At 45.6% G+C, this 71,515-nt stretch overlaps 1 protein-coding gene and 1 long non-coding RNA gene across 2 annotated transcripts; both read left to right on the top strand.

The window, feature by feature from the left end:
* Positions 1 to 42,862: 42,862 nt before the first annotated feature.
* On the top strand, positions 42,863 to 48,305 carry LOC123280818 (putative NBPF family member NBPF5). The gene is made up of 5 exons (XM_044758597.2): positions 42,863 to 43,004; positions 43,106 to 43,315; positions 45,293 to 45,395; positions 46,200 to 46,414; positions 47,483 to 48,305. The coding sequence occupies exons 2-5, from the start codon at positions 43,138 to 43,140 to the stop codon at positions 47,536 to 47,538; spliced, it is 552 nt and encodes a 183-aa protein (XP_044614532.2). The 5' UTR covers positions 42,863 to 43,004; positions 43,106 to 43,137; the 3' UTR covers positions 47,539 to 48,305.
* Positions 48,306 to 52,192: 3,887 nt separating this feature from the next.
* Positions 52,193 to 55,859, top strand: LOC123280644 (uncharacterized). The gene is made up of 3 exons (XR_011498305.1): positions 52,193 to 52,640; positions 52,945 to 53,119; positions 55,477 to 55,859. It is a non-coding gene; the product is annotated as an uncharacterized lncRNA (long non-coding RNA).
* Positions 55,860 to 71,515: the final 15,656 nt, after the last annotated feature.

Below are 71,515 nucleotides of genomic sequence, written 5' to 3'. Positions count from 1 at the left end.
TGATATGCCTGCATTGTCCCTGTGGACGGCGCCACTGAGAGAACCCGCCTCCCGCGTCCCCGCCGCCTGAGGAAGAGGCGGAAGAGCGCAGGGACATGGCTGGGAGGCGCAAAGGGCGGCAGAAGCAGAAGGGATGCGGGGACCCAGAGCGGCCGGCGGCACGCGGAGCTCCCTTCCCGAGACGGAACCTTCCTCTCCCGAAAGCAGGAGGGAGGGGGACACAGGGCGGGACACCGCGTCCCCCTCCCTCCGCGTCTAAGGCGCGAGTTTGCTTTCCAGGGGACCCTCTGTCTGCGGGCCGCTGGAGGAAAAGTGGCGGGGGCTCGGCCTGATGGGACAGTCCCGCTGAGATGTGCCCTCGGGTCGCTGGAGGCCGAGTCCTGAGTGCGCGCGGCGAAGGCACCGAGCGGACGCCCGGGGAGCGCACGGCCTTTCCAGGCCCCGCGCCCGGGACCCGCGCCGCCGGGCGCCGCCCTCCCCCCGGCCCCAGTGCGGTTCCTCCGCGACGGAGGGGTCGCCCTGACTCCCGTGCTCTCTGCCGTCTCTCTGGGTTCGCACGTCGGGGAACGAGATAAAATCCATCATAGCGACAGGGAAGGGCTTTTAGGCTTCCCCGAAATCCACCTGCTCTGCCTGGATCACTAGAGTTTCCTGCTCTGCGGTAAATTATCTGGCAGGAAAGAAAAAGTTCCTTTCCTTTTCTTTGCAGTTGCCCTCTTCCCACTGCCCTGGGAGCTCTGACGATCCCCAGAACACGACTTGGGACTTCCTAGAAGTGCCTCTCCCTCCTCCTCTTGGCGCCCGCGCACCCCCCGCGTCTTCCTTGCTGTCTCCCTCACCACCCCTTTTCTCCAGCTCCCTCCATCTCCTCTCCTTCCTCCATGGTACCTCTCCTCCTCCTCCTCCCCCTCCCCCTCCCCCCCTCTCCTCCTCGTCCTTCTCATCCCTTTCTATTCCTCGCCCGCCCTTCCTCGCTGTCTTCCTCACCACCCATTTTTCCCCTCACTCTCTCCATCCTCTCCTCTCCTCCCTCTGCTCCTCTTCCCTCTCCTCCCTGATCCACCGCCCCTGCGCCCCCACCGCACACGCTGTCCAAACCAAGGTAGGAAGGGGCCACCACAGACCACCACAGGCTGAGAGGACGATGAGGGAAACATGTCTCCTTGGTGAGGGCCCTCTGGGGGTTCTTGCTGGAAGACAGAGTGAGGTGGCCCCAGCTGAGTGGCGGAGCGTCCACAGCCAGTCCTCGAGGCCTGGGGAGGACGGGCTGATCCAAGGTGACCCCGTGCCTGGGGTGACCCCTATTTAAATAGGCAGCCTCTGAGGGACATTGAAACCAGTGGGAGACCTTGTCCTCGGCCAGCCTTTCCGGTGGAAAGACCACGGCGCCTCCTTGTGGCCTCCGCAGGGACGGCGTGCTGGGATTCGCCTCGCCCAGGATGCTGCAAGGGCTGGTCCAAAGAAAACCCATCCTAGCGCCCCGTTTAGACGGAGAAGGTCCGCTTGGACAGAGGGGCTCACCAAGAGACTGTCTCCAACTGCCCTCCTGGCGGTGTTGGGAGCTTGGTCTCCAGAGCGGGGGCGCTGCCGACTCCCGGGTACGGGAACCTCCGGCGGAGTCTCAGTGCCTCTGACTGCTGAATCGTCCTCCTGTGGCGCGCCAAGAGCCGCCTTGCCCAAGGGAGAGCTCCCAGTCCAAAGAGCAAAATCACACGGAATTGCCGGCTTCTGTCTGAGACAGACAGCCCTCCTCTACTGTGAATGGGATTCGGGATTCGAACGGAAGCTGCCAGAGCCCCTACACCTCGCGCCGGGAGCACAGCGCCACCCACGACCTGCGGCGGTGTGGTTGGGTGTACCCAGGTGACAGCGTTTTCTTCTGGGCTCTTTCCGTAGTGGCTGTATCTGCATCACTGTCTCTGTTTCTCTCTCTCCCCCGTCACTTTCCCTCCCTCCCCTTCTTTCTCCTCTTCAATTTCCGGGTTCACCCCCACTCGCGCCCACCGGCATCCCCCAGACTGAGGCCCTGCAGGGTCCTGGGTGGGAGCTCAGTGCGGTTGCAGGTGGTGCCCTCTAGATGTTTCTGCAATCGGAACATTTCTATGATTCAGCTGCCAGCATTAAAGTTTTAAACAACGGCCACTTTGGAAAGCCTTTCCCATCCTCCTGTCCCGGGGTTCCTCTAGGACTAAAAACACGTAGTCCACAGTGAAATGTTTGGTCCCTCCCGGCACCCTGCGGCGAATGCCTTCCTTAACTGAGCATGTATTGGGTGCCAGGCCCTCCTGCAGGCCAGGGGCTGCATGGTGAGCAAACTCCAGTCCCTGCCCCGTGGAGCTGTCCTCTGGAGGCCAGGAGAGGGCAACAGCGCTTTGGCGGCACAGCCCGCTGGTGTCCTTCCCACGTGTGTCTTCCCCTTCCCCGGGCCTGGGGGGAATCCAGGTGAGCGTGACAGGTGAAGTGCAGGGAAGAATGGCAAATGGATGACTTCGGCGCAAGAGGCTGTGGTCTCAGCTGAAGAGAGGCGGCTTCAGAGGTGGTGCTTTGACCTTTCAGGCAGCAACCTGAAATCCTTTGTCTCTCACTTCCTGCCCTCGCTCTCCCTTGCTCCGTGGGCGCAGGTGGGGCAGCGGCCGGATCTCAGCCCTGAATAGTCACCCAGTTCTGCTCTGCGCGGTGTTTTCTCCTGGTCCTTATCAGATGCCATTGGTCTCGCTGCAACATTTGGGGCACCGAAGCCAACTTGACCTGCCTGATGCAAACATCTGGATTCCAGGGGAACTACCAGGGCCAGTGGCTGAAGGCACAAGCATCGAATCACCAGCTCTTCAGACTCCAGGTTGGTGCCACTCAACACTAGTATTAACCACACCATTACAGGATGCCACCCACACGTAGATTTGTGGGTGTGGCATCCTTACTTTTGTTTTTTAATTAATAGACATTTTTTATTGAGGTAACTGGTTTATAATATTGCATAATTTAAGATATACATCATTATATTTCGATTTCAGCGTACACTACATCATATTCACCACCCAAAGACTAACTACCAGCTTTCACCCTACACATGTGGCCTATTACTCCTTTCTCCCTCCTCCCCTCTGGTAATCATACAGTATTTGACTTTCTCTGTCTGACTTATTTTGCTTAGTATAATACCCTCAGGTTCCGTCCATGTTATCACAAATGGCAAGATTGCATCATTTTTTACAGCTGAGTAGTATTCCATTGTGTATATATATACCACATCTTTACCCATTCATCCATTGATGGGCGCTTAGGTTGTTTCCACGTCTTGGCTATTGTGAAGAATGCTGCAATGGACATAGGGGTATAAATATCTTTTTGCATTTGTGTTTTCATGTTCTTTGGATAAATACCAAGAAACGGAGTGGCTGGATCATATGGTAGTTCTATTCTTAATTGTTTTAGGAACCTCCATGCTTTTTCATGGTGGCTACACCAGTTTACATTCCCACCAGCAGTGTGTGAGGGTTCCCTTTGTTCCACGTCCTCTCCAATACTTGTTATTTCTTGTCGTTAATTAGAGCCGTTCTGACGAGTGTGAGGTGGTATCTCATTGCAGTTTTGATTTGCATTTCCTTAATAATTAGCAATGTTGAACATCTTGTCAAGTCCTTTTGACTGTCTGTGTTTCTTCTTTAGAAAAATGTCTGTTCCGATCCTTTGCCCACTTTTTAATTGCATTGTTTGTTTTTCTGTGTTTGAGTTGTATGAGTTCTTTATATATTTTGGATAGTAACCTCATATCAGATCTAGGATTTGCAAATATCCTCTCCCAGTTAGTGGCTTGTCTGTTTGTTTTGTTGATGGTTTCCTTTGCTGTGCAGAAGTTTTTTAGTTTGGTCCCATTTGTTCATTTTTTCTTTTGTTTCCCTTGCTTGGTCAGACATGCCATTCAAAAAGATACTGCTAAGTTTGATGTCAAAGAGTGTACTGCCTAGGTTTCCTTCTAGAAGTTTTATGGCTTCAGGTCTTACATTCAAGCCTTTAATCCATTCTGTGTTAATTTTTGTGCATGGTGTAAGATAATGGTCTGCTTTCATTCTTTTGCATGTGGCTGTTCAGTTCTCCCAACACCATTTATTGAAGAGACTTTCCTTTCTCCATTGTGTTTTCTTGGCTCTCTTATTGAAAAGTAGCTGTCCATAGATGGGCAGGTTTATTTCTGGGAGCTCAGTTCTGTCCCATTGATCTGTGTGCTGCTTTTGTGTCAGTATCATGCTGTTTTGATTACTATATCTTTGTAGTATATTTTGAAAGCAGGGCATGTGACACCTTCAGCATCTTTCTTTTTTCTCAAGATTCTTTTGGCTATTCAGGATTTTACATTGTTCTCTATAAATTTTGGTATTCTTTGTTCTATTTCTGTAAAAAGTGTCATTGGGACTTTGATAGGGATTGCATTGAATCTGTGGATTGCTTCAGGAAGTATGGATATTATAACTATGTTAATTCTTCCAATCCATGAGCATGGAATTTCTTTGCATTTCTTTATGTCTTCTTTGATTTCTTTGAACAATGTATTATAGTTTTCACTGTCTAGGTCTTTCACCCTTTTGGTTAAATTTATTCCTAGCTATTTTATTCTTTTTGTTGCAATCGTAAATGGGATTGTATTCTTAATTTCTCTTTCTGCTATTTCATTGTTAGTGTATAGAAACACAACTGATTTTTGTCTGTTGCTCTTGGACCCTGCAGCTTTACTATATAGACGTTACTGTTTAGAACAGTTTTGTGTTGACAGATAAATTGAGCAGATAGTATAGAGTTCTCACATACCCCCTGTTCTCCCTCACACAATGTCCACTATGATGGCATCTTGCATTATTGTGGTACACTTGTTACAATTGATGAACCAATGTTGATACTTTATTATTAACTAAAGCCCATAGTTTACATTAGAGTTCATTCTTTGTGTCACACAGTTCTATGGGGTTTGACAGATGCATCGTGTCACGAATCCACCAGCACAGTGTCATACAGAATAGTCTCACTGCTCACCAGTCCCGGTGCTTCCCTTGTCCACCCCTCCTCTCCTCCTCACAAACCCACGGCAACCACAGACCTTTCCACTGTCTCTGTGATTTTGCCTTTTCCGGAATGTCCTATAGTTGGAATCAGACAGTGTGTAGACTTTTCAGACTGGCTTTGTTCACTCAACACTATGTGTTTAAGGTTCCTCCACGTCATTTACGGCCTGATGGCTCGTTTCTTTTTATTGCTGAACACCATTCCATTGTACAGATGTACCCCAGCTTGTTTATCCAGTCACCTAAGGAAGGACATCTCGGTCCCTTCCACTTTTTGACAATTATGAAGAAAGCTGCTATAAGCACTCATCTGCAGATTTTTGTAGGAACATAACTTTTCATCTCATTTGGGGAAATACCAAGGACTGTGATTGTTGGATCAAATGTAAGAGTATGTTTAGTTTTGTAAGAAACTGCCAAACTGTCTTCTAAAGTGGCTGTGCCATTTTTGTGTTCCCATCACTAATGAATGAGAGTCCTATTGATCCACATCCTTGCCGACATTTGGTGTTATCAGTGCTTTGAATTTGAGTCATTCTAATGGGTATAGAGAGAGATCTCACTGTCGTTTTAATTTGCAGTTCCCTAATGACAAATAATTTTATGCATCTTTCTGAGGTTTCTTTGCCATCTGTATTTCTTTTTTTGGTGAAGTGTCTTTTTAGATCTTTTGTCCATTTTTTAATTGGGAAGTTAGCCGTCTCATTGTTGAGTTTTAAGAGTTCTTTGTATATTTAGGATACCAGTCCTTTATCAGATATGTGTTTTGCAAAGATTTTCTCCCAGTCTGTGGCTTGCCTTTAATTAGCTTAACAGTGTCTTTCACAGAGCAGAAGTTTTTAATTTTAATGAAGTCCAACTTATCAATTTTTTCTTTCATGGATTGTGCTTTTAGCGTTATATCAAAAAAGTCATCACCAAACCCAAAGTCACCTAGATATCCTTCCATGTTATCTTCTATAATTTTTGTGGTTTTTACACCTTACGTTTAGGCCTATAATCCACCTTGTGAAAGGAAGAAGGTCTCTGTCTGGATTCTTGTTTTTTCAATGTAGGTGTCCAGTTGCTCCAGCATCATTTGTGGAAGAGACTATCATTATACTTTCTCCATTGAATTGCTTTTGCTCCTTTGCAAACATTAATTGACTGCATTTATGTAGATCTATTTCTGATTTTGTTCCATTCACCTATTTTCTGTGTTTTCACCAGTTCCACACTGTTTGGATAACCGTAGCTTTCTAGCAGGTCTGGAAGTTGCTAGTGTCAGTCCTTTGGGGGTTTTTCTGATCTCCATCATAAGAACCTGCTCAAGCACCTGGAGATAAAACTCACAGAAGTGTGGGGACTCAGCCCCAAGTCTGGGCCCCCAGGAGTTTTAAACTCTCAACTATTCCACACTCGGCATCCAGCAATTGGTCAGTTACCATTTAAGTGTCCCTAACAGTTGCTGGCTCCAGCAGCTCTGTTCCCAATGAGCTGTCATTCTCTGCATTAGCCTGTCTCGCTAGTGTTTGGGTGACATTTCCTTGACATTCTCAAAATAAAAAATATTAGCTTAGGAAACTTAGGAAGTCACCCAATTTTTCCTAAGACTTTCTAAAAAAGACAGACCTTTGAAATGCAATGTTATCAGTTGCATAATAAAAGCTCTCCCCCAAAATAGGAAAATACATAGGAAGAAATGGTTGATTCTATTATTGGGAGAGGGAGGTAAATATTTCTTACAGAACTCGTTCACTCTAGGGTAGGAATGATGTCAAAGATTTTAATCATCAGAGGGGTTTGTACTGAATGGAAGGTTCCCAAATTGCCATCCAAAGGTTGCAGCACGTCATGACCCATTCCTGTGGTTGGCAACAACAAAAAAATAGAAGAATGAAAGTGTGGCTTTTCCTTGAAACTAGATATATTCAAGCTAAAGGACTATAATTAGTCTGCGATTGTGTCCTTTCTATTTTGTTGTCATTGAAATATCTTTCATGTGAAATGATATTGATAATAGATGTTTGATTTTTGCTTTTTAACCTCTAGTTGGCTAATTTTAAAATTTTGTAACTTTATGTTGTTTCGCACGGAAGGAAATGAACTTGATGATAAGTTCTAAGTCTAGGATTCTGTGTTGAGCCTAGGCTATCCCTGAGAAAACTGAAGTTCTCATCTCCTTTGGGCAAAGAATGTGGACAGAGGACACCGCTGGGCTTTCCTCATACAGGACTCAGCAGCAATCCTCAGAGAGTTTGAAAAACAAGCCCAGGATCCCCACATAGCAGTGAATTTTTCATTCCAGGCAGTGGAGGAAGAAGGGAGGAGTAAGAGAAAGCTCCTATACCCCTGTGGAAGGAGAATTCAGGGGCTGTGATCAAGTCGATGATTAAGTCTCCCATCCCTTTCTCTTTGGGGTTTAATGCTCGAAGGGGAATAAAAAGTGATCATTAGGACAATGACTTTCTGCATCTCGGTTTTATCTTTTCAATGACGATGGCCAGATTTTGTTCTCTGCTATTTTTCCTCCTAGCCAGGAGAGGGGTCAGTGCCCATGAGTCACTTTCTTAGGAGCAGCAATTCCTTTCTGTTAGTGGTTCAATGGAGAAGAGGTAACAGAGCTGTGCTAAGATATTCCCAGCAGCAGGGTCTACCCTGGGTCGCAGTGGATGTCTCTGAGCTGCAGAAACCCTTCAGCATGCTGCGGGCTTCAGACCTGGGGAGATCATTTCTGAGCCTCTGGTAGAGTCTTTTACTGTTACTCCTTTAAGTGGTCTCTCCTCTCACACCCAGTCATGTGACATCCTCTTCTTCCCAGCCTGACTGTCCAAGGATAGGACCCTCCGAGGAAATGAGGGTGTGGAGAGGAAATAAGAGGAAAAAGTAAGAGGGCGCCAAACCACCTAGCAGGAACGTACAGAGAAGTGGGGAAAATAACTGTTTTCCTTCACAGGGGTGCTGGGACAATTTGAAATCAATATAGGAAAGAAAATTAAACAACTCTTACCTCATAATAAATACAAAACTTAATTACAGGTGGATTGGAGATTTATATGTGAAACATAAAACAATAGTGCTTCTAGAATATTACATAGCTGAATATCTTCATGACCTAAGAATAAGGAAAGCTTCAATAAGACACGAAAGGAAAAAGAAACAATAAGTTGCAATTCATTATAATTAAGAACCTCTGTTCATCAAAGATACATAAAGAGAGTGAAAAAGCAAGCCACAGAGTGGGAAAAGATTTTGTAACACATAGCAAAAGGCTTGTCTCCAGAAGATATAAAGAACTCCTAGAAATCCCACACGGCATTATCATTGTTCTGGGTGGTCGAGTTGGTTGTCAAAGGAAACAGTCTCAGAAGACCTGGGTCTTTAACTGTGGAGTCTGTGACAGGCTGGCTCCCTGTAACGTCTGTCACCGTGCTTCGCGGCACCTTCATCTTGGTTATTCCAGGTCTGCGCCATTGCCCTCCTCAGAATTTTTCAGTGTTTGCAGGTTGTCGTCTAGATCTCACACATTACTTGTTAAATTTATCTCCAAATAGTTCATCTTTTATTGTAATTGTAAATGGAATCTTTTCTTCCATTCTGTTTTCTAGCTTGTTATTCACGTATATAAGAAAGTTATTGATTTCTGTATGTGCTGCGTCTCATGGCCCACTGTGATGGGTTTGCTCTTGGTGCTAAAGGGGCAGGAACAGATGTACCAGGATGGAAGGGTTTCTCCTCTAAAATTGCAAGAAAGTGGAACCAGAAGCCAAAGTCCACTGCAAGCCTACGGTATAAAGGAGAACAAAGGCATCCGATAATTCAAGTGGCCCAGGCCAGGCCAGGCCTGCAGAGAAGGAAAGGACAGAATTGCCCGTGATAATGCTCAGTGTGCTGCTTAGTGAATTGTTCAGCCGAGTGGAGACCAAAATATCTAAGGGACTTGTTATCAGTTGAATCGTGCCCCAAAAGATGTTGAACTGCCAACCCCAGTACCTCAGAAGATGACCTTATTTGGAAACAGGGTCTCTGGCGAGGAGAAGTTCAGACGATGTCATTAGGGCGGGCCCTAATCCAGTGTAACTGGTCTCCTTATGAAAAGGGGAAATTTGGGCCCAGAGACAGACCGTCATGTGAGGATGAAGGCAGAGGTCAGGTGCTGCATCGACAAGCGAAGGAACGCCAAAGATTGCCAGTGAACAACGAGAAGCTGGGGGCGAGCCGAGGACAGACTCCCCCTCACACCCCTCAGAAGTCAGCCCTTCTGACACCTGGATCTCGGATTTCCAGCCTCCAGGACTGTGACACCAATTTCTGTTGTTTCAGCCACCCACTGTGTGGTATTTTGTTACAGCAGCTCCAGCAAACTAGTACAAGATCCTAAGTGGAAAATAGAAATTCTAGGACAGTGGTTCTCAGTTGTGGTTCCCAGACCAGCAGCATTAGAATCACCCAGGAACTTGCTGGAAGTGCACACTCCTGGGTCCCTCTCTATATCTGCTGAATCGGGAACTCTGGGAGTGGGCTCCAGCAATGTGTTTTAATAAGCCTTCCAGATTATTCTGATGCACGGTACAGCTTGAGAGCCACTGGTCTGAAGAAATTCCCTATTCTTGGGCAGCTGGAAGGACTCTGAAAAATGGGAATCCGAAACTGTTGAACCAGACATAGCTTTATTCACAGTGGGCTTCTTTCTCAACGTTTTTCATTCTGGTATACTACACATGACATAAAATTTACCATCTTAACCATTTTTAAGTGTACCATTCAGTGGTATTAAGTAAGTTCTTACTGTTATGCAATCGTCACCATCATCCATCTCTGTAACTCTTTTCATCTTGCAACACTGAAACTCTATACCTATTAAACAGTGAATCTCCATTCTCCCCCGCCCCAGGCCCCGGCAACCACCATTCTACTTTCTATCTCTATGATTTCGTTACTCTAAGTACCTCATATTAGTGGAATTATACGGTATTTGTCTTTTTGTGACTGGCTTACTTCACTTAGCGTAACGTCCTCAAGGTTCATCCATGTTGTAGCATATGTCAGAGTTTCCTTGCTTTTTAAGGCTGAGAAATATTCTATTGTATGTATATACCATATTTTGCTTATCCGTTTATTAATGGACATTGGGTTGCATCCACTTTTTAGCTGTTGTGAATAATGCTGCTATGAACATAGGTACACAAGTATACCTCTTCAAGACATGCTTTGAAATCTTTTGGGTATATACCCCCAAAGTGGAATTTCTGGGTCATATGGTCATTCTACTTTTAACTTTTTGAGGAACTGCCTTACTGTTTCCCACAGGAGCTGTGCCATTTTACATTCCTACCAACAGTGCACGTGTTTTTCTCCACATCCTCTTCAACACTTGCTTTTTGTATGTTTTAATCATGACCATCCAAATGGATGTGAAGTGGTACCTGCGTTTATCTAGTGATTAGTGGTGTAGAACATCTTTTTTTTTTTTAAAGGCATTGTTTTCTTTTTTGTTTAAAGATTTTATTTTTTCCTTTTTCTCCCCAACGCCCCCCGGTACATAGTTGTGTATTCTTCGCTGTGGGTTCTTCTAGTTGTGGCATGTGGGACGCTGCCTCAGCGTGGTCTGATGAGCAGTGCCATGTCCGCGCCCAGGATTCGAACCAACGAAGCAGTGGGCCGCCTGCAGCGGAGCGCGCGAACTTAACCACTCGGCCACGGGGCCAGCCCCTTGTGTAGAACATCTTTTCATGTGCTTATTGGCCTTTTGTATATTTGTATACAAATTTTTTCTCCCATTTTTTAATTGAGTTGTTTGGATTTTTGTTGCTGAGTTTTAGGAGTTCTCTGTATATTCTGAATCTTAATCACATATCAGATATATGAGTTGCGAATATTTTCTACCATTCCATAGGTTGTCTTTTTCTTTGCTAATAGTGTCTTTGGATGCACAAAATTTTTCCATTTTCATGAAGTACAATTTGTCTGCTTTTTCTTTTGTTGCCTATGCCTTTGGTGTCATTTCCAAGATACTATGGCCAATTTCAACGTCATGAAGATTTTTCCCTCTGTTTTCTTCCAAGAGTTTTATGGTTTTAGGCCTTACATTTAGGTCATGGATCTACTTTTAGTTAATTTTTGAATATAATGTAATGTAAGGGTCCAACTTCATTCTTTGGCGTGTGAATATCCAGTTTTCCCAACACCATTAACTGAAAGACTTGTCCTTTCTCCATTGAATAGTCTTGGCATCCTTGTCTAAATCATTTCACCACATGTGCAAGGGTTTATTTCTAGGCTCACTGTTCTATTCTGTTTGTCTATATGTCTGTCTTTATGCCAGAATCACACTATTTTCTTTTTAAAGATTTTATTTTTTCCTTTTTCTCCCCAAAGCCCCCTGGTACATAGTTGTATATTCTTCATTGTTGGTCCTTCTAGTTGTGGCATGTGGGACGCTGCCTCAGTGTGGTTTGGTGAGCAGTGCCATGTCCGCGCCCAGGATTCGAACCAACGAAACACTGGGCTGCCTGCAGCGGAGCGCGTGAACTTAACCACTCGGCCACGGGGCCAGCCCCGGGAATCACACTATTTTGATTATCGTAGCTTTGTAGTATGTTTTGAAATCAGGAAGTGTGAGTCCTCCTGTTTTCTTCTTTTTCAGGATTCTTTTGGCTCATCAGGGTCCTTTGAGATTCCATATGAATTCGGGATGGTTTTTCTATTTCTGAAAAAGAAATATCATTGGGATTTTGGTAGGGGATGCATGAAATCTGCAGATCACCTTGGGCGGTATTGACGTCTTAACAATATTAAGTCTTCCGATCCGTGAGCATAAGATGTCCTTCTATTTCTTTATGTCTTCCTCAATTTCTTTCAGAAATGTTTTATAGTTTTCAATGTACAAGTCTTTCACCTCTCTGGCTAAGGTAATTCCTAAGTATTCTATTCTTTTTGACGCTATTGTAAATGGAATTGTTTTCTTAATTTCCTTTTCAAGCTGTTCATTGTTAGTGTATAGAAATGCAACTGATTTTCCTGTGTTGACTCCATATCCCACTTCCTTGCAGAAATCATTTATTAGTTCTGACAATATTTTTGTGGAGTCTTTAAGGTTTTCTACATCTAAGATCATGTCATCTTAGATGTAGAAAATTTTAGAAATTTTACTTCTTCCTTTCCAATTTGAGTGCCTTTTATTTCTTTTTCTTGCCAAATTTCTCTGGCTAGAACTTCTTGTACTATGTTGAACAGAAGTAGAAATGCATCCTTGCCTTGTTTCTTATCTCGGAGGAAAAGCTTTCAGTTTCACCACTGAGTATGATGCTCACTGTGGGTTTTTCATATATGACTTTCACTATGTTGAAAGAGTTTCTTTCTATTCCTGTTTTGTTTTTATCATGAAAGGGTGTTGATTTTTTGTCAAATGCTTTTCCTGCATTGCTGGAGATGATCATGTGGTTTTTATCCTTCATTCTGTTAATGTGGTGATTACATTGATCGATTGTTGTATGTTGAGCCATCTTTGCATTCCAGGAAGAAATCCCCCTTAGACATGGTGTATAATCCTGTTAATATACTGATGAATTCGATTGCTAATATTCTGCTAACATTCTGGGGATTTTTGCATCAATGTTCATAGGGATATTGGTCTGTAAGTTTTCTTTTCTAGTAGCACCTTTGTCTGACCTTGGTATCAGGATGCTGCTGACCTCATTGAATGAGTGAGTGTTTCCTCTTCTTCAATCTTTTGATAAGTTTGAAAAGGATTTATGTTATTTCTTCTTTAAATGTTTGGTAGAATTCACTAGTGAAGCCATGAGATCCAGGGCTTTTCTTTGTCAGGAGATTGTGATTATTGATTCAATCTCCTTACTAGTTATAGTAAGACCTATAGTTATAGGTCTATTCAGATTTTCTATTTCTTGGTGATTTAGTTTTGGCAGGTTTTGTTTGTCTAGGAATTTGTCCATTTTATCTCAGTTATCCAACTTGCTAGCATATAATTTTTCGTAGTTCACTCTTATGCCCTTTTGCTTTCTGTAGAATCAGTAGTAATTCCCCTCATTTCATTTCTGATTTTAGTAATTTGAGTCTTTTCTCTTTTTTCCTTAGTCCACCTAGCTAAAAGATTGACAATTTTGTTGACCTTTTCAAAGAAACAACCTTTGGTTTCCTTGGCTTTCTCTATTCTTTTTCTATTCTCTATTTCATCTATCTCTGCTCTAATCTTTATTTCCTCCCTTCTGCTAGAGTTTGGTTGAGTTTATTCATCTTCTAGTTCCTTAAGTTGTAAAGGTGGATTATTGATTTCAGACCTTTCTTCGTTTTCAATGTAAACATTTTCAGCTATAAATTTCCCCCTTAGTGCTGCCCTTGCTGTGTCCCATAAGTTTTGGTATGTTGTGGTTTAGTTTTCATTTGTCTCTATGTATTTTTAATTTCCCTGGTGATTTATTCTTGATCAATTGTTTGCTTAAGAGTGTGTTGTTCAATTTCCACACATTTAAAAATTTTCCACTTTTCCTTCTGTTGTCAACTTCTAACTTCACCCAGTTGTTGTAGGAGAAGATACTTTCTATGATAGCTATCTTTTAAATCTATTGAGACTTAATTTGTGGCCTAACCTATGGCTTTCCTAGAAAATGACCCATGTGCACTTGAGAAGAATGTGGATTCTGTTTTTGTTGGGTAGAGTACTCTGTATATATCTGTTCAGTAAAGTTCATTTATTGTGTTTTCAAGTCCTCTCTTTCCTTATTTCTCTTCTCTCTGTTTGTTCTGTGCATTATTGAGAGTAGACTAGTAGACTATTAGAGCAGACTAGTAGAGTATCATTGAATAATAGTTTCCAAATATTACTGTAGAACTATTTCTCCTTTCAATTATGTGAATCTTGGCTTCATATATGTTTAATGGGCTGTTATTAGTTGCATAAATGTTTATAATTGTTATATATTCTTGCTGTATTGAATCCTTTATTAATATAGAATGTCCTCTGTCTCTTGGAATTTTTTTACTTAAAGTCTATTTTGTCTGATATTATTAGAACCAATCCTGCTCTCTTTTGGTTACTATTGGTATGGAATATTGTTTTCCCTTCTTTCACTTTTAACTTATCTGTGTCCTTGGATCTAAAGTGAGTCTCTTATAGAGAGCAAACAGTTGGAACATGTTTTTTTAATCCATTCTGCCAATTGGAGAATTTAATCGATTTATATTTAAAATAATTGCTGATAAGGAAGGACTCACTTTGTTTTCCATATGCCTTATAGCTTTTTTGTCCCTCCTTTTCTTCATTACTGTCTTCTTTTGTATTTAGTTGATTTTTTGGTAGTGAAAATTTAAATTCCTTGCCTATTTCCTCTTGTGCATATTCTATGGCTATTTTCTTTGTGGTTACCATGGAGATTATATTTAACATCCTAAAGTTATAACACTGTATTTGAATTTATACCAGCTTAACTTCAATATCATACAATAACTCTGCTCCTTTAGAGCTCTGTCCCCATCCATTCAGTTGTTGATGTCACAGAATTACATCTTTATACCTTATGTGTCCAAACACATAAACTACTAATTTTGGAATGCACTATTCTCTTAAATAGAAAACAAAATGTATTGTCAGTGTTTGAATAATTTACATATATATATGTGTCTCCCCCACCATCCCCCTCACTTCACCCTCCCTCCCGCTGCACTCTTTGAGTCGGGGAACGTGTCTTAGTTTTCTTTACATCTGTTGCAGAGTTTACCACAATGCAGTGATTCTTCAGCAAAAGTGCCTGAAAACTTCTTTTTAATGAGTGTGTGAAATAGAATTGAAGTAGACTTTTTTAAACCCTTGAGAATGCAATATAATAAAAGCTAACAGGTACTAAGCAGTTAGTATAAGTCAGGCATTCTTTTAAGGGCTCTATATGGTATTTCATCTAATTTTTATGGAAACCACATGTGAGGAGTTTACTATTATTATCTGTATTTTAGTATTATCTTTATTATCTGTATTCAGTAAAAGGAACTGAGACTCTGATATATGAATAGCTTTCCAAGGGTCAGGTGATTTTAGGGAGCCATGATGTGGACTAATTTCATCTAAGTCCAGAGCTTAGATCTTTAACCACTTCACTCCACAGGTGTGAGGCACAATGAAAACAATGACAGCTGAAAACTTTCCCAGTTGAGAGATCTCTGTGGCCACTCCAGGGTAGAAGGGAGACCAATGAAGGGAAAGTCACCTTCTCAGAAAGGTCCTTCCTGACATTCTTTTCTGGAGTTTGGGCTGCTCCTCCAGATGTCCTCATCTGAGCGCTTATCACCTTGCACCAAAATAGCCTGTGGATTCCACCACTGGCAGCTGTAGAATGGGGCTCATGGGTCTCCTCTATCACTGGACCCCCAGCCCTTAGCCTAAAACCTAGTACACATTCAATAAATATTGTTGGAATGAACGCATCAAAGAATACGTGAAAAAGAAGAAATGCTCCCTCATCTGTCCCATCACTGGTCTGTGCACTCCCACACAGGAGGTGAGCCACATACAGGGGAACACCAACCAGAGCTGAAAACTTATTCAGGTTCCCTGACATCTTCTCCATTTGGAGGAAGGGCAGCTGAGTGCAATGAGGGGCAGAGATGTCTGTGTTTGGGGATAGAGAATGCAGACAAAAGGAAAAAATAGAGGAAGAAAGGTGGTAGAGAGCTATTAACAATTTCTGACCCAGGGCCACATCAATCAAGTTTAAACCAAGATACATCTCCCAGATATTTTCACAGCAAACTTGCTCCCCTTCCTCATCCCCTTCTTCCCATTTCTGTCCTTCTTCTTTTTTTGTCTTTCATTTTTTTTATAATTATATTAACATTTATTGAATGCATTACAGTTTTTGGTTTTTTAATTGAGTTATTGATAGGTTACAATCTTGTGAAATTTCAATTGTACATTAATGTTTGTCAGTCATGTTGTAGGTGCACCACTTCACCCTTTGTGCCCACCCCCCACCCCACCTTTCCCCTGGTATCCACTAAACTGTTCTTGGTCCATAGTTTTAAATTCCTCATATGAGTGGAGTCATACACAGATTATCTTTCTCTCGCTGGCTTATTTCACTTAACATAATTCTCTCAAGGTCCATCCATGTTATTGCAAATGGAATGATTTTGTTCTGTTTTGCAGCTGAGTAGTATTCCATGGTATATATGTACCACATCTTCTTTATCCATTCGTCTGTTGATGGGCACTTAGGTTGCTTCCACGTCTTGGCTATTGTGAACAGTGCTGCAATAAACATTGGGGTGCACAGGACTTTTGGGATTGCTGACTTGAGGCTCTTTGGATAAATACCCAGTAGTGGGATGGCTGGATCGTATGGTAGTTCTATTTTTACTTTTTTGAGGAATCTCCATACTGTTTTCCATAGTGGCTGCACCAGTTTGCATTCCCACCAGCAGTGTATGAGGGTTCCTTTTTCTCCGCAACCTCTCCAACATTTGTTGCCATTAGTTTTAGATATTTTTCTCATTCTAACGGGGGTAAGGTGATATCTTAGTGTAGTTTTGATTTGCATTTCCCTGATGATCAGCGATGATGAGCATCTTTTCATGTGCCTATTGGCCATCAGTATATCTTCTTTGGAGAAATGTCTGTTCATGTCTCCAGCCCATTTTTTGATTGGGTTGTTTGATGTTTTGTGGTTGAGTTGCGAGAGTTCTTTATATATTAAGGATATTAAGCCTTTGTCAGATATATGACTTGCAAATATTTTTTCCCAGTTAGTGGGTTGTTTTTTTTTTCAATCCTGTTTTCATTTGCCTTGAAGAAGCTCTTTAATCTGATGAAGTCCCAATTGTTTATTCTTTCTATTGTTTCCCTTCTCTGAGAAGGCATGGTGTCCAAAAAGATCCTTTTAATACTGATGTCAAAGAGTGTACTGCCTACGTTTTCTTCCAGAAGCCTTATGGTTTCAGGTCTCACCTTTAGGTCTTTAATCCATTTTGAGTTTATTTTGGTGAATGGTGAAAAAGAATGGTCAATTTTCCTTCTTTTACATGTGGCTTTCCAGTTTTCCCAGCACCATTTGTTGAAAAGACTTTCTTTTCTCCACTGTATGCCCTCAGCTCCTTTGTCAAAGATAAGCTGTCCATAGATGTGTGGTTTTATTTCTGGGCTTTCAATTTTGTTCCATTGATCTGTGCACCTGTTTTTGTACCAGTACCATGCCTTGGCCTTCTCCCGGCCCACAGGGTGGCCAGTGTTTCTGCGGAGCAGGGGCGACGATGCCTCTGGATGCCAGGGTTTGTAGAGTGCAGCCGGCCTTCTCCCCTCAGGCGATGAGTTTGACTCGAGCCTCCACAAGTAGTGTCCCTGCGCAGAGAAGGCTGAGTAGCGCAGCACTTGTGCGAGCAGGCTCTTAGGCTGGTGCCCCAGAAGGTGTGAGCCCCACGCCTCTTTGGCTGTTTTCCCAGACTCGGGAGAGCATCCTGGGCTGAGGGCCTCCCCGATCGGGGAGACGCGGCCCGCTGGCTCAGCAAAGCCAGGCCGGCGCTTTCACGAGACACCGCCTGAGGTCTCCTGGCAGATTGCTCTTCCCGTCTGCCGTTGTCACACTGAGGATGTGGAGGTCCCTGGGCTGGGACTGGACACTGGATTCCCAAGGGTCGAGTGGGGATCTGCTTAGTGTGACTGTCCCTGTGCGAATTTCTTTCCAGGCTAACACACCGATCCGGAGGACGAGGGGGGCCAAGACGGCATGCATTGCAGGTAACTCGGAAGAATCCCGGGACTCCATTGGAAGGGGCCACCTGGGCATCTCCGATCGAGGGAATTCAGCGAGCGCTGACTATCCCCGTTTCCCCCACGCACGCAACCACCAAGCGTCCCTTTCCCAGAGTGCTCTGTGTTTCTCACCGTGGTCCTCAGATGGGCCAATTCCGTGATCTCTCTCCAGTGTGGTCACGTGCAGTCAGAGGCCGGAGGTGTGCTCATCTGTCAGCGGATGGCGTGCACTCTCCCGTTCTCTCGTTTTTCTGTCACCCAGCGGAGGACGCATGTCTGCCTCTGCCCGGTTGCCATTCCCACGGTGGCGGCTATTTCATGGCCAGGACAGTCATTCGTGACCAAAGTCCGCATCATGCCCCAGTAGGGAGAGAGGCAGACCTTGCAGCTTCCAGATTTCTAGGAGTCGACAGTGGTGCCAGAGCCAGGCAGGGTTCACTTGGCAGCTGTCTGTGCATTTCCACCAACTGGATGCAAGAGTGTGGACGCCGCCTTTAGGGTCCTCTGAGTGTGTGGGTGTGTGATGACTCTTGTGGAGTGGAGGCGCTCGTTCTCCTTGCTCAAGAGCTCATTTTCTGCTCGGTGCTCTGAGCAAGCTCTGCTCGCTCTCTCCTCCTCTGTCTCTGTCTGTGTGTCTGTCTCTCTCCCTCTCTCTCTCTGTGTCTCTCTCTGTCTGTCTCTCTGTCTCTGTCTCTGTCTCTCTCTTTCTCTCATCAGCTCACGCTGGATCGCTCGCTCTCTCGTGCTCTCTGACTTTCTCCCTGCTCACCCCACCCCCCGGCCCTCTCTGTCTCTGTCTCTGTCTTTTTCCAGCTCTCTCTCCTGTTCCCACTTCAACTGCGGCCTGGCCCCAGCCAGAGGAGGATTGTGTGATCTCCCTGGCTGAGCCCTACCCATTGCTCTTCTGTGACCAGACCCTTCCACCTTCCAGGGAAAGCAGCTCTAGGAATGTGTGTTTCCCAATGCCGCTTGTTTCCACTTGTGCCCTCCCTCCCCCCACAGGCTCAGCAGGGATGTGCCGCCCACGGTCGAGCATCCGCTCCTGAGAGCGTGCCTGAAGGACTACTTTTGGAAATGTGCCATGGATGTCGGCCAGTCCGAGTCCTGCTGGACTCAGTCGAGCAGTGCCGTCTTCTGCTTCCAGGGCCTGGCCGTCTCCTCCCTGGCAGACACCCCGAGTGAGTATGGCCGCTGTGCAGGTGATAAGGCTCCAGCTGGACTCCCTGGGCGGTCCGTGTCCTTGGCATGCCAGCCCTTGGGCTGTGCAGACAGACACATTGAAGGGAATCAGGCTGGAGGACAGAGTTGGAAGCACAGACGGGAGACGCTTGAGGGAGCTGCGCTCCCTTCCTTCTTGTCAGGATATGCCCAGGTGCCCCTGGCCCCAGTGACACATCACGGGACCCAAAGCCGGCAGGACAAACTCAGCTCCCCTGTGCCGCACGTAGCGCCAGGGCAGGCGTCTGTCAAACATCCCCACTGGCGTGAAATGTCTCCTCCCACCTTCAGTGCTCTAACTTTCACACCTGAGGCATGTCCCTCCAGATTCTGGGCCCACCCCATGCGCCTGGCCTCCTCTTGGACATCTGCCTCCGAGATGCCTCCTGGGCTTCACTCTTCTGGGCCCCACTCTCCGTCTCCGTCACGTTGGCCTCTCTTCCAACTAGGAAGCAGTCCTCGGAAGAACGCCCCTAGCCACCTGTCCCGTTTCCCGTGCTCCCGTGTTTCCCGCGTGCGAGCCTAGGCCTTGGCCTTCTCCCAGCCCACAGGGTGGCCAGTGTTTCTGCGGAGCAGGGGGCGACGATGCCTCTGGATGCCAGGGTTTGTAGAGTGCAGCCGGCCTTCTCCCCTCAGGCGATGAGTTTGACTCGAGCCTCCACAACTAGTGTCCCTGCGCAGAGAAGGCTGAGTAGCGCAGTACTTGTGCGAGCAGGCTCTTAGGCTGGTGCCCCAGAAGGTGTGAGCCCCACGCCTCTTTGGCTGTTTTCCCAGACTCGGGAGAGCATCCTGGGCTGAGGGCCTCCCCGATCGGGGAGACGCGGCCCGCTGGCTCAGGAAAGCCAGGCCGGCACTTTCACGAGACACCGCATGAGGTCTCCTGGCAGATTGCTCTTCCCATCTGCCGTTGTCACACTGAGGATGTGGAGGTCCCTGGGCTGGGACTGGACACTGGATTCCAAGGGTCGAGTGGGGATCTGCTTAGTGTGACTGTCCCTGTGCGAATTTCTTTCCAGGCCAACACACCGATCCGGAGGACGACGGGGGTGTCCAAGACAGCTTGTATTGCAGGTAACTCGGAAGACTCCCGGGACTCCATTGCAAGGGGCCATCTGGGCATCTCCGATCGAGGGAATTCAGCGAGCGCTGACTATCCCCGTTTCCCCCACGCACGCAACCGCCAAGTGTCCCTTTCCCAGAGTGCTCTGTGTTTCTCACCGTGGTCCTCAGATGGGCCAATTCCGTGATCTCGCTCCAGTGTGGTCAGGTGCAGTCAGAGGCCGGAGGTGTGCTCATCTGTCAGCGGATGGCGTGCACTCTCCCGTTCTCTCTTTGTTCTGTCACCCAGCGGAGGACGCATGTCTGCCTCTGCCCGGTTGCCGTTCTCATGGTGGCGGCTATTTCCCGGCCAAGACGGTCATTTGTGACCAAAGTCCGCATCGTGCCCCAGTGGGGAGAGAGGCAGACCTTGCAGCTTCCAGATTTCTAGGAGTCGGCAGTGGTGCCAGAGGCAGGCAAGGTTCACTTGGCAGCTGTCTGTCCATTTTCACATTTCATTTTTATTTTCTCTTTCTGTCTCTCGGATACCAAGATCTCTGGAACTAAGAAAAGATATTACTGATTTGAAAGAATCCACGTCACAAAAAGTACCATTTTCACTTGATGAAAAAAATCTAAAACAGCAAATCAATTTAAAACCCAAAAAGAACACTGAAGGGATCCTATGCTGAAGATCAACATCGCAACCACAAAGCACTCTCCAAAGTTTTTACTGCAAAGGCTGGTTTGACGGGAAAAATCCCAGCCCTTCAGCTTCCAGTTGTGCTGAGTCACTGAGGAGACCCATACACGGTTATGAGAGACCTTAACCCTTGCTGCTCTCAGTTCCCGTCCTGCACATCAGCAGAATCAGGAGCAACTGGCAGAAGACAACATGACAGACCGGGCGTTCTGTGCCACCAGCTGGGCTGTGCGAGGAGCAGACAGCACTAACTATGCAGTGCTCTTGCTGACAACGTTTAGCCTGAATGCAGTCATGAGGTAGTCCTGAGACAAGTGCAGAATCTAGACCACTGCACAAGACAACTGGCCTCACCTCTACAAACAAGGCAACGTCACCACAAGTGAGATAACAAAAAGGAGAAGAGACTTTTGGAGTTCTAAACGACTAAAAAGATTTCTTTAGTCCTTTGGATCCAAAAACCTCTCCTCACCTTTTGTTGTTTTTGGTGGCGGTGACATTGCCTTGTTTGTAGAGGTCAGGACAGTTGTCTGGTTCAATGGTCTACATTGTGTACTGGTCTGACCACTTCCTCATGACTAAGCTCAGGCCGACCCTCTTGCCAAGAGCCCTACGTAGTTAGTGCTGGGTGCTTCCTAGTGGAGCCCACCTGGAGACTAAGAATGTCCGGTGTGTCCACCTCTGTGACTGCCGTACTAGCATGGGTCACGTTGTCATGGAGGGGCCTACGAGATCTGTTCATTGTAAGGGCACATTTTTTCCTTTCTACAATTAATAAGTAATTTAGTGAGTGGTACTTTGAGAGTGTGTGAACATCCTCTTTCCTAAAGATCTTTCTCTAAAAATTTTACCATCCATTAATGACCCCTCTTGTGCATCAATTATCATAATCGTATTTGTACATTGAAAATTTTCTAATTTGTTCTTTCCTATAAACTTGTATTTGCTGGCATTGTGCCCTGAAAAAGCACATTACCTCCCCCTTCCATAGCATTAAACTTTTGTTTTGACTATCACTGTGGACTCGTGTATTTTTTAAATTCAGTGTTATAAATCATTATCATCATGAATCGTTGGGTGAATACAAATATAAATTAATATATTCTTTCGCTTCTTCATATTTATATCCTAAACTCACCCATATCTTTTGGCCCATATTAACCATGCACAGTACATTGTATTTACTATATTTCTTTCTCTACCTTTTTTTTCTAGAGAACATGTGATTTCTCGATTCATTGTAACGTTTTTATACAGAATATAGACTATCTTAATTGATTTGCAGTGAGAAAATGGTTCCCATTGTACAAGCAACTCAAAAATAAATCATCACTCTGCAAACTAGCTTTTCGCCACTGAGGAAGTTCTGGCTAGGACCTCAGAGATTTTTTAATAAGCTTGATACATAATTACTCAATGTATGACATTGGTATTAAGGATATTTTTAATAGCACTTGAAACAAATCATTGCAATATGACTTTAGGCAAGTCACTTAACTTTTATTAGGTTTCAATGACCTCAGTTTAGGAAGCATCTGGATAACTTTTTTTCCTGCGACAGAATATGCTTTTGAGCTCCCTCACACAGCAACATCATCCTGCAGTTTGTATGGGGGTGTGATGGAGGTGGGATCCCAACTTTGAAAAGTCATCTGCCTGGTCCTTCCTTCACTCAGTCATGAAAGCTTAATGGAACACGTGGAGGTTGTGGCCATCGTCACCCTTGTGAAACCACCAGCCTAGACAATCCCAGCAGAGTTACAGAGACACACATATCAGGAGGACGTCCCACATTTCAGTCTCACCAACCATGGGTAGGATGTACGTTAGGAGATGACTCTGTCTCGTGCCACACCTCTCTTCCTGACCCCAGCTGCTGTGCCACTAAACACCACTGTACATGTGTGGCGTATATTCTTTCTGCGCCTGGTCAGGGCCTGTATTTTCCCACATACTTCAGACAAACACAAACATAGGTCACTGGTGTGTGCCTACACAGGCAGATCCGGCAACACTGTTGCATAGAAACTGCCTTTCCATCCACTCCTGTTGAATATATTGCTTGTCCAAAGGCAGATACAATTATATCATCTGATTTACTACATGTATTCATGCAGATATATGTGAAATTTTTATATGCCTTTGACAAGTAGAAGAGATCCTATGGAACTGTAATGAAACTCGTAAGTTACATACACAGAATTCAATTTTTATAGAAAGTAAAAATCAAAACAAACTACACATATCAACGGAAGTTGAAGTAAGTAGATGGAGATGCCAAAATTCACTTCAAGTTATATGAAACCCAAAATGTTGCTGTGGGGGGAAATGGAGTCAACATTATATGGGATGTGTTAAGAATAACACTAACAGGTGGTTGGGATAGATATCTTTGGTCGAATTAACTTATCACAAGCTAAGTAGAGTATATTCTCAAATTGACTCCACACTCTTCGAAGGGAATGAAAAACTGGTAGAGAGTAAAAGAAAAATGAGTAAAGTTTTACATAATTCTTTGAGGAAAAGCATCGAGGACAATTCAAATTGAAACAGATTGATGCATGACCTCAATAGATGCCTCAGTAAAAGAAAGATGCTGAGAAATGTGGCTGCCTCAATGTTTTTCTCTGCACCTCCGAGCCTGAACAAGGAGAAATTCTCAGATTTGAGAAACTGTTTGGACGGATCAGCACAGGGAAGCCCAAAGCTGAAAGGGGCTGAGAAGGATGGTCTCCTTCCTTAGAGACCTTCACAGAGGATCAGGGCAGCCTTGGAGCTCCAGCATAGAGAGCCTTGTGCTTTGTGGTCAGCGACTCTACGGTGGTGTGGGGTCTGATAAAGCTTCCTGACTTCCAGATGACCTCATTTTAGGGGACCTTATTTCCACCAGAAGAGAAGAATCACAGCCTCCTCACCTCCAGCGTTATTAAGAACAACTTTGTTTTCAATAGATCGGTTTGTTGTTCACTCATTTCTCCTCCCACCCACTTTGGGACCCTCCTCTTCCTCCTCAAGGCTGTATCTCTCCTTGCCTCCCACCCACAGTCATCTCCAGGGCCCATATGACTAAGGAAGTGGTTAACCAGACGCCATGCAGTAGAGCCGGCTCTTCTCGTGGGAGCTGCCTTTGTGGGACCATGTTCAGATGGGGCCTCTTTAGTGACCTGACCTATTTAAACCATTCTTTCCATTCAGCTCATCCACATGGATTTGGAGAAAACTGGGTCATTGATAAGATGCCTCATGCGTCTCTTCTTCATCTCTTTCCATAGAAGAGGGAGTAACTATGCTCTTCCAAGAAAATATTCTGGCGGCCAGCCCGGTGGCGTAGTGGTTAAGTTCGCATGCTCTGTTTCATCTGCCCGGGGTTCACAGGTTTGGATGCTGGGTGCAGACATACACATCACTCATCAGGCCATGCTATGGAAGCACCCCACAGACAAAACAGAGGAAGACTGGCACAGATGTTAAGCTCACGCTGAATCTTCCTTAAGCAATATGAGGAAGATTGGCAGTGGAGGTAACCTCAGGGCCAATCTTCCTCAACAACAACAACAACAGAAATCCTCCCCTGAGTGCTGAGAACCTCCAGCAGTAAGAGGAGAAGAGATAAACCAGAGCTGGACAGAAGGAGCTAAAGGTTCAGATGGAGGACTCTACTCTGGGCCCTCCTGGTAGGATCCCTTCTCTGAAGGAGCGAAGCTTCCTGCCAGAAGCCACCAGGGACAAAGGACTTGCACTACAACTGCTGAGTCCTTCTCCCTTGTTTGGTTTGCTGTATAGGTCTTTACTTTCAGGTAAAATTCACTATACATGCACACCAAGTACATAATTCACATTATAACTTTTGAGGGCCCTGGGCACTTTGTCTTCATGGGTCCCTTCATGCATAAACCATTAAAAAGTATATTCTACCACTGTTGGTATAAAAAAAATGTATTATTACTATTATATGTGAAAACATTGTCTTTGACCTAAAAGAACACTGCTTTTCATCTGATTTTAAAATAAATTCAAACATTTTCCTGTGCCTCTGGCGTGGATCCCTATGGCCCCCTGTTTGCCATCATGAGATGGAGGAGGAGGGGGAGGGGGGGAGGGGGAGGATGTGGGAAGAGTAGGAGGGCAGAGGAGGAGGAGGAGGGGTGAAATGAAGAGGAAGCAGAAGAGGATGGAGAGCTCAATACCAAGGAGATGCAATTCCCTGGCCCCAGAATGGCAGCCCCTGTCTCTCTGCAACTCCCCCTTACCAGATTCTGCACACACACCCCCGACTCTGGTCTCTCCTCCTCCAGCCTCCCTTCTACCCACAGGAGCAGCCTCTCATTCCTCCTCCCACGCCCTGATCCTGAGGATTCTTTCCTTTTCCACTCAGTCTCCCCAGGCTTAGGCCCAAGTCCTTCACCCAGAGCAGGACTGTCCCCTCCCAACCACCGGCTCTCCAGGCCTTTACTTGCCAAGCCTTGTCTTGTAGTTCTGGAGAGTCCGAAGCATAAACACCTCCCAGGAGAAAAGGAAGTGTGGGCCAGGTCTCCTCATGGAGTCATGGGTCCCACTGCTGAACCGAATCCAGCCATCCCAGTTCATTCCAGTTGGATCTGTGAAGACATCAACCTTGAATGAGCAGGGAGAAGGGACACAGAAAACACACTGATGAGTACTTTAACATGTAAGCTTCCATCTGTATATCCAATACATCACCTGCATTCAGTTTTGTTTTATTCCATTCATATGAATTGGATAATCTGCATGCTTCGCTTTATACATTTTCTTTTCTTTTTTCTTTTCTTCCTCAGAAGTCTTGGGTAGGCATAACACAGGACCCCAGAATTCCACTCTTTGTTGTGTAATCTACCGTGCCCAGGACACCTGCACAAGAAGGACCATAGCCTTGTTGTGTGAAAGATCCACAGACTGTAAACAACCAAAATGTCCACCATCGATAGAATGGGTAACTAAATTGTGGTCTATTTCATTAGCAACCACAATGGAAGAATCACTGATGATTGTTAAATCCATAATTCTTAGTGAACAAAGCCAGGCATGAGAGAATATATGCTATATGATTACAGATTAAAATCCAGACCTGTGAGGAGTGTGTAATAAACAAAATTATAAAATACGTGAACAAAGAATGAAACATCACGAAGATAAGATTGAGGTTACTGCTAAGGCCAAGGAGGGAGATGTGACAAGGAAGAGGCATCTGGGAAGCTTCTGGAAGCCTCGTACGTTCTAGGTATTGATCTAGGTGGGGGCTATGTTAACTTATAGCCATGCATTTATGTTTTATGCAGCCTTCTGCATATTGTGTTACACAATTAAAGAAAAAATATCATTCTGTCACTGTACATCATGCCAGGAAGCGCAAACTATGCTAAGTGATCAGCTGGGTTATCTTCATATGCACAACACTGTGAGGTGTGGGGCACCATTACAGCCACGTGACCCACGAGGAAATCATAGGATGTAGCCCCTTGTCCCAACCAGACCAGTGGTGGCACCAGGACTGGAGGAGGCCACGTCTGACAGAGACAATGCTGGCAACCACAGCCCTGACCTATTGTCCCTGGACCAACAGCGGTATCTCTGAGGAGCTTGGAACCCAGTCCATTCCAGAGCCATGGAATGAAGTGCCAAGCTTTTTGGGGTAGAGGTAGGAATAGAGAATTTTCCTAACTCGAGGAGGCTTTCAAAGCAGGAAGTGTGTGTGATAACCATGGCAGAGAAGGGAACTTCCCAGTTACCCCCAGGGATTATGTGGGCCCGTTGGGCAGAGCTCCTCAAGGGCAGGATTGCCAGAACATTCCAAATATCTCAGAGCCCTTAGACAAGCAATGCCCAAATGCAGAGGTGAGGGGATGGTGGCCTCCAACAGAAGTCAACAACCTGGGAAAGAACATACAGCCAGAGAAGAGGCAGAACCTACAGAAGATGGCCTGAGGTTCCCAGCAGCCACTTTCTCAGGTGTCCCCAAAAGCTCACCCTCCGTGGAAGCACATGGGAGAAACACACACACACTCCCTCACGGAGCGACAACAAAGGGAAAAACAACAGCTGACGCCAACAGTAGCAAAGCAGCAGACAGTGGAGACAATGGACCTGGCCAAGGCTGTTCCTCCTTTAAAGTCTGTGGTAGGCTTCGCGCGACATACAGGAGAGAACCTCACTGTCCACAGCAGGGAGTCAGCGGAAGAGCTAGAGTGGTAAATTTGAAAGGAAGGAAGAACAGATGGGGAAGAACCAAAAAGTAGAAAACGGAGCTAGAAGCTCGGGATCAAGGCAGCTCTCCTGGACTCCCAAATAGAATAAAACCCATACACCATAACTCCCCCCCACATATTACAAAGTCAATGTGGTAGAGTCAGGAAAATGGCAGAGAGAAGAAAATATGAGGGATACTCGAACCAGCTTACCCTGAGGAAGCACAGCCATTTGGGGGATATCTGGGGAATTTGAAAACTTGCCTTCTCCCGCCTGGCATACCCTTATATTCCTTACGCCGTCCACTCACCTTCTCTAGAACCACCCCCAGCGCCCTGCCCCCTGGAGCCCCCCAGAGCTCCTCTACACAGAACTTGCACTCAAATTCATGCAACAGTCCTTGACTCGGTCCCAGTGGCTCAGGAAGTCTCCTAGAGCAGGAGTAACGGACGTCTAAAGAGCTGGCCCCGGAGCCGCGTCATCCACATGAGACACGCCCCACGCAGGACAGCGCCGGCGTTATTTCCTTCCGGCCCATGCCCCGCCCCCTGCGCACAACTTCCCCGCCCACTCTACCCTCCCAGCCAATGGCGGTCAGCAGACATAACAGGAAGTGACGTCCTCACCCTCCAGGTTTAGGCTGCCTGTGAAAGGTAAGGCCTCGTGTCCGTTGTTTTCTCTTCATCCAGAGATAAACTTTGAAAACGGGCTCGAGCTCTTGAAAATGAAAAGCACAATAGTAGCGTAAGAACAACAACAACAAAGATTTGCAGGATCATGCCGAGGACGTATGCTGGAGATCAGAGCAAAAATTTTAAGGGACTAAAAGGGGAAGAAAGCTACTCGCAAAAGGCGGGTCTGGTAAGTCCAGGTTTGAGGAACAGGATTTCCAGGAACAAAGAGCTGTTAGCACAGTCACAAGCTCACCACGGAGAAGGAATTGGGAGCAGCATCCCACAGTTTAGTGGGAAGAGGCAGGGAGGGAAGGGCCACACACCTTTGTGGCAGGAGACCCCACAGAGCATGCCAAGTCCTCCATGCCTTTGGCCTCGGCTGCTGGGCACCAAAACCAGGTAAAGACCTTTGCTACAGGATCCAGAGAAAAACATTCTAAAACACTATTTAAACTGGGTGGGATAATGACATCTTTATTTTGACTAATCTCTTTAAGAAATTAACACAATTTAATTAATTGTTTTATTGTGGTAACATTAGTTTATAACATCATGTAAATTCCAGGTGTACATCATTATATTTTGACTTCTGTATAGACTACATCGTGTTCACCACCGAAAGCCTAGTCGCCGTCCGTTACCATACACACGTGCCCCTTTACCCTTTTCGCCCTCTCTCCATCCTCTTCCCCTCTGGTAACCAAGAGTCTGTTCTCTGTATCCATGAGTTTGTTAGTTTATCTCCCACATATGAGTGAAATCACTTCCTTTTGAATGTGGGTACATGAGAGTACTGTAACTTTGTCACCAACAAAGAATTCCAATTCTTATGATATCACGTTATGGTAGCTACAGATATGTCCACAGGATTCTTGGGCTCTTTCTCTGGAGCTGGCCAAGTGTGCCAAGGCAGAAGAGCCCTGGCTGAGGAAGCTTGGGGCTAGAGAGATGTTGTCTAGAGGATCAGTGCCTGCCTTCAGCGGGGTAATCCATGAGCTCCTTCATCTGTTAACTGAAGGGTTGGTGGTTCAAGCCCAGTTGGGCATACTGGGTTTTGACCGATTCCAGGTTCTTTTCAGATATGCTTGGGCTGCACATTGTCTCTTAACTAGCTTGTCTCTTAACCTTATCCTCAATCTCCGTACTTTAAATCAGACGTGGAAAAATCCTGCTTGAACTTGCAAGGTTCATGTTAGTTACTGAAGGGTTTTGGTAGAAAGAATTTTGTTTTAGGGGTAAAAGCAAGTTTTGGAGTTCCAGAGCCTACGTTTCTTACAGACTGAATAATCTTTCTTCCCGAGGCTGGGTTTTTACAGCTGCTCGTTTCTGGAAACCTGATGTCAATACCCTTAAGTTAAATCATCGGGAACACACGTCTTATTGGACAAGTTGCATTTTTTATTCCTTGCAGCCAGAAAAAACACACCCCGTGGTCTAACCTATGGAAGGACTTGGGCTTCGGTTGGGTGATTTGGAGAGGATGGGAGGAAGCAGAGTGTGCCCCCTAGTGAATAGTGTGGTCCGCACGGGCAGTTCTATGATTGGAGTAAAGAGGTAACAGTCATTTCCTATGGAAAGAGGAGGATATTTGGGATGTTGTAGATTGCACAGTGACCTTGCCTTTGTCTGTGCCTGGCCAGAATTATGAGGTAGCATTGTTTTGTCTCATTTTTATCTAGATTTCGGAGTAATCTTGTGTGAGGCTGATGTTCTACGTCTGAGGTGATTTCCGACAGGAGAACTAAACAGTCAGGCTGTGTGTCAGAGCAGTGCAGCTGAGCAGCAGAAGCTGGTATTTTCTATCTCACTGGAAATCCCTAAAATAGAGAAGAAGGCAGAACACTCCAGTCTCACAAGCTGTAGGGGCAAACCTGGCTGGGTAACAGTGTGACTTTGACGAAGTTTCTTGACTTGTCTGTGGCTCGATTTCTCCTTTTAACATGTGTCGGATCGGAGTTCTTCCTGCATGGTTTGTCCCAGGTTTACAGGAGACGTGCGGGTGAAGCCTGGAGCCCAGAGCCTGGCACATAGTGAGTACTCAGCACATAGTCGCTCTTACCTTCCCTCCCTATCAGCATTTCTTTGATCTGCCTTGTTCTTTTGAACAGCTGCGGGCCCTTTCAGGGTGCGGATGGAGCGTCACGAGTCAAGGTTCTCCAACTGAGAAACATGAAATTGGTTCCAGTGTCTATTTTTACAAACAGTGTTGCAGTGGACGTCTGTAGATCTGTATTTATACATCTCCATCACCGCCTGTGTAAGTGTTTCTCTAGTATATACTCCTGGAAAGAGAATTGCTCAGTTTAGAAATATGTTTGTACATACCTAATTTTTGTTTATTCCTGCCCTATGACCTTGCAGCGAAGCTTTACCAATTCGTATTCCGAATCATTTAGGAGAATATTCTTGTCTCCACCCTCTTGCCAACACTGGATAGCATTTATTTTTGCCAACACCTATCACTTATTTTTGCCAACAATTAACCCCTTATTTAGAGATTTATCCAGTAAGTACTCTCATTGGCATAACTTATCTGACATCCTGGAAAAGCTGAAATCAATATGATTTTTCTCTGTGCTCTTCTGTTTTCTGACTGCTGTGTTCTCTCAGATGATCTGGGCCAAGAGCAGTGCAAACATATCCCTCTTACTTGTTGGATGCTACTGCCTGCGGGTTCACACGCTGTTCTGGATTTTGAGGGTGAGGGGCTGGTTCACAGGAGAGGTTTGAGGTTGGGCTTACCTAACTTCCCTTGACAGAGAGGCCAGGCTCGAGCAATTGGGAACTCAGTCATTCTGAAAAGTGAGGTTTCCACGATGGGGCTTGAGAAAAATACAAATTGGTAAACAGAGACGTTTGATTTTTCATTAGAATGAGACTTTAAAAGATAGATCTTTTCTGTATTCCCAGTCCAAATAAGTGGGGAGGTTGCATTCGAAGGACTTTGTCTGGGGAACTTACTCTAGCGGCGGCTCTCTTGCTCTCCTTGAATTGGTTCGCCCATGCTGGTAACTGGCATTTGCTAGAACACCTTGTCTGGTGAGTTCAGGAGAACAAGGAGCTAAAAATAATCTGCGGTAGGAAACAGAGACAGCTGATGGATTCGTAGACAATGTTACGTGGAGTTAAGTGTTGTATCCTCTTTATTCTTTTAGAGGTCTGCTTGGTAACGTGAAAGACGTTCGTCCAGTGCCTGAAATACCCTTCACAGTGTGTTCCCATTACAAGGGCTTGGGAATAGTCACCTGAAGTGAGCACACCATTTCTACTGTGGTCTTTGATTTTTTTGCTTTATAGGGATTAGCATACATGTTTCTGAAAATTGAAAAGTCAGGAGAGTAGAGGTAAGTATCTGAATTAGTTCCTTATTGATGCATATTAACAGATTACAGAAAGAGTGGTGTGAAACATCACACATTTGTTGTCTCACAGTTCTGTGGATCAGCATTCTAGAATGATGTGGCTGTGCTCTCTGCTGACAGAATTGGTCGGTATGTCCTCCCCACCTGAGTAGGTCTGATATTGATCATGTTGTGGTTCTATGTCACCTGAGAGGCTGCCCTCATGATCCCCTGTTTATCCCTGTCCCTCTTTATTAATATGATTTCTAGCAGTCACGGCATCTTTCAGCTCACCTAGGTGGCTTAGGAGAAAGCCTAGCTCTGTGGAGCCCCAGAATTGACCTCTGCCATATGTTTCTCCAAGAGGAGGCTAAAATAACAGAGGTCTTCATCAAGAAATGACCTCTATGAGGGCTGACATCCCCCAGTGATCAGAGCAGAGGAGAAAATCAAAGGACAAGGGAGACACTAAAAGTCCAGACTGGGAAGCAGAGTCCTCTTTGCGTCCCACATCACTTAGGAACTCTTCCTGGACACGGGGACGTTTCCCATTGAAAAGTGACCTTGGACAAGGGACTTGCTGTGCTCAAAGCTGAGTCATTCTTCTTACCAATGGGAGTCTCAGAGTCTCCATCCTAGGCTTTTTAAAATTTTTAAATGATGAGGCTTTTTCCTTGTATGAGAATCTCCTTGGAATTTTTGTCTGCAATGTAGTTTCTTGGGCCTTGTCCCCATAAGTTTTGAACAAGCACCGCGTTGACTCTGACGTAGGGGTTCTTTAGCTCTGCAGCTGGTGCCCAGGGGTTAGAGCCCTGTCTGCTGCTTGATATCACGTTCAATCATCCAAAACTGTAGTGGTCAATGCAGCTTCTGGACTTTACATTATACATTCTTCTCTCTTGTACAGGGGATAGACGTGCTCAAAGCAGGCAATGAAATCATCCACTGAAGCATGTGTGGTCCACGGTGGAGCTGGTGTTTGAATCTTCCGCTGCCTTTCCTCAGGCTGTGCCTTTATTGCTTCCGCTCACACCTGGAATAGGATTTGAGTGGAAATGTGATTGGAGTAGAAGGCATCAGGGAGGGTTAGTTATTCTTGGAAACTGTTATTTACCCATTTGATAAATATTTACTGAATGGCTTCTCTGTCAGACCCTTGTGGAGGCACTGGGGAGATGGGGCGAATGGGTGGACAGAGTGCCCGCTCTCTAGAAGATGAGCTTCCGGCACGAGAGGCAGACATTTTACAGACAATCATATAAATAGATTTTAATTTTGGCTGTGATAAATTTTATTTAATATTTCTGTGTTCCTTGGTCCCATGGTGTCAGCCAGGTGTGAAAACTGACTGAATATTAATGATAGGACTAAAGAACTGTGGTAAAAGATTTGTCCCTGGAAAGGTTCTTCAGCCGTTTTTGTTTGAAGAGTGGAAATCCTCATGTTTGATCCATTGGCTCCTGAAATTCAGCCGTGGGTTCCTGGAGGGTGTGGCAGGCACTCTGGACGGGAAGCTTGTGGCCAAGGCTTACGTGGGGGCTCTGCTGTTGTCAAGCGTTGAGGGAGTGTGGGAAAATCCCCTATTCCCTCCGGGCCTCACTTTCCCCATCGGGAAGATAAGGTTGTTAGTCAAATTCTCCAATGTCCCTTCCTGTTCAGTTTTCTCTGAGTGCATGGGAGACTGCGATGCGTGTGGAATGTGCCCTGGGAACTGCGGGTGAGACTTGGCCTTGGTCCCTTCTCTGTGTGTCTCCTGTAGGAGCCTGAGCTGAGACCACATCTTGAAAACACAGAATTGAGGGAGCAGATGGAAGAAAGAAAGTCAGCAGGCTTGGAGGATGATGATAACCCCAAGAAGATTAAGGTGCTGGTGGAGGAGGTGGTTGGCAAAGGAGGTGAGAATAAGGACAAGTTGAGTTCAGAGAAATCAAGGGACACTGAGGAATGAGTACAGCATCCTCCACTCCTCAAGGAGCAACCTAAGCTGAGCAGTGAGGACTGAGAGAGTAACTTACTCCACAGGGAACCTGTGCAACAGCCAGGGACACCCAAGGATGGATCAGGTTTGGTTTCTCCTGCTGGGGAGCACCAATTCCAAGAGGAGGAGGGTGGCACCCCCGAGTCTCTTCGCCAGACCCCCCGGCCCTGACCTCAGTGCTGCCCTCACAGTGGACGCCCTCCAAGTAAATGTGGGCTCAGAGGGATAAATGGTGTTTGGAGAAGGGTTGGAGATGTTCATTCTTACCTTAAGCAGTTGTGCCCTCGAGTCAGGAGGGGCCAGGATAATGGGACCCTTGCATCTGAAGCAGTGATAGTAATATTCTTTTGCATTTATAGTTGAATAAAGCTTTAGCCACAATATCTCTTAAATATTTGTTGAGTGCCTCATTTTCCTTATGCTGTGATAAGGACTGGGAGTTCGCCTATTGGTAATATTTCCCTAAGGAAATCAAAGCAGTGAGAGGAAGAACACAAACAGATGGTTTCAACAAAATGCTAGGTCTCCTCAACTGGGGAGTTGCGGCAGCCCAGATGATGGGAGGGTAGGCCAAGGCCATCTCTTCCTAATGACAGAGTGAACCATTGTCAGGAATCCCTCAGGACAATCCGTTCTTCATCAGAGCTCACCACAGGTGAGTGTCCTCAGACATGGAGAGTGTAGGGCAGACCCCATCCTAAGCAAGGTGATTTGCTACATCTTGGGAGAAAGCAGAGCATCCCTGACAGGACATTGGGGACAGGAGTGTTGTTGAGATGACTGACGACTTGCAGCCGCTTTTGTTCAATCCGTTGCACAAATGTTGCTGAGAGCCTCCTCGAGTGCTTGACTCGGTGCTAGGGGTCATGAACGCAGAGATGAATCAAAATTATCCCAACTTCCCGGAGCTCTCGGTCTAGCACCAGGAAGTCATGAGAAGTGTAGTGGTGGTGGATTCCTTGGAGGAAGTGGCCAGTGCTACCCAGAGATGACCTCAGTGGTTTTCCTGGACCGCCTTCTGCTTTTTCCGACAGCTGGATGACCTGTCCTGACCCACGACCCTGAACCTCAGCCAGATTGCAGTCTCTCAGAACCAATGCTTGGACTCCATGTTGGCTCCAAGCCCTCAACACTGCCAAAGTCTCCACAGGAAACAGCTGGTGTCACAGCTACTGACTGTGTCCTGGCCAGCTGGAGAAATAAAGAGGCAAGTTAATCCGTCCTTTTCTTATTATTTCTTATTTTTCATTTTTTCTTGACGTAACTTTGGTTTTGTCACATTTTATAGATTTCAGGTATACATCATTATAACTTGACTTCTGTATATACTACATCGTGTTCACCACCAAAAGGTTTCCATTCGCTACCATACAAATGGATGGATTTTAAAGTCATTATGCTACATGAAGGAACGCAGACATGAAAGAATACAGGTATGGTTCCATTTGCATAAAGTTGTTAAAGGGCCAAGCCATCTGTAAGGACAGTGGTTGCCTGGAGCTGAGGGTTGAGGGGGTGACGGACTGCAAAGGGACAAAGGAATGCTGTGAGATCATGGAAATGCCCTGCACCTCGATTGGGGCAGTAGTTTCATTAGTGTTTACGGCTGCTGAAATGCCCCGAATTGTGTACTTTAAAGTGGTGCGGTCTATTGTACCTAAGTTGTACCTCAATGGCATTCATATAGCAATGTACTGTATTTCTCCACATTAGCACTGAGTATTTAGAAAATGAAATTCAATAAAACACAATAGAGATTAACATTCACACATTCACAGTCATTAAATGCCTAAGAACACATATAGTGAAGATCCCTGAAAACTGTTTCTGAGAGAAATTAAAGAACACCAGATAAAGAGAAAAATATATATCAATTTCATAGATTGGAAGATTCCATATTGTAAGAATGTCACATCAAGATTGTTCCAGTTAATACTGTAGCAGGCATTGGGAGGGGATTCACCAGCTATTTCTAAAATGTATATGGAAATCAAAGTACCTGTAATAGCCAAGACAGCCTTGAAGAAGAATTAACTGGAGACACACTTTACTAGATTTCAAAAGAATTAGAGGACACACTCTACTAGATTTCAAAACTCACTTTAAAGCCACAGTAATTAACACACTATAGTATCGGTGGAAGTAGACGCCACACAAATGTATCATGTGAAAGAGCAGAGTGTAAGAAATTGACTCCCACATATACAATTATTTGATTTTTTAAAATAAAGTCACCAAGACACTTCACTGGGATAATGAAAGACGTTTTTGGTAAAAAGCTCTAGAATGAATGAGTATTTATTTAGAAATAAATTAATATTCACAACTACCTTCTACCACACACTGAGTTAATTGGAGATGTGAAAGTTAAAATTATAAAGGTTTTGGAGGAAAAATGGACATATTCTCATGAACAAGGAATAAGCAAAGAAATCTTAGACATAACACCAAGACACTCACCGTGGATGAAAATTTGAAGGTCAAACGAAACTGGTTTCTAACGCTCACTCCTCTCCTCCCTAGACTGTGACCTTGGAGTATTTTTTAACCTTTTTGAGCTTTTTTCCTCAAAAGGAAAAGGATAAAACCTGGCTAATAAGACAGTGCATAGGATTAAATACGGTCACTTGAACAATAATAGACGCTAAGAACAAATTTGTCTCTGAGTCCTCCTTTACCCACTTTAAATGTGTAGACAGAAAGCAATTGGCAGAGAACAGACAAGATGTTCTAAAATAAGTATTTTCCCACCATTTCTAGAAAGAAGTCATGTATAGAGTACAAAGAATTAGAGGGGGGCAAGAGTCTTTTCAACAGCCATCCCCAAACCCCGAAGCAAGGCTAGTTTCTCTCTAAGACCAGAGATGGAAGTCTAGACCCTATCCAACCCCCACAGTCTTCTCTGTCTGGAGCGGAATGAGGAAGTCCACTAGGTTCAGAATAACCTGGACCCTTGAGTGTTCCTCAGAAAGACACTCAATCAGTTCTTCAACTCCAAAGATATTGAACAAATTTTGAAACCAGGAGAGGTCAAGGAGAAACTGAAGCACATGATCAGGACTCTCACCTGAGTCAAAGCCAGGATAGTCATAAATACGATTTCCCAGATCTCTGCAACGGCACAGGGATGTTCCTTTGAAGTGACTGGCAGACCTGTGAATATCGGTCAGGAGGGATCCATATCAATTTATGGGACTCAAAATTCAAAAATATCCCTGTACCCTAACCCAGGAAAGTTCTTATTCAAAGCAATGTGGCGAAGAAAGCATAGGTGTAAATCTTTGTAATCTTTGATTAGATAATGATATCTTAGACGTGACAGCTAAAGCAAGAACAGTCAATGAATAAATAGATAAATTGGACTTCATCAAAATTGAAATCTTTTGTGCTTCAAAGGATGCTAATAAGGAAGTGAAAAGACAACACACAGAATCAGAAAAAAACCGTTGCAAAACAGATATCTGACATGTGTCTAGTATTGACTCTTACAAGTCAATAATAAAAAGACAATCCAATTTATCAATGGGAAAAGGATTTGAATGGACATTTCTCCATAGACGATGTACAAATGGCCAAGAAGCTCATGAAAAGATGTTTATCATTGATCATGAAGAAAACAGAACTGAAATCCACAATGAGATACCACTTCACACCCACTAGTGTGGCTGTAATTAAAAGATGGGCAACCACAAGTGTGGAGGAGGATGTGGAGAAATTGAAATCCTCATGCATTGCTAGTGGAAATGTAAAAAGGCGCAAACGCTTTGGAAAACGGCATGTCAGTTCCTCAAAGTTACATACAGCGTTGACATAGATGTAGCAATTCTACTCCTGGGTACATAGCAAGAGAATTGAAAACCCACGGTCACAAACAAACTTGCACATGAATATTCACAGCAGCATTACTCATAGTAGTAAAAGTGGAAACAACCCAAATGCCCTCAGCTGAAGAACGCACAAAATGGAGTATAGTCATAAAATGAAGTCTTATTCAAGGATAGAAAGAATAAAGTACAGATACCTGCCAAAATGTGGATGAACCTTGGCAACATTATGGCAAGTGAAGAAGCCAGACACCAAAGGCAACGTGTTTTATGATTCCATTGAGAATAGATGTCCAGAGTAGGCAAATCCACATGGGGAGAAAGTAGATTAGCAATTGCCAAGGGCTGGAAGAAGGTGAGGAATAGGGAGTGACTGCCAATAGGGACGGGGTTTCTTTTGTGAGGTAAAGAAAATACTCCAGAATGAGATGGTGGTGATGGTGTCACAACCTTGTAAATAGACCAAAAGTCACTGAATTGTACACAAAACGGAGAATTTTATAGCCTGCAAATTACATCATCATCGTAAAGCAATGTGTCTTTGCACATTCCCACGTCCTGTATTTTCATTAGCAACGTGTCCCAAGTTAATAGTCAGTGGCCAGGATAGGATGCTGTTAGCCTGTTGTGAAATATGTCAGATGGAAATATATCGGATGGAAACATTAAAATCAGGAAGTTTTTGGTAGAAATGAGGTATAGGCAGGAAGCATGTACGTGGAAAGACCTGACACAGAGTGAACTGGAAAATGTGGGAGGGGTTTGGGGTGGAGGGGCACTCTACCTGACACCTGGCTCCAGCACTTAGAGCGAGGGCACTTTGGGCTAGTCTCAGACCCTCTCTGTGTCTTGGTTTCTTCATCCGCAAACCAGGGAAAGGCCACGCTCTCCTCACAGATCGATCGTGAGGATTAGAAGTAGTATGTACGTGAAATGCTCATCCCCAAAACTGTGAGGAAGGTCGATGCTATCAGTAGGTCCTCAACCTGACTGTACATCTGAGCAACTTTAACAATAGATTCCAGGCCCCCTCAGCCCACTGAATCAGAGTCACTACAGATGAAGACTCTGGACTTGTATTTGTACTAACTCTCCCAGGTGATGCTTTTTTTTTTTTTTTAATTTAAATAGGTTTAACTCCCCAAACCCAATAAAACTAAATGCAAGGTTGTTGAAGTTGTTTTTGCATTGGACCATGGAGTCATCTATGAAAATCAAATGTTTCAACTCAGAACTCTGATACACACGAGTTCTAATGAAATAGTGAGGAAAGTGGTAAAATGTCGATACAGGAAGGCTCCAGACATAAGAAGCAACGGTGGGCTAGAGTTGGGGCTGAGAGGAAAGATGGCTTCCTGGGAGAGACAGGAATTCCTTCCACGTCGGGCCTCAGCAGCCACAGAGTGGAAGGCACTGGCAGGAGAGCTGGCACCGGAGATGGCAGAGATCTTCATCATAGAGTCCTTGGTGGCCTCAGAGCATAGTTGCCCCTTTGGTTATCTGCAGCTACCAGATGACCAAATGGCAGGTGCACCTTGGTGACCAGAGAAGTTTCTGGAATGCAGATTTCAGTCCCCTTGGGGGATTCCCAGAGCTATTTCAAAGGAATTTGAAGAGAGTTGGGGTTCTAAGAAATTGGTAAGAGTACAACCAAGAACATTCATCTTTGTAATATTGTTATAAGTCTTCGGTCAAATCCATTCTTCTTGGTTTTTCAGTGATCTTCTTACCACTTGTTGTGAGCCTATGATGCTGATAGAATTAATATTCCAGGTAAGCTTAACATTTTAACAGGGTATTCCTGTGGGATGTTTTGATCCGAAGAGGTGAATTTTTAATGGCAGAAATTTAGACGCTGCAAGGGTATGCCTCGGCAGAGGACCTCTAATTTCTCGCAACGGGTATTCCATCTCTGCTTGACATATATTTCCTTTTTCTGTTAAATTAATTTTTATTGCAGTAATACTGGTTTATAGCATTATATCAATGTTAGTGTACATCATTATCTTTCAACTTCTGTATCGACTCCATCAGATTCACTACCAGAAGTCTAGTTGTCATCAGTCACCCAGCATATGTGCCCCTTTACCCCTTTGCCCTCTCCCCTCCCCCCTTCGCCTCTGGGAAACAGCAATTTATTCTCTGTGTTTATATGTTTATTTGTTGTTGTTGTTTTATCTTCCATGTATGAGTTAAATCCTATGGCATTTGACTTTCTCCGTCAGACCTATTTCGCTTACCATAATACTCTCAAGTTCCCTCCACGTTGTCAAAAATGGCAAGATTCCCTCTTTTTACGGCTGAGTAGTACTCCATGGTATGTGTGTGTGTGTATCACATCGTCTTTATCCATTCATCTGTTGATGGTCACTTAGGTTGCTTGCAAGTCTCGGCTGTTATGAATAATGCTCCCATGAAAATAGGGGTGCATAAATCTTTTGGAATCAGTGAGTTTGTGTTCTTTGGATAAATACACAGAAGTGGACTACCTGGATTATATGACAGTTCTGTTTTTCGTTTTCTGAGAGCTCTCCATGCTGTTTTCTATAGTGGCTGCCCCAGTTTACATTCCCACCAGTAACATATGAGGGTTCCCTTTTCTCTACATCCTCTCCAACACTTATTTTCTTTTTCGTGATAGCCATTCTGACAAGCATGAGGTGATATCTCATTATGGTTTGGATTTGCGTTTCCCTAGGAATTAGTGATGTAGAACGTCTTCTCAGGTGCCTATTGGCCACCTGAATACCTTGTTTGGAAAACTATCTAAGATCCTCCGCACATGTTTTAATTGGGTTTTTCCTGTTTGTTTTGTTGTTGTTGAGTTGTATAAGTTCTTTCTATACTTTGCATATTAGCCCCTTATCTGATTCATGATTGGCAAATATCTTCTCCCAGTTGGTAATGGTCTTTTCATTGTGTTGATGGTATCCCTTGCCATGCTTAATATCCCAAGAAATAAAAGGGGGACAGTTTTGTCTCGGTGTTTTTAGACACACACATAAGAAAGAACGGTGAGAATTATGCTTCGATATTTTTTGGAAACAGGTCGCTATCAGCAGAAGGGCAGACAGCTATTGGGAGTGGTGGCTGAAAGGTGGTCCCCAACAGTGGTGGCCTTTGGAAGAGACCAGGCAGCCTTGGGTATCAGCACGGCCTAGGCAACTGGAAGGCAGGGGCTCCTAAGATTCCATGACACCCCCACCTTCCAATTCTGTTATTGCAACGCCAGACCGTTAACTGGTGCACTGAGTCCTCTCTCCATCACTCCTGTCTGACTCTGAGTTACAGGCGGTGCCTGTGGCTCTGAGCTCTGGCATCTTGAACCTTGTTTGGCAGTTCCGGACCCTCAGCTGTTGTGGAGTGCTGATCAAGTCGTTCTCAACCGTGAGTTAAGAAGTCTTGTTTGACGTAGTCCCATTTGTTTCTTCTTGCTTCTGTTTCCCTTGCCTGAGGAGACATGATAATCCAAAGGATACTGTGAAGACCAATGTCAAAGAGTGCACTGCCTATGTTTTCTTCTAATTTTCTGGTTTCAGGTCTTACATTCCAGTCCTTAATGCATTTTGAGTTAATTTTCTGTGTCGTGTAAGATAATGGTCTACTTTCATTCTTTTGCATGTGGCTGTCCAATTTCCCAGTCACATTTATTGAAGAGACGTTCCTTTCCCCACTGTACGTTCTGTACGTTCTTGGCTCTTTTGTCAAAGATTAGCTGTCCATAGATGTGAGGGTTTATTTCTGTGCTCTCCATTCAGTTCCATTGATCTTTGTGTCTGTTTTCTTTCCAGTATCATGATTTTTTTTTTTGAGGAAGTTTAGTCCTCATCTAACATCTGCTACCAATCTTCACCTTTTTGCTGTGGAAGATTGGGCCTGAGCTGACATCCGTGCACATCTTCCTCTATTTTCTTTTCTGTAGGACCAGTGCCACAGCATGACTTGTTAAGCAGTGAGTAGGTCCACACCCTATATGCGAACTGGCGAACCCTGGGCCGCTGAAGTGGCACATGTGAGCTCAAAGCACTCTGCCTGCCGATGGGCTGGCCCCGTAATGTTTTGGTTAATAGAGCTTGTAGTATATTTTGAAATCAGGGAGTACCATACCTCCAGCTTTGTTTCTTTTGTCTCAGGACTGCTTTGGATGCAGGTGCTTATTATAATGATTGACCTGGGGGTAGGAAACATGGAGCTGTATAACTTTTATGCAAAAGACAAAAGCAGGATAGAGCAGAACAACAAGGATACTTTCAATCAAGTCGCTAAAGCAGGGGAGAAACTGTTGGAGGACTCTAGAATGGAAGGGGACCTGGCCCATCTGACTGCATTTTAACTTCATCCATTTTATAGCATAGACATGAAGCCTTAGGGACATACGCCTCAGGTACCCGGCACTCCACCTTGACAACAGTGAGAGCCATAATTTCAAATTCTAGCGTGCTTTGAGTAGAAGTGAAATTTACTCTTTCTGCTCATCGATGAGACCAATCTTCTCTGAGTCTCTCACTTTACAAAGTAAGTCCTGTCATTATTCATTCAAACTTCAACAGTGAGGTTTGAAGTCAGAAAATCGTATAAATATTCTAGCCACCTAACAAAACACCAGAAAGTTGGCAAGTCCATTCCAGTTCAGGACAGTTGGGCCCACTAGACCACAGACTTTGAGACATAAAGAAAAGAATGTCACATCCAACTGACACCAAAAGAGAGATTTCTTTAAAGCTTTTCATGGCTCTGACACACCAATAGCATTCCACAGTGTCGTTGGAGGATGGCGTGGCGTGGGGAGGAGATGAGCTTCCAAAGCGGTTGATGCGGTCCTCTGTCCTTTACCTTGACATGAAAGCTCGGTGGTACATGGCCAGACCCATCGCGCCCTCAGCTTGGGCGAGTGCAGCAGCTAAACTGAAGTGACCAATGCCACAGGGGGTCTCCCAGGTCTCCTCTTCACAAGACCCGGGTGGGAAGAGATGACAAGAAAGTGAGCAGGGCATTCAGGGCACCACTTTCCCCTGCCTGCCTGTGCCTCTCTTGTCAACCTCAGCTTCTCTGTCACTGAACCCCATCACACACATACACTGTGGGTCATCCACCATCCCTGAACCATGACTTTGAAATTCCACATTCTGGTAGAGGAATATAACCGCAGGTCAGTAGCATGACGACAGCTCGAAGGGATCTGTCCAGCAACGATCCATCAACACTGCTCCGCATCCCTGATCTGTTCCAAACGTGAGTGAACTGAATGACGACAAGAAATAGCATCAGGTTGACAAGTGTTTGCAAAAGAAAGGGCCACTACGTGCATTCAGGATATACTCATAAACCACTGTAATCATTTTCAGAGCTGGAAAAGAGCTCTTGTGGGACTAGAAGGCATAATATGTGGATATCCGGAAGCAACAAGTAGGAAAGATAGTGTTTACAGACATTTAAAAAGTAACAACCACAAAAGCGGCCCACACATAGAGAAGGATTTTAGGAGGTAGAGCTGTCACACTGACTTAAGTTTGAAGATAAGCCAACATGCTGCCCTAGTGAGGGGCAAGAAGTCGACACAACACAGGGATGCAGCAAGAGGAGTATTGTGAGTCAGGACAGAGAATAACTTTTTAACGAAGTATTCATTCACTTAGTATTACACTCTGCTTTTGTCCCTTTTAATGGATGTAGAAAAACCTGGAGAAAGCCCAGCAAATAGCAGCATGAGAGTCTAAAAGTTTGCCATCTTTCACGTATGGGAAAACCTTAAGATCGGTTTACATTTAGAGAGAAAGTGGGGTGACTTCGTGACGGTGCTTCAGAAGACACACTTTGTTGGGACACTGGTTTCTCTTTCTGTTTTGAGATGCACACAGGAATGGGCACTGAGAACTATGCTTAGATATTTTCTGGAAAGAGGTCGGTAGTGTCACCACGAGAGTAGACAGCTGCTTTGGGGTGATGCCCATCAGCAGTGGCCTTCAGAAAAGGCCGGGCAGCCTGGGGTAGCAGCAGGGCCTAGGCAACTGGAAGGCAGGGGCTCCTAAGATTCCATGACACCTCCACCTTCCAATTCTGTTATTGCAACGCCAGACCATTAACCGGCGCGCTGGGGCCTCTCTCCATCACTCCTGTCTGACTCTGAGCTGCAGGCGGTGCCTGTGGCTCTGAGCTCTGTCATCTTGAACCTTGTTTCGGCAGTTCCGGACCCTCAGCTGTTGTAGAGTGTTGATCTAGTTGTCCCCAACGGTAAGTTAAGGATTCCTGTGTATAACACCCCTCTGGCCTGATGAAACCTTTTTGTCTTTGCTTGTTTTTCACTCATTATATGTTTGGGTTTCTCTGCCCAGTCTCTGGCTCTACCTCTTCTGCCAACATCACCATGGCCGTGTGTCCTCACGCTTTGTCTGATCCGAGGGCAGAGGTGACCCTCCAGGAGTCCAACCAGGAATTGCGTTCACAGCTGGCACAAAGCAAGCAGGACTTCCAAGCCCTCATGGAGGAATTCCTTGTATCCGAAGCTGCTGCCTACTCCCTGGCCACCGAGCTGCAGAAGCACAGTAAGTCTCCCAGGGCCGTGCTCCCCAGATGGGTGAGTGATCCCTGTCTGCCCTCTAAGACACTAAAATTTCTCCAGACTTTATCCTCTGGTCCCTTTGTCAAAATAACTTTCATTCTGACCACAATCCAGGAAAGTCAGAGGTAGGTATTTTGCCCTCATTTTGCTGGGGATGGAGAAACTGATGCACAAAGAGTTTAGCAACTTTTTCAGATTTGCAGTGTGGTATAGGGCGGCTTTAGAATTCGAGTCCCAGACATCGATTGCTGGTGCAGCCACACAATTGCGTCTTCCTCTCAGGAAAGGGCTGCACTGTTTCTCTCAGCATCCTCTCTGTCCTTTACCACATCCTGCATCGCTCTTGGCCTAAATGTCTGGGACAAGTGAACTCCCTCAGTTCAAGCTTCTCTGAGGTCCCATGGGCAAAGCACTGTGCTACTTACAGTGGGAAAACAGATGATAGTAGCTGCTTTATAGGAGCTTAAAGATGAATATGCTCCTCACCGAAACTGTGCTATCCAGGAGTGACACCATCAAGACAGGGAATGCCCTGGTGAGAGGGAAGCCCTCTCTTCCAGGGCACGGGCTCTTCTTCCTGAGTCTGAGGAAGACGTTTGACACCCTGTGGTAAGGTTGGGGCTGTTTCTATGGAAACCAGAGAATCTGTCCCACCACCTGTGTCTCCCGCTCAGCTGGTGAACCCTCAGGGATGCAGGGCAACCAACAGGTCCAGGTGACCTTGAGAGTCTGGGCTATGAGACCTGTGGCCAAATTGAGGCCACAAAGTGAGGTAGGTGGGGGAGACCACTAGCCCCAGGAAAACTCAAGCCAGTGTGTGAGGCAGGCCCCTCCCTGCCCCAGTCAGCCTCAAAACTGGAAGCTCGATTGCCTGCTCAGTGAGACTGGGCTGTAGTGATGACAAGAACCGTGACAACCAGGGCATGTGCACAGCAGAGTGTTTAGAAGGATCTTGACAACTCGGAGCCTGAATTGGGGTCGTTTCCTACAATTGCTTTTCAATAAGCCATTGAGGGGGGAGTAACTAAAATGACTGACACAGAGAAAATCAAAGCCTGCCATTTAAAAAGTGAAGAGATGAGCTTTCAGGAAAGGACAAACGAAGTTTTATTTACATCCTGCCTTAGAATCACAGCGTAACTGTAGGAAACACATTTTGAAGCTGATGAAGAAGAAAGATATCACTTGAGACCTGGGTGTCAATGTAACACGGTGCAGTGGTGAAGAGCATGGACTCTGGGCCAGTCTTTCTGGGCTCCAATCCAAGCTGTGTGTCTTTCTGCGCCTCAGTTTCCTCCTCTGTTAATACGGTGCTGTCATGGTACCTACTTGTTTGAGTTGTTGCAATGCATCACATGGATGATTTCTGTAAGTCCCTGTCACAGGGTCAACACTATTTGTTAGTTCTTCCTTCTATTGCTTTTAATTTAACACAAACTTTCTTAGTATCTGTGCACGTTTCCTTCAGAAATTTATGGGCAAATGCATAATATTTTACAGGGTTGAATCCATATAAATGTCTTTATCTTGGATGTACTTGACCTTGAAATTCTGAGCTCAAGGGAACCAACAGTCAGTAGAGTCCACCGGGCCTTCCCAAGCACACAGGCAATCGCTACTGCACGCGCCTGCTTGGTGTTTCACTTAAGAGGCTGCGAGGCTTGGTAACGTGACTAAGGCCCACGACTCAGGGTCAGTCTCAGGGGATGGGAATTCTGCCTTTGTCAAATAGAAGTTAATGTATCTAGTTACTTTCTGTGCCTTGGAGCTTCTCTTTCCTCAGCTCTAAAATGGGGAGTAACCCAATGCTGTGTAGTAGTTTGGAGGCCGAGGAATAAGATGCGGAAGTGCCAGTGTGGAGCCTGGTACTGGGCATGGACCCTGCTTCCTCCCTTGAAGGCAGTGACCACAGCAGCATGGCCAGCTTTCCACTGAGGCAGGGCTCTCTGTCCTTTTTCAGAGTGTGGAGAGTGCAAAGACATCATTGAATCCGTGCTTGGGGACAAGCTGCCTTTTGAGGAGGGGAAGCTGGCAGAGAAGTCAGCGCTAGCCGAGAAGCTCAGGTAAGGAGGGCTGTGTGGGGGTAGGCTGGTGGGTAGCTGTGGGAAAAGCTGAAGTGGGGCAGGGAGCAACTTTGGGCCAAGAGAAGGCAGAAATGTACGTGGCAGGCACTTGTGTTCAAATGTTTGTAAAGCAACTAGGGAAAAGTAATTGGAAAATTATGGACTCCAGTTATTCAGAGGCTCACTTACTCTTTTTTTTCAAAACTATAAATTTTTGAACTGAAATTCACCAAACACGAATTTGCACAAATTGAGGTGAACAATTCGGTGGCATTTAGTACGTTGACAGTGTTGTGCCATCACCCGCTCATTTCCCTTTAATCACAATCACCGCCTGTCTCACGAGGGCTTGTTGTGTTTTCTTTCTAAAGAATTCTGTCTCCTTGACCCTGTCATTCTCGTGTTCTTTCCAGCTAACCCAGCTGTGCTCGTGCACATTTCTGTGTCTGGCTTTGTGTCCATTCACTGCAGAATGCACCATGTGTATTTCAACATAGAAGCGGGCATGGCTGAAGGGGTTAACTGAAGAGACACGTTTTTAAAACAGGTTTAGGAAGACACCTGGTTTTGTTGACAGCAGAAACAATGACTAGGATGTCCAGGCATCTGACAGGAGCTCTCTCTGATACAGAGGAAACCTGTGATTTACCTTCCTCTTTCTCTTTGCCACAGGCAAGTCGCCACACATCGGCCAGAATTCTCTGAGGACTCCTTGGGGGCAGTTCTCACAGAAATCTTGAAAATCTTTAGACTCTGTCACTCATCCCTTTGGACTCTCAAGTTTTCTCTTCTGTCCCACCTTAGGGAATCCAATCTCCTAATTCAAGAGCAGGAGCAGCAACTGGCCTATCTGCGGCACAAGTTACAGGAAGGGCGAGAAGTGTGGGCCCTGCTGAGTCAGCACCTCAATGACCTGCTGACACACGACGGCTCTGACGACCACCAAGGGCAGGCCTTCCGCCAGCAACTGGCTGAGGGATATAGGCTGGCCAAGCACCTTGCCCACATACTCGGCCCAGGTAAGGTGGCCACAGGCCCTCACCGCACTGAACTTCTCCAAGGTGCCTGGCTCACAAGACCCTCCACACCTCCCCTCGTAATGTTTTGACAAGCTGTCCCAGTTTGCGTGTTGCACTTGGGACCGTGGTAGGACCAGGACTGGCTAGGTGGGCGCAGAGAGCAGATATGCCCAGGGTGGAGGTCATAGTGGTGCAAGTGTCGGCTTCCTTCCTGATGGACTGTGACCTTTAGGGCAGGAGGCCACACCTACCTACTGTCAGAGGACACAAAAGAGGACGTGACAGGAGGCAGCTTGTTTGAGTGAAAAGAGCCTTGGACTAAGGGTGGCCCTTCCCAGGCTCCAGCCTGAGAGCTGACGGTACTAACACTGGGTGAGAGATTGATTTTTACTTCATCCGTATCAATCTCCTCAGCAGTAAAATGGATCCAATAATCTGTTCACGGTAACTGTAGTCATCAAACGTAGGAATGTCTGTGAATGCACTTCAGAACAAAGCAAGCCCCTCGCTCTGTGGGGTTGGGCAAGGTACTGGATGTGGTAGAACTTGGTGGTAGAGAGTTTAGACTGGAGACCTTTCCGTAGAGAGAATTTCCCTCCACAACACACAGAAGCCAACTTGGAGGGCCCTTAAAGTCCCCAGATGAGGGATGTTGGCTTGGGTTCTTTCTTGTCTCCTTAGAGAAAGGACGAGGTTCTCTGTGAGAGCTGGGAAGGGATATAGGGCCTGTGCCTTTGGCAGGATTTGTGGCAGAATGGAGCACGCAGTCGCAGAATTCAAGATGGAAGCTGGACAAGTACCCAGTGATATGAGGAACAAAAGACAGCTTAAACTTTTGCCCAATTTCAGGCAGAGTCTGCAATGATGGTGATCCAGCGGATCACAGACACAGCGCCTGATAAATCAGAAATCCATGCTGGGGCAATGCTTTCAAGACAATGCGCTAGGACTTCAAGACCATACGGACTCCTGCATAGATATTTATGTCTCTATGGCTGTTGAGGTCACTGCGTTTATAGAGGTTAAAGTGGGAAAGAGCTAACTGGACATTTCTGAATTTATTTGCAGGGAATAACGAAGACAAGGAAGATGAAAAGACACAAGGCACACTCACTCACAGGTGACAATGAATAATCTGGTGCCGGTAATGGGTGGGGAAAATGTGGAGACGGTCTCAGAAAGAACAGTAAGTGAGGGGAACAAAGTCACAAGTGCCAGAGGCAAGAGAAGGAAACGTGGAGGTTGTAATGATTTAATTCACTCAACCAACAAGGAAAAGGCTCTGTTAACTTCAATGTCACTCGTCTCTATGGACCTGTAAGTCTGACACACGAGAACGCAACACCCTTAGGAAATCATGCACATAGAGAAAAGGTCTATTCTCTCCTGCAACAAAAATCAGGGTGAGACGCATATCTAACTGCTACACATTAATGATGGTCTCTGGAAGGAAGTAAACTAGCAGTGCAAAAACTAAAGGGATGATTAACCGCATTAAACAACAAAAATGCAGTGAGATGAGAAAAATGTACCTGTTCTGTAAACAGTCAAGAAAGAAGCATAGAATGGAGACCATCAAGGGGATTATACAATGAAACAAGAAGGGACTTCATTTGAAGGGGAAATGTGATGATCTCAGATATAGGGACATCAGGAAGTGCTCGCTATCCCCGTTTCCCCATGCAGACAACCACCAAGTGTCCCTTTCCCAGAGTGCTCTGTGTTTCTCACCGTGGTCCTCAGATGGGCCAATTCCGTGATCTCGCTCCAGTGTGGTCACGTGCAGTCAGAGGCCGGAGGTGTGCTCATCTGTCAGCGGATGGCGTGCACTCTCCCGTTCTCTCTTTGTTCTGTCACCCAGCGGAGGACGCATGTCTGCCTCTGCCCGGTTGCCGTTCTCACGGTGGCGGCTATTTCCCGGCCAAGACGGTCATTCGTGACCAAAGTCCGCATCATGCCCCAATTGGTACTAAAATACATCCGAAAGCCCAGCTTTCTCTGCGTTTACCCTCATGCCAGTGTCAGTTTACCCTTGGCTGCTTCGCTTATGCCCTGCCCACTTTATGCAATACTATTCATGCCACCCTTCTTCTTTTCTGAGTTTACGTTTTTCATGTCTCTCGTCTCCTGGTATACTCAATCCTCTTTCTCATCACATTTTTTCCCTCTTTCTCCTAATCTTTTCTTTTCCTCCATCCTCTAAGCTATCTCTGCTGGGTCCTTGTTGCACTTGTCTTTCCCTCTTTCTCTTTTTCTCTCTAATGATCTCCCTCTCTCTCCTGTTCACTTTCCAACCACACTCTCTTCCTAGACAGGGCAAGTTTCCTTTTTCTCTCTTCATGGGTGCCTTAATTCTGTTTTAGGTGATCCCACTCTCATCCTTCCCATCCAAACCGTCCCTTGGTTTTTGTCTTTCCTAATGCCTTTTTTTTATCTTCACTCATCTGTACCCCAACACCCTCAGCAGCAATCTGCTCTATATGAAAGGTAATGGATTCCCCAAGGACGCCGTGAATAAATATTTTGTTTTTTGTTCCATTGAACATGACGTGTCCTCCTCCTACAGACCTTACAGTGATTCTTCATTGTCATTTGACAGACACGGAATCTTCCAAACCCTGGATGCAGAGGGTGAGTACTCCCACTGTAAATGGCACAAATTCCTTGCGGTTTTCTGGTAATGTCTATGTTCTTTGAATCCAGCACCCTGCATTGGCTGAGAGGTGCATCCCTGCCAATGGGTTCTGTAGACTCCTTCTAGTTTGAGTTGTGCTCCTGAAGTTAATTTTAAGAAGCATCCTGTGGTCGGATAGTTTTCTTCTTCTAGTCTCAACTCCTGTCACCTGGCATTTCTCACAACTGCAGACTGTTCCTATCAAGTCAGGTTCAAGAGGGGAAATAGAGGGATAATGGAAAAGTCTAAGCCATCATTTTGTTACCTGGAGGAATTTGTGAAAAACATCTCTTTTCCATCCTAAGAATTCTCATACTCATGGAATGATGTTGCTACTTGTATTTCCTGAGTAGTTTTGTACAAACTCTCTGGCTTTCCACACAGGTTTGCAGTCTGCTCAATATTTGCAACATGTATTACATGGTTCCCAAGCTCAAAGTTTTTCCCCTGGGGTGCCAACCCGCTTCTGAAGCATTTGGATACGAGATCCTGAACACCAAATCCTGCCTGTTTCTGTGTTTTCAATGAAGCCAAAGCTCTCATTCTGATTTTTCATCCTCCACCAATGGCCATGGGTTTCGTCCTTTGTGCAACACCATTGATTTATTCCGTGTGGAGGTTGTAGTTTCAATCACGTGTCTAGTCTCGGCGGTATCATCTCATGTAAACTATCAACAGCCTGTGTACCTGATGGGGGTATTGGCCTAATTTATGAGCAAAGCACACAAGCTTCCCTATCCATTATCTCCAGAAAAGTCCTCCCTGGTGAGCAAGATCCCACTGGGGCCGCCATTTCCTCAAGCGGGGAGATTCAAACACAGTTTTCATCTCCTCTCCCGGAGGCGATCTTCCGGACTTCTCTTCTGGGCGAGGCGGTTGGATTGTTAGGAGCCTTTACTCATGAAATCATCTTGTAGGAAGAGCCAGAAACTCTGTGGTGTTCCTGACTGTCTCTGACTATTTTATAGTGAAATCGACCATGAACAATTGGTCCTTCAACCTTTTCGGGTCAGTAAGTGCCTTTTCACACTGGACCATCCTCTTTCCTGTTTCCCGTTCTTCCCGAGGTGCAGAGAATCGAAGGCTTTCTGAGGATCACAACAATTCATGACTGAAAATGTCACACAGGCCTTTTGTGTCTGTTGTGTGCCACGCCCCTCAGCAAGTGAGCTCCGTGGACACTATAACCCATTCGGTCCTCACAGAGCCACTCTCAATAGGTGAGGTATCTCATGTTGGAGCCGAGGGCACTGAGGCTCAGCGAGGTCACTTTGCTAGCCCCAGACCCCCAGTCAGTGCACAGTGTGACTGTGGCCCCCGTTTGGCCTGACTCCCCTGCTCAGGCTCTGTCTCCTGCTCTCAGCAGTCGGAACATCAGGGACTAAGCGGGGATGGTGCTCACCCTCTTCCTTGTGCTTTGTTCCAAACTATGTCAAACAATTTTAAACTTAAACAGAAAAGTTGGGAGACTCATCCAAAGAACTCCTGTTTCCACTCATGCCGATCTGCCAGCTCCTACCCTCTCAGAGCACTCCGTCCTGTGAGCAGAGCCAGCGGCTCACCCAGGCCCTCCCAGGGGAGCTGCAGCTCCATGAGGAGCTCTCTCCATGGAAAATCAGCCAGGGCTGAGAGATCTGTCTCACCAGCCCCTGCCCTCGGGGCTTTTCTGCTCTCACTTAGAGTTGTCCTGCCGCCGTTGTAAAGCTGCACATCTGTGTCTCGGTTACCCTGACAGCCAGGTCTCGGTCCCCATGAGGAGGATGAGAAATGCTCAGACACACGTCAGAAGTGAGATGTGTGTGATGGGGCACGGCCTTGCCAGGCCATCGTTCAAAATGCAGCAGGAAAGGACAAATTGCCCCATGCAGATGGGCTGAGATAAGTGAAGAGATCACCTAAATTCTACACAGACCCGTCCTGTGTTGAGGTTCGCTGATGACAACATGTAAACACTGTGTATGGCAGCAGAGGGGCTACAGGCAGTACAGGGTACAGCCCGAGAGAAGTCCTTGTGGACAAAGACCTGGACGCCAGAAGAGGCATGTGGTGCAGGGCTGGGGTGGGGGCTGGAGGGCAGGCTGATTCCAGAGGATTTATCTAAGGGAGGTGTGGGAAGCGATGCTGTAGAAGAAAGAGGGGCCAGAAGACAGAAGGAGGGAGTGCAAAGGAGGTGCAGAGTTGAGGGTGTGTAGCAGAGAGGGGAGAGGAAGTTCCCCCAGCAGAGCAGGCACAGGATGGGGCAGGATCTGGGGTAAGAAGGCGGGTGAGACATTTGCTGGTGAGAGAGGATGGAACCAGGGAACGCACCTTGAGGGAGGCTGGATGGAGCACGGACAGGAGTCAGGAGAGTCTGTGATCTGGAAGACAAAATGGCAACAGACACACAGAGACATTTCTATGGAACAGTGAACCCTTGGTGAGAATGAGGATGGCTAGAGGGCAGGAGAGAGGGGAGCCCTCGCAGTGCAGAGCAGGCCCTGCGGGCCAGGAGCCCGCCTGAGTCTGACCTGGACTGGCCTGAGGCTATTTGAAGTCTTTGTTAGCCCCCTTTCTGAGAGTATGTGTTCATTGCACAGTCAAAATATACACGTTTATTAGGGAGAACTGCCCAGCCCCCACCGAGGGGTGTGGGACACAGGACTGAGCGCTCTCTTACCTCCCTGAAGAACCACGAAGTCTGACTCTGTGGCACTTCTCTGTCCCTAAGTTTCCAATCGGGGACTCAGACCTCCACTACATGTCCTGTAGCTGCCGGTGCCCTGCGTGGCTATAGATATTTACATGTGTGGGTGGGTGGAGGGCAGTCAAAAATTACAGACAAAGCTGCTCAAAAGGCCGCAGAACTTTACAAAACTTCGGATAACTCGGTCCCTGTTCTACGTTTTCCCAACTGTGTCTTCTACCGGACCTGAAGACTTCTGGCCGTACTTCTCTCCCTGTTCTTTTATACTGTGGGTACACATCAGCATCGCTTTCTCCCCCATGTCCTAAGGCCTCTCTAGAACCTTCTCTCTAAGCCATAGGACTAAGTTAATGAGAACAGATTCACAGGCATGACTTCATCCTTCCATCCAAAGTCCTCTGGACTCAGTGGGTTTCTCACTTCTGGGACACTGCATCCTGTCACCTGCCATCTCAGCATCCCCAGGGACACACGTGAAGCTGACAGCTCCTTCATGCACATGAGGTCTGCCTTTTCTCTTTGGGTCGCTGGGTGGTCTCACTGACAGGCATGGACATTAGAAATGGGTGGGCTCCCAGGGCTGAGGAAAGGAAAGCTGGGATTGGTCCCACTGAGCCCTCTTCTCCTTTCAGCTCCCACCCTGGAGGCCGGTCACCGAGGGCCTTTGAGGACAAACTGGAGTTTCCAAAGGCCAGAGCTGCAAGCTTCACAGACACAGCTGCAGCCAGGCACCCAGGTGACCAGTTATCTGCTGCTGCAGCTGGACCAGTTGGACTGTGGTGACGGCAAAGCCAGGCTTGGCCTTTGCTCCACCACCTGGAGCTTTAGAGCCCACGGTCCCTTCAGAAATCAGTGGCCGCTCTTCCAAGGTGAGAGAGAAAAGGGGAATACGAAGCTCTGGTCCATTGTTAGTCGTCAGAGGGTGGGAGCGGGGAGGTGATGGGCCTCTCCCACACCTCCTGGCAATCTCATCACTACTGGGTAGTGTGAGTAAGATCAAAGAAAGAGAAAATATGAAAGTGTCGCCATTGGCCTCACCTCACCCATGGACTTTCAGTGGCCTTTCTTGTTCTGGCCACTCTGCTTATTTGATGTCCCTCCTGGGTGGAGGATTAAGTCCCAGTACGATCAGGAATAACAATGGATCCTGTTGGCTGTGGTTTTATTTTTCAGGACTGGGTTTCGATGCTTCCCTCAGAGGAAAGAAACCTCCCAAGCTGGAGGGTGATGCTCCTGAGGGCTCAGCTGCCTTAAGTGCCCAGAAACAGAAGATTATCAAAAGAAAACTGCTCTTCAACAAGTGGAGGATAACATGCAATTTCCCCAGCCTTCAGCTGAGGGTACTGAGGTAATCACATCGGTGGCTCTTAGATGCACTTATGCCTCATGGCTCTCTAGCTAAGATTCTAGCTCAATCTCCCGCTGTCTCTTCTCTTCCTCATTTGTTCACTCCAACAGCTGATGCGACCTCTGTCTGGCCTTCCCTCTGTTTTCCATGGGGGCTGCCACCCTGCCAGGCCCTGCCAGCTCCATCTCGTTTGCTCTCTGAACTCTGCTGTGTCCCTGCCGCTGCTGTCCTGATATTCCCTCTCTGCTTTCATCTTAGCCACGGGCGAGCCTGAGCCCATGGTCCTCCTCATCACAAGAGCATCATTGATGCCGCTGAACACAAGGCACTTTGCCTGAAATCACACACTTTCTTCATTTCTTTGCCTTCCCTTCCCAGCTTCCCCAACTCCACTGCCTCTTTCTTCTCAAGGAATCACTCACACATGGATCTTCCTCCTGAGTCATTTTGGGAATCTGACCTAGGACGACCCTTAACCGTGGCCCTCTCCATGTGAAGAAGGAGAAGAAGTGTTAAAACTGAGGACAAAGAGCCCAGATGACAAAAACCAAATGAGAACCTGGGTCACAGGTGGGAGTGCTGGACTGGCCTGGAGCCAGCTTTCTCCTCGGCCCCCATGTGCAGGCCTGTGCTAATGTGCACGGGGCTTCCAGGGACTCAGCATCCTCACCTCAGGGCCTCATTGGAGCTGGCATTAACGCTGCCCTGTAATAAGCACCTGGTGAAAATTTAATTAAGATCACTGCCTTGACCTCCCACCTGGCGATTCTCATTTAAATTGTCAGGAGTGGGGTTTGGGCTTCAGTAGATTTCAAAAGCTCCCCAGGGATTCTAACATGCAGCTAGACGTGACAAGGACCATTCCTCTACGATGATCTCAGGTTCAGGATAGAAATGCCCAGAATGTGTGGCTGCTTCATTAAAAAGCCTGAATATCCATCAGCCATTGAGGGGATTTGTATGCCTCTCTCAACAGCACTATTTGTACAACGTGGAAAAAAGTGAGAAGATAAAAGAGGTAGATGAATGGATTAGACTTCCGACCGCCCTTCTTTGAGGAGAGTTTCTCCAACTTTTCTGAAGACAAGATAAAACAGGAAACGAGCATTTCATTGAAACCCAGTGCACAGAAAACAATACCTCCCTTATTACGCACAATAAAATTTAGTATTTTCTTTAACATTTTTCATATAAAACTAGAAGTTCCTATTCCATCCAATTGATTTCAAGTCCCATGCGTTCAGCACTCCAGTTTGAGAATTTTAGTATTGATCAATTTTTGTCGTTAAGTAAAAGCCCCAAAGAGAATCTTTATGCTCATTCCCTTAAAGAGAACGTAATAGTAAGTAACAGCTGAAAGTCAGGAAAAGATTGCATGTTTATGCTTCTTATGCCATTCTCTCCACTGGCATAAAAGACTAAAGGAGAATCTTGCCCTATGCAGTGCTGTGTGGGAAATAAAGGGGTGGGGTGGGAGAGAACATAGTCAAACCAGGTGCCTCATGCTTGCCCTTCGGAGTTTTTGGTCTAGATGTTGAGAATACTCCTAGAAATGCCCTAAGGTGCATCCTGTGTGGAATCAACGCTAAAGAATGAAGGAAAATGCATGAGGCCATGGTTACCGTCCCTGCTCTCTTTTTGTTAATTCCATTTTGAGTTTCTCCTTTTTTGGTTCTTTCCTCAGTCTCTTTGGAGAAGAATTTCTCTGTAAAACCTTTTTTCCCGTTGAGCCAAAGTGATGCAACAGTGTCTGTGGTCTGTGGACACCTCCAGATCGGAGCCCTTGCTCTCACCTTCCACAAATTATGGAAAGGGCCTGAGGCCTGGGTTCCAGTTCAAGCGTTGTGCCCCTCCTCCTCAGAGCACTGGGACGTGGAGTTAAAGAGGGTGTGCTTCTCTGCCCAGGGTCCTCTCGTTCCGACAGCAGTCTGTTTCTGAATGTGGGGGGTGGATGCTAAGCACATCCCTCCCTGGGAGGTGTGGGAAAGCCATCACTTTGCTCCAGACTGAGGGGCTTCAGGAGTGAAGTGGCTGCTGAGGAAAGGCTGGTAGGGCTCTGGCTAAGGCTCTGCAGCCGCTCTGAGCTGGGATGTCACCAGGCTCCTGGTGGGGTGAGGACAGGGTGTCCCTCGATGCTGCACCACAGCCTGGATGGAAGTGCAGGGAGGTGTTTCTTCTACCTTGTGGCTCTCACTTTCCCCTTCAGCGGCCTGTGCTCCTCCTTCAGCTCCTCCCCTCAACAGGAGCTCAGCCTCCTGCTGGCCTCTGTCGCCACATAGCCATCCCTCCAGGCTCAGCTATCATTGGGACCTGCAAAGACTCACATTTCATTTTTATTTTCTCTTTCTGTCTCTCAGATACCAAGATCTCTGGAACTAAGGAAAGATATTACTGATTTGAAAGAAACCGCATCACAAAAAGTACCATTTTCACTCGATGAAAAAAATCTGAAACAGCAAATCAATTTAAAACCCAAACAGAACAGTGAAGGGATCCTATGCTGAAGATCAACATCACAACCACAAAGCACTCTCCAAGGTTTTTACTGCAAAGCCTGCTTTGATGGGAAAAAGGCCAGCCCTTCGGCCTCCAACTGCGCTAAGTCACTGAGGAGACCACCGCCTAGACCCACACACGGTTATGAGAGACCTTAACCCTTGCTGCTCTCAGTTCCCGTCCTGCACATCAGCAGAATCAGGAGCAACTGGCAAAAGACAACGTGACAGACCGGGCGTTCTGTGCCACCAGCTGGGCTGTGCGAGGAGCAGACAGCACTAACTATGCAGTGCTATGGTGACAACGTTTAGCCTGAATTCAGTCATGAGGTAGTCCTGAGACAAGTGCAGAATCTAGACCACTGCACAAGACAACTGGCCTCACCTCTACAAACAAGGCAACGTCACCACAAGTAAGATAACAAAAAGGAGAAGAGACTTTTGGGCTGCTAAACGACTAAAAAGATTTCTTTAGTCCTTTGGATCCAAAAACCTCTCCTCACCTTTTGTTGTTTTTGGTGGCGGTGACATTGCCTTGTTTGTAGAGGTCAGGACAGTTGTCTGGTTCAATGGTCTACATTGTGTACTGGTCTGACCACTTCCTCATGACTAAGCTCAGGCCGACCCTCTTGCCAAGAGCCCTACGTAGTTAGTGCTGGGTGCTTCCTAGTGGAGCCCACCTGGAGACTAAGAATGTCCGGTGTGTCCACCTCTGTGACTGCCGTACTAGCATGGGTCACGTTGTTATGGAGGGGCCTACGAGATCTGTTCATTGTAAGGGCACATTTTTTCCTTTCTATAATGAGTAAGTAATTTGGTGAGTGGTACTTTGAGAGTGTGTGAACATCCTCTTTTCTAAAGATCTTTCTCTAAATATTTTACCATCCTTAATGATCCCTGATGTATGTCGATTAGCATATTTGCATTTATACATTGGAAATTTTCTAATCCGTTCATACCTATAGCCTTGTATTTGTTGGCATTGTGCCATGAAAAAGAACATTCCTTCCCCTTGTATGCTATTAAAATTTTTGTTTTGACTGTCACTGTGGACTCATGAATTTTTTAAATTCAGTGTTATAATCAGCATCATCGTGACTGACTGGGTGGATAGAAACATAAATTAAGATAAACATTCTTCTCTCTCTTCTTCATAGTTACGTCCTACAGTCTCCCATACGTTTTAGGCTGTATTACCCACCTGTAGTAGATGGTATTTACTATTTTCTGTTTCCATGTTTCTGTGTGTGTGTTTCATTTGATATTTAAGAACTGCGTAGCTAGTGCTGTATATTTCACTAAGGGTTTTTGATATCTTAGTCCCTTACTAACTTGTCAAACTTCTAATAATTGCTTTACGCGTTTGAAATGACATCTTTCAACTGCAAACTTTTACCACTGTGACCATCCAGGACATTTGTTCTGTTTGTCTCTTTTCTTCCATCCTTCCTGGCCACTTCTCATAGAATTATTTCAACCCAGTTAAAGGAATACCATTGACACACTGTTTTTCTCCCCTTGGCCCCTTCCAGATTTCTGCTTTAGATCTACAGTTAAATACATTCAATGATGACCAGCTGTTCGAAAGTCCCAATTTCCTCAGTCCTCTCTTGTTGGGTGGAGTTCATCCTGAAAAGACTCCTCAAGATGGAAGCAGGACTCCCTGAGCGTTGTATGTGCCACACTCTTTTCTGCTGCCTTGACACAGGGACAGCTGGGTGACTATGAAGTACTTGCCCACGATGACTGTCACTGAGTTTTTATAGGGTATTGTCCCGCATTGTTGTTCTGTTGAGGTGTAGACGTAGATTGATTTTCTCTCTATTGTGTGTGAATTGGCTTCTTTGAGGAGCAGAGAGGGGTCTGGAGCTTCGCAGGAAGTTGTTTCCTTTCCTTTAAATCTGTCAGTTCCAGGAGGCGAGGTCTTAGTGTTGACCACCCCAGTTCTGTTTCTCCCCGGGATCTAGACTTTCTCTCTGCTCCTTTTGCAGCATCTTTTCTTCATTTCTCTTCTGTTTGATGCTTCCATTTCTTTATTCTGTGTCCCTTATAGTATTTTTAGACAGATATGTTGCCCTTATGAACCTTGTCATTTAGCCTATTTTTCAGAGAATTTTCTTTTTCTCCCATTTTTCCCTAGTTTCTGCCAAGTCTAATTTCTCATTTTCTGTTTCTTGTCCACTTCTCTTTTGAGTTGTGTATTTCTTATGTGGTTTTGTTTTGTTCGTGTGTACAAATGCTTTGTTGGGCACGTTTAACTCAGATTCATTGTATGTCGTTTTAGAGTTTTCCTATGCTGTGTGATTGATCTGGAGAGAAATCCTTTCATGAGCTGAAATTTTTGACTCTCTATTTCTGTTCTTCTCTTCTGTCACCTTGGAACACATGTCTGCTGTGTGATTTGCATGTCAACATGCCTAAGTTTCCCTGAACGAGAAACCAAAGTTCTATGTAGGAAGGTTGGGTGCTTTGAGTGGCTAAGTTGATTTCTCAGGTCTGGGTCTCTCTCTTTGGGGCGATTCTAACGGACATAAGGTCTGGGGGGATAGGCGTGGCGTGTTCTGATTCTGAGGTCCTATTTTCTTCCAGGAGGACCTTTAATTCACACCAGTTGCTTCAAATAGATTCGCAAACACTGCCAATTCGAATTGAGAACCACAGGGCTTTTACTGAACGTTTGTTTTTCATCTAAATCTCCTCCTCTAACACCAAGCATTGTGCGTTAAGGACACAGGGAGTAGTAGAATTAGAATATCCCACAACGTTTGCTTTTCCCACATTATACAGACACACGAATAAAGATGATAGCAGCAACACCACTAGCAACACGATTGAGAAAAGTAGCTTTTGGTTTTCTTACTGTCCTGGGGTATAGATAAATTATTGTTTTAAAGTCTCGTGGAATAGTTCTAATCCATTTGGTTGTTCTATAACATTTTTGCACAATTAGGTTCATTTGTTACATTGTGTTTTCCGTGTCTAAAGGCCAAATGTTAAAACTTTAATTCGGTTTTATATGGTTTGCAACTCATATCTAACCAGACAAAGTATCTTCCAAATAGTCTAGCCTTGACACTCAGATCTGCAAACTCCTCCACGGCCCGGGGGGAGGTGAATCAGGGACTCCTGGTCTCCACAGAGGCTGGAGTCTGTAGCCAGGATTCCTCTCTCTGGCTGAGTTTGGGAGGAAAGGATGAGACTTCCCAGAGTCGGTTTCAAAGCTCAGCCCAACAGCAGTCCTAGTGTCCAATGGAGACTCAGGAGCTAGAAATTCTGCATAAGATCTGAACAAGTTAGACTAGAATATGTTAAAATTCTGACTAAAATAGACTATTTGAATAAACTACAGTACTTCCAATTCAGGTCTCGACCTGTCCACCCCAAAACTAAGACACAGTCAGTAATGACCCAGTTAGCGCGATCCCAGGTTCTTGTACCTACAATGTCCTCACGAACGGACCATCAGTCCCGTGAACACTCCTCGTGGTCCAGGATGTAGTGGACGCAGCTTCTGCCTTTTACCCTGAAGCCCCGGGGTAACCCTGACGACGGGGTGGCACTGGCTCGGTCGCTGGGTCCCTTGATGGCGATGCAGAGGCCTCCGATGCTGAGCGGCTGGGCAGAGCTGCACGAGGGCCGCAGGGGCACCCCAGGCTCCGGTCACCCTGATATGCCTGCATTGTCCCTGTGGACGGCGCCACTGAGAGAACCCGCCTCCCGCGTCCCCGCCGCCTGAGGAAGAGGCGGAAGAGCGCAGGGACATGGCTGGGAGGCGCAAAGGGCGGCAGAAGCAGAAGGGATGCGGGGACCCAGAGCGGCCGGCGGCACGCGGAGCTCCCTTCCCGAGACGGAACCTTCCTCTCCCGAAAGCAGGAGGGAGGGGGACACAGGGCGGGACACCGCGTCCCCCTCCCTCCGCGTCTAAGGCGCGAGTTTGCTTTCCAGGGGACCCTCTGTCTGCGGGCCGCTGGAGGAAAAGTGGCGGGGGCTCGGCCTGATGGGACAGTCCCGCTGAGATGTGCCCTCGGGTCGCTGGAGGCCGAGTCCTGAGTGCGCGCGGCGAAGGCACCGAGCGGACGCCCGGGGAGCGCACGGCCTTTCCAGGCCCCGCGCCCGGGACCCGCGCCGCCGGGCGCCGCCCTCCCCCCGGCCCCAGTGCGGTTCCTCCGCGACGGAGGGGTCGCCCTGACTCCCGTGCTCTCTGCCGTCTCTCTGGGTTCGCACGTCGGGGAACGAGATAAAATCCATCATAGCGACAGGGAAGGGCTTTTAGGCTTCCCCGAAATCCACCTGCTCTGCCTGGATCACTAGAGTTTCCTGCTCTGCGGTAAATTATCTGGCAGGAAAGAAAAAGTTCCTTTCCTTTTCTTTGCAGTTGCCCTCTTCCCACTGCCCTGGGAGCTCTGACGATCCCCAGAACACGACTTGGGACTTCCTAGAAGTGCCTCTCCCTCCTCCTCTTGGCGCCCGCGCACCCCCCGCGTCTTCCTTGCTGTCTCCCTCACCACCCCTTTTCTCCAGCTCCCTCCATCTCCTCTCCTTCCTCCATGGTACCTCTCCTCCTCCTCCTCCCCCTCCCCCTCCCCCCCCTCCTCCTCGTCCTTCTCATCCCTTTCTATTCCTCGCCCGCCCTTCCTCGCTGTCTTCCTCACCACCCATTTTTCCCCTCACTCTCTCCATCCTCTCCTCTCCTCCCTCTGCTCCTCTTCCCTCTCCTCCCTGATCCACCGCCCCTGCGCCCCCACCGCACACGCTGTCCAAACCAAGGTAGGAAGGGGCCACCACAGACCACCACAGGCTGAGAGGACGATGAGGGAAACATGTCTCCTTGGTGAGGGCCCTCTGGGGGTTCTTGCTGGAAGACAGAGTGAGGTGGCCCCAGCTGAGTGGCGGAGCGTCCACAGCCAGTCCTCGAGGCCTGGGGAGGACGGGCTGATCCAAGGTGACCCCGTGCCTGGGGTGACCCCTATTTAAATAGGCAGCCTCTGAGGGACATTGAAACCAGTGGGAGACCTTGTCCTCGGCCAGCCTTTCCGGTGGAAAGACCACGGCGCCTCCTTGTGGCCTCCGCAGGGACGGCGTGCTGGGATTCGCCTCGCCCAGGATGCTGCAAGGGCTGGTCCAAAGAAAACCCATCCTAGCGCCCCGTTTAGACGGAGAAGGTCCGCTTGGACAGAGGGGCTCACCAAGAGACTGTCTCCAACTGCCCTCCTGGCGGTGTTGGGAGCTTGGTCTCCAGAGCGGGGGCGCTGCCGACTCCCGGGTACGGGAACCTCCGGCGGAGTCTCAGTGCCTCTGACTGCTGAATCGTCCTCCTGTGGCGCGCCAAGAGCCGCCTTGCCCAAGGGAGAGCTCCCAGTCCAAAGAGCAAAATCACACGGAATTGCCGGCTTCTGTCTGAGACAGACAGCCCTCCTCTACTGTGAATGGGATTCGGGATTCGAACGGAAGCTGCCAGAGCCCCTACACCTCGCGCCGTGAGCACAGCGCCACCCACGACCTGCGGCGGTGTGGTTGGGTGTACCCAGGTGACAGCGTTTTCTTCTGGGCTCTTTCCGTAGTGGCTGTATCTGCATCACTGTCTCTGTTTCTCTCTCTCCCCCGTCACTTTCCCTCCCTCCCCTTCTTTCTCCTCTTCAATTTCCGGGTTCACCCCCACTCGCGCCCACCGGCATCCCCCAGACTGAGGCCCTGCAGGGTCCTGGGTGGGAGCTCAGTGCGGTTGCAGGTGGTGCCCTCTAGATGTTTCTGCAATCGGAACATTTCTATGATTCAGCTGCCAGCATTAAAGTTTTAAACAACGGCCACTTTGGAAAGCCTTTCCCATCCTCCTGTCCCGGGGTTCCTCTAGGACTAAAAACACGTAGTCCACAGTGAAATGTTTGGTCCCTCCCGGCACCCTGCGGCGAATGCCTTCCTTAACTGAGCATGTATTGGGTGCCAGGCCCTCCTGCAGGCCAGGGGCTGCATGGTGAGCAAACTCCAGTCCCTGCCCCGTGGAGCTGTCCTCTGGAGGCCAGGAGAGGGCAACAGCGCTTTGGCGGCACAGCCCGCTGGTGTCCTTCCCACGTGTGTCTTCCCCTTCCCCGGGCCTGGGGGGAATCCAGGTGAGCGTGACAGGTGAAGTGCAGGGAAGAATGGCAAATGGATGACTTCGGCGCAAGAGGCTGTGGTCTCAGCTGAAGCGAGGCGGCTTCAGAGGTGGTGCTTTGACCTTTCAGGCAGCAACCTGAAATCCTTTGTCTCTCACTTCCTGCCCTCGCTCTCCCTTGCTCCGTGGGCGCAGGTGGGGCAGCGGCCGGATCTCAGCCCTGAATAGTCACCCAGTTCTGCTCTGCGCGGTGTTTTCTCCTGGTCCTTATCAGATGCCATTGGTCTCGCTGCAACATTTGGGGCACCGAAGCCAACTTGACCTGCCTGATGCAAACATCTGGATTCCAGGGGAACTACCAGGGCCAGTGGCTGAAGGCACAAGCATCGAATCACCAGCTCTTCAGACTCCAGGTTGGTGCCACTCAACACTAGTATTAACCACACCATTACAGGATGCCACCCACACGTAGATTTGTGGGTGTGGCATCCTTACTTTTGTTTTTTAATTAATAGACATTTTTTATTGAGGTAACTGGTTTATAATATTGCATAATTTAAGATATACATCATTATATTTCGATTTCAGCGTACACTACATCATATTCACCACCCAAAGACTAACTACCAGCTTTCACCCTACACATGTGGCCTATTACTCCTTTCTCCCTCCTCCCCTCTGGTAATCATACAGTATTTGACTTTCTCTGTCTGACTTATTTTGCTTAGTATAATACCCTCAGGTTCCGTCCATGTTATCACAAATGGCAAGATTGCATCATTTTTTACAGCTGAGTAGTATTCCATTGTGTATATATATACCACATCTTTACCCATTCATCCATTGATGGGCGCTTAGGTTGTTTCCACGTCTTGGCTATTGTGAAGAATGCTGCAATGGACATAGGGGTATAAATATCTTTTTGCATTTGTGTTTTCATGTTCTTTGGATAAATACCAAGAAACGGAGTGGCTGGATCATATGGTAGTTCTATTCTTAATTGTTTTAGGAACCTCCATGCTTTTTCATGGTGGCTACACCAGTTTACATTCCCACCAGCAGTGTGTGAGGGTTCCCTTTGTTCCACGTCCTCTCCAATACTTGTTATTTCTTGTCGTTAATTAGAGCCGTTCTGACGAGTGTGAGGTGGTATCTCATTGCAGTTTTGATTTGCATTTCCTTAATAATTAGCAATGTTGAACATCTTGTCAAGTCCTTTTGACTGTCTGTGTTTCTTCTTTAGAAAAATGTCTGTTCCGATCCTTTGCCCACTTTTTAATTGCATTGTTTGTTTTTCTGTGTTTGAGTTGTATGAGTTCTTTATATATTTTGGATAGTAACCTCATATCAGATCTAGGATTTGCAAATATCCTCTCCCAGTTAGTGGCTTGTCTGTTTGTTTTGTTGATGGTTTCCTTTGCTGTGCAGAAGTTTTTTAGTTTGGTCCCATTTGTTCATTTTTTCTTTTGTTTCCCTTGCTTGGTCAGACATGCCATTCAAAAAGATACTGCTAAGTTTGATGTCAAAGAGTGTACTGCCTAGGTTTCCTTCTAGAAGTTTTATGGCTTCAGGTCTTACATTCAAGCCTTTAATCCATTCTGTGTTAATTTTTGTGCATGGTGTAAGATAATGGTCTGCTTTCATTCTTTTGCATGTGGCTGTTCAGTTCTCCCAACACCATTTATTGAAGAGACTTTCCTTTCTCCATTGTGTTTTCTTGGCTCTCTTATTGAAAAGTTGCTGTCCATAGATGGGCAGGTTTATTTCTGGGAGCTCAGTTCTGTCCCATTGATCTGTGTGCTGCTTTTGTGTCAGTATCATGCTGTTTTGATTACTATATCTTTGTAGTATATTTTGAAAGCGGGGCATGGGACACCTTCAGCATCATTCTTTTTTCTCAAGATTCTTTTGGCTATTCAGGGTTTTACATTGTTCTCTATAAATTTTGGTATTCTTTGTTCTATTTCTGTAAAAAGTGTCATTGGGACTTTGATAGGGATTGCATTGAATCTGTGGATTGCTTCAGGAAGTATGGATATTATAACTATGTTAATTCTTCCAATCCATGAGCATGGAATTTCTTTGCATTTCTTTATGTCTTCTTTGATTTCTTTGAACAATGTATTATAGTTTTCACTGTCTAGGTCTTTCACCCTTTTGGTTAAATTTATTCCTAGCTATTTTATTCTTTTTGTTGCAATCGTAAATGGGATTGTATTCTTAATTTCTCTTTCTGCTATTTCATTGTTAGTGTATAGAAACACAACTGATTTTTGTCTGTTGCTCTTGGACCCTGCAGCTTTACTATATAGACGTTACTGTTTAGAACAGTTTTGTGTTGACAGATAAATTGAGCAGATAGTATAGAGTTCTCACATACCCCCTGTTCTCCCTCACACAATGTCCACTATGATGGCATCTTGCATTATTGTGGTACACTTGTTACAATTGATGAACCAATGTTGATACTTTATTATTAACTAAAGCCCATAGTTTACATTAGAGTTCATTCTTTGTGTCACACAGTTCTATGGGGTTTGACAGATGCATCGTGTCACGAATCCACCAGCACAGTGTCATACAGAATAGTCTCACTGCTCACCAGTCCCGGTGCTTCCCTTGTCCACCCCTCCTCTCCTCCTCACAAACCCACGGCAACCACAGACCTTTCCACTGTCTCTGTGATTTTGCCTTTTCCGGAATGTCCTATAGTTGGCATCATACAGTGTGTAGACTTTTCAGACTGGCTTTGTTCACTCAACACTATGTGTTTAAGGTTCCTCCACGTCATTTACGGCCTGATGGCTCGTTTCTTTTTATTGCTGAACACCATTCCATTGTACAGATGTACCCCAGCTTGTTTATCCAGTCACCTAAGGAAGGACATCTCGGTCCCTTCCACTTTTTGACAATTATGAAGAAAGCTGCTATAAGCACTCATCTGCAGATTTTTGTAGGAACATAACTTTTCATCTCATTTGGGGAAATACCAAGGACTGTGATTGTTGGATCAAATGTAAGAGTATGTTTAGTTTTGTAAGAAACTGCCAAACTGTCTTCTAAAGTGGCTGTGCCATTTTTGTGTTCCCATCACTAATGAATGAGAGTCCTATTGATCCACATCCTTGCCGACATTTGGTGTTATCAGTGCTTTGAATTTGAGTCATTCTAATGGGTATAGAGAGAGATCTCACTGTCGTTTTAATTTGCAGTTCCCTAATGACAAATGATTTTATGCATCTTTCTGAGGTTTCTTTGCCATCTGTATTTCTTTTTTTGGTGAAGTGTCTTTTTAGATCTTTTGTCCATTTTTTAATTGGGAAGTTAGCCGTCTCATTGTTGAGTTTTAAGAGTTCTTTGTATATTTAGGATACCAGTCCTTTATCAGATATGTGTTTTGCAAAGATTTTCTCCCAGTCTGTGGCTTGCCTTTAATTAGCTTAACAGTGTCTTTCACAGAGCAGAAGTTTTTAATTTTAATGAAGTCCAACTTATCAATTTTTTCTTTCATGGATTGTGCTTTTAGCGTTATATCAAAAAAGTCATCACCAAACCCAAAGTCACCTAGATATCCTTCCATGTTATCTTCTATAATTTTTGTGGTTTTTACACCTTACGTTTAGGCCTATAATCCACCTTGTGAAAGGAAGAAGGTCTCTGTCTGGATTCTTGTTTTTTCAATGTAGGTGTCCAGTTGCTCCAGCATCATTTGTGGAAGAGACTATCATTATACTTTCTCCATTGAATTGCTTTTGCTCCTTTGCAAACATTAATTGACTGCATTTATGTAGATCTATTTCTGATTTTGTTCCATTGACCTATTTTCTGTGTTTTCACCAGTTCCACACTGTTTGGATAACCGTAGCTTTCTAGCAGGTCTGGAAGTTGCTAGTGTCAGTCCTTTGGGGGTTTTTCTGATCTCCATCATAAGAATCTGCTCAAGCACCTGGAGATAAAACTCACAGAAGTGTGGGGACTCAGCCCCAAGTCTGGGCCCCCAGGAGTTTTAAACTCTCAACTATTCCACACTCGGCATCCAGCAATTGGTCAGTTACCATTTAAGTGTCCCTAACAGTTGCTGGCTCCAGCAGCTCTGTTCCCAATGAGCTGTCATTCTCTGCATTAGCCTGTCTCGCTAGTGTTTGGGTGACATTTCCTTGACATTCTCAAAATAAAAAATATTAGCTTAGGAAACTTAGGAAGTCACCCAATTTTTCCTAAGACTTTCTAAAAAAGACAGACCTTTGAAATGCAATGTTATCAGTTGCATAATAAAAGCTCTCCCCCAAAATAGGAAAATACATAGGAAGAAATGGTTGATTCTATTATTGGGAGAGGGAGGTAAATATTTCTTACAGAACTCGTTAACTCTAAGGTAGGAATGATGTCAAAGATTTTAATCATCAGAGGGGTTTGTACTGAATGGAAGGTTCCCAAATTGCCATCCAAAGGTTGCAGCACGTCATGACACATTCCTGTGGTTGGCAACAACAAAAAAATAGAAGAATGAAAGTGTGGCTTTTCCTTGAAACTAGATATATTCAAGCTAAAGGACTATAATTAGTCTTCGATTGTGTCCTTTCTATTTTGTTGTCATTGAAATATCTTTCATGTGAAATGATATTGATAATAGATGTTTGATTTTTGCTTTTTAACCTCTAGTTGGCTAATTTTAAAATTTTGTAACTTTATGTTGTTTCGCACGGAAGGAAATGAACTTGATGATAAGTTCTAAGTCTAGGATTCTGTGTTGAGCCTAGGCTATCCCTGAGAAAACTGAAGTTCTCATCTCCTTTGGGCAAAGAATGTGGACAGAGGACACCGCTGGGCTTTCCTCATACAGGACTCAGCAGCAATCCTCAGAGAGTTTGAAAAACAAGCCCAGGATCCCCACATAGCAGTGAATTTTTCATTCCAGGCAGTGGAGGAAGAAGGGAGGAGTAAGAGAAAGCTCCTATACCCCTGTGGAAGGAGAATTCAGGGGCTGTGATCAAGTCGATGATTAAGTCTCCCATCCCTTTCTCTTTGGGGTTTAATGCTCGAAGGGGAATAAAAAGTGATCATTAGGACAATGACTTTCTGCATCTCGGTTTTATCTTTTCAATGACGATGGCCAGATTTTGTTCTCTGCTATTTTTCCTCCTAGCCAGGAGAGGGGTCAGTGCCCATGAGTCACTTTCTTAGGAGCAGCAATTCCTTTCTGTTAGTGGTTCAATGGAGAAGAGGTAACAGAGCTGTGCTAAGATATTCCCAGCAGCAGGGTCTACCCTGGGTCGCAGTGGATGTCTCTGAGCTGCAGAAACCCTTCAGCATGCTGCGGGCTTCAGACCTGGGGAGATCATTTCTGAGCCTCTGGTAGAGTCTTTTACTGTTACTCCTTTAAGTGGTCTCTCCTCTCACACCCAGTCATGTGACATCCTCTTCTTCCCAGCCTGACTGTCCAAGGATAGGACCCTCCGAGGAAATGAGGGTGTGGAGAGGAAATAAGAGGAAAAAGTAAGAGGGCGCCAAACCACCTAGCAGGAACGTACAGAGAAGTGGGGAAAATAACTGTTTTCCTTCACAGGGGTGCTGGGACAATTTGAAATCAATATAGGAAAGAAAATTAAACAACTCTTACCTCATAATAAATACAAAACTTAATTACAGGTGGATTGGAGATTTATATGTGAAACATAAAACAATAGTGCTTCTAGAATATTACATAGCTGAATATCTTCATGACCTAAGAATAAGGAAAGCTTCAATAAGACACGAAAGGAAAAAGAAACAATAAGTTGCAATTCATTATAATTAAGAACCTCTGTTCATCAAAGATACATAAAGAGAGTGAAAAAGCAAGCCACAGAGTGGGAAAAGATTTTGTAACACATAGCAAAAGGCTTGTCTCCAGAACATATAAAGAACTCCTAGAAATCCCACACGGCATTATCATTGTTCTGGGTGGTCGAGTTGGTTGTCAAAGGAAACAGTCTCAGAAGACCTGGGTCTTTAACTGTGGAGTCTGTGACAGGCTGGCTCCCTGTAACGTCTGTCACCGCGCTTCGCGGCACCTTCATCTTGGTTATTCCAGGTCTGCGCCATTGCCCTCCTCAGAATTTTTCAGTGTTTGCAGGTTGTCGTCTAGATCTCACACATTACTTGTTAAATTTATCTCCAAATAGTTCATCTTTTATTGTAATTGTAAATGGAATCTTTTCTTCCATTCTGTTTTCTAGCTTGTTATTCACGTATATAAGAAAGTTATTGATTTCTGTATGTGCTGCGTCTCATGGCCCACTGTGATGGGTTTGCTCTTGGTGCTAAAGGGGCAGGAACAGATGTACCAGGATGGAAGGGTTTCTCCTCTAAAATTGCAAGAAAGTGGAACCAGAAGCCAAAGTCCACTGCAAGCCTACGGTATAAAGGAGAACAAAGGCATCCGATAATTCAAGTGGCCCAGGCCAGGCCAGGCCTGCAGAGAAGGAAAGGACAGAATTGCCCGTGATAATGCTCAGTGTGCTGCTTAGTGAATTGTTCAGCCGAGTGGAGACCAAAATATCTAAGGGACTTGTTATCAGTTGAATCGTGCCCCAAAAGATGTTGAACTGCCAACCCCAGTACCTCAGAAGATGACCTTATTTGGAAACAGGGTCTCTGGCGAGGAGAAGTTCAGACGATGTCATTAGGGCGGGCCCTAATCCAGTGTAACTGGTCTCCTTATGAAAAGGGGAAATTTGGGCCCAGAGACAGACCGTCATGTGAGGATGAAGGCAGAGGTCAGGTGCTGCATCGACAAGCGAAGGAACGCCAAAGATTGCCAGTGAACAACGAGAAGCTGGGGGCGAGCCGAGGACAGACTCCCCCTCACACCCCTCAGAAGTCAGCCCTTCTGACACCTGGATCTCGGATTTCCAGCCTCCAGGACTGTGACACCAATTTCTGTTGTTTCAGCCACCCACTGTGTGGTATTTTGTTACAGCAGCTCCAGCAAACTAGTACAAGATCCTAAGTGGAAAATAGAAATTCTAGGACAGTGGTTCTCAGTTGTGGTTCCCAGACCAGCAGCATTAGAATCACCCAGGAACTTGCTGGAAGTGCACACTCCTGGGTCCCTCTCTATATCTGCTGAATTGGGAACTCTGGGAGTGGGCTCCAGCAATGTGTTTTAATAAGCCTTCCAGATTATTCTGATGCACGGTACAGCTTGAGAGCCACTGGTCTGAAGAAATTCCCTATTCTTGGGCAGCTGGAAGGACTCTGAAAAATGGGAATCCGAAACTGTTGAACCAGACATAGCTTTATTCACAGTGGGCTTCTTTCTCAACGTTTTTCATTCTGGTATACTACACATGACATAAAATTTACCATCTTAACCATTTTTAAGTGTACCATTCAGTGGTATTAAGTAAGTTCTTACTGTTATGCAATCGTCACCATCATCCATCTCTGTAACTCTTTTCATCTTGCAACACTGAAACTCTATACCTATTAAACAGTGAATCTCCATTCTCCCCCGCCCCAGGCCCCGGCAACCACCATTCTACTTTCTATCTCTATGATTTCGTTACTCTAAGTACCTCATATTAGTGGAATTATACGGTATTTGTCTTTTTGTGACTGGCTTACTTCACTTAGCGTAACGTCCTCAAGGTTCATCCATGTTGTAGCATATGTCAGAGTTTCCTTGCTTTTTAAGGCTGAGAAATATTCTATTGTATGTATATACCATATTTTGCTTATCCATTTATTAATAGACATTGGGTTGCATCCACTTTTTAGCTGTTGTGAATAATGCTGCTATGAACATGGGTACACAAGTATACCTCTTCAAGACATACTTTGAAATCTTTTGGGTATATACCCCCAAAGTGGAATTTCTGGGTCATATGGTCATTCTACTTTTAACTTTTTGAGGAACTGCCTTACTGTTTCCCACAGGAGCTGTGCCATTTTACATTCCTACCAACAGTGCACGTGTTTTTCTCCACATCCTCTTCAACACTTGCTTTTTGTATGTTTTAATCATGACCATCCAAATGGATGTGAAGTGGTACCTGCGTTTATCTAGTGATTAGTGGTGTAGAACATCTTTTTTTTTTTTAAAGGCATTTTTTTCTTTTTTGTTTAAAGATTTTATTTTTTCCTTTTTCTCCCCAACGCCCCCCGGTACATAGTTGTGTATTCTTCGTTGTGGGTTCTTCTAGTTGTGGCATGTGGGACGCTGCCTCAGCGTGGTCTGATGAGCAGTGCCATGTCCGCGCCCAGGATTCGAACCAACGAAGCAGTGGGCCGCCTGCAGCGGAGCGCGCGAACTTAACCACTCGGCCACGGGGCCAGCCCCTTGTGTAGAACATCTTTTCATGTGCTTATTGGCCTTTTGTATATTTGTATACAAATTTTTTCTCCCATTTTTTAATTGAGTTGTTTGGATTTTTGTTGCTGAGTTTTAGGAGTTCTCTGTATATTCTGAATCTTAATCACATATCAGATATATGAGTTGCGAATATTTTCTACCATTCCATAGGTTGTCTTTTTCTTTGCTAATAGTGTCTTTGGATGCACAAAATTTTTCCATTTTCATGAAGTACAATTTGTCTGCTTTTTCTTTTGTTGCCTATGCCTTTGGTGTCATTTCCAAGATACTATGGCCAATTTCAACGTCATGAAGATTTTTCCCTCTGTTTTCTTCCAAGAGTTTTATGGTTTTAGGCCTTACATTTAGGTCATGGATCTACTTTTAGTTAATTTTTGAATATAATGTAATGTAAGGGTCCAACTTCATTCTTTGGCGTGTGAATATCCAGTTTTCCCAACACCATTAACTGAAAGACTTGTCCTTTCTCCATTGAATAGTCTTGGCATCCTTGTCTAAATCATTTCACCACATGTGCAAGGGTTTATTTCTAGGCTCACTGTTCTATTCTGTTTGTCTATATGTCTGTCTTTATGCCAGAATCACACTATTTTCTTTTTAAAGATTTTATTTTTTCCTTTTTCTCCCCAAAGCCCCCTGGTACATAGTTGTATATTCTTCATTGTTGGTCCTTCTAGTTGTGGCATGTGGGACGCTGCCTCAGTGTGGTTTGATGAGCAGTGCCATGTCCACGCCCAGGATTCGAACCAACGAAACACTGGGCCATCTGCAGCGGAGCGCGCGAACTTAACCACTCGGCCACGGGGCCAGCCCTGGGAATCACACTATTTTGATTATCGTAGCTTTGTAGTATGTTTTGAAATCAGGAAGTGTGAGTCCTCCTGTTTTCTTCTTTTTCAGGATTCTTTTGGCTCATCAGGGTCCTTTGAGATTCCATATGAATTCGGGATGGTTTTTCTATTTCTGAAAAAGAAATATCATTGGTATTTTGGTAGGGAATGCATTAAATCTGCAGATCACCTTGGGCGGTATTGACGTCTTAACAATATTAAGTCTTCCGATCCGTGAGCATAAGATGTCCTTCTATTTCTTTATGTCTTCCTCAATTTCTTTCAGAAATGTTTTATAGTTTTCAATGTACAAGTCTTTCACCTCTCTGGCTAAGGTAATTCCTAAGTATTCTATTCTTTTTGACGCTATTGTAAATGGAATTGTTTTCTTAATTTCCTTTTCAAGCTGTTCATTGTTAGTGTATAGAAATGCAACTGATTTTCCTGTGTTGACTCCATATCCCACTTCCTTGCAGAAATCATTTATTAGTTCTGACAATATTTTTGTGGAGTCTTTAAGGTTTTCTACATCTAAGATCATGTCATCTTAGATGTAGAAAATTTTAGAAATTTTACTTCTTCCTTTCCAATTTGAGTGCCTTTTATTTCTTTTTCTTGCCAAAT

This window comes from Equus asinus, chromosome 25, assembly GCF_041296235.1.
Source record: "Equus asinus isolate D_3611 breed Donkey chromosome 25, EquAss-T2T_v2, whole genome shotgun sequence".
Lineage (NCBI taxonomy): Eukaryota > Metazoa > Chordata > Mammalia > Perissodactyla > Equidae > Equus > Equus asinus.
The sequence above is the reverse complement of the archived record's forward strand: the minus strand, read 5'-3'. Positions and strand labels throughout refer to the sequence as shown.

What these genes read in the sequence shown, in the direction of transcription:
- LOC123280818 (XM_044758597.2), top strand. Translation starts at nt 43,138, where the DNA reads ATGGCCGTGTGTCCTCACGCTTTGTCTGATCCGAGGGCAGAGGTGACC. An exon ending in GCGCTAGCCGAGAAGCTCAG is followed by an intron (nt 45,396 to 46,199) that starts GTAAGGAGGGCT and finishes GTCCCACCTTAG; the next exon opens with GGAATCCAATCTCCTAATTC. An exon ending in TGCCCACATACTCGGCCCAG is followed by an intron (nt 46,415 to 47,482) that starts GTAAGGTGGCCA and finishes ATTTATTTGCAG; the next exon opens with GGAATAACGAAGACAAGGAA.